The sequence below is a fragment of the Polypterus senegalus genome, chromosome 1 (assembly GCF_016835505.1).
Source record: "Polypterus senegalus isolate Bchr_013 chromosome 1, ASM1683550v1, whole genome shotgun sequence".
Lineage (NCBI taxonomy): Eukaryota > Metazoa > Chordata > Cladistia > Polypteriformes > Polypteridae > Polypterus > Polypterus senegalus.
Genome location: NC_053154.1, coordinates 180,135,015 through 180,207,103, shown reverse-complemented (window position 1 = coordinate 180,207,103; position 72,089 = coordinate 180,135,015). Strand labels below are relative to the sequence as shown.

Here is a 72,089-nt window from a genome sequence, read left to right as displayed (position 1 = left end):
GCGGAGCCCCCCTGGAAGCTCTGCGAAATGCGTGAAAATTAGACCAAGGAGACGTTTTCTTGTAACGTTACGAGGTAATCACCCTGCGTCCCTTTTTCACCCGGAGCAGTTAGCTGCTACAATTTAGCCAGTCTGAACTGTTTCCATTGGGCACCACATGGCGGTATGTAGCTAAGCCCAGCTTAGTTTTTTTGTATTTTTTCTTTTTTTAGTTTTTTTGTCCTTTTTTATTTTTTGGGATATTTGAAACTTTTGGAATGTTTGAGAAATTATAATTTTCTGGGTTAATACTTAATTCTTATTTTATTTTACTGAAGTAATTATGAGTCTCGGGATATACTTCAAACTTCCTGTTTCTGGAACACTTTATGACGAACGAAGCAACAATAAGATTACAACTAGTCAGCAGGCGTAGCAGCAGTGATTGGAAAAAAAATCGAAAAACCACGTACTGTAAACAAAGTGTTCTTGCGGGCTGATTCACTGATGTGAACGTTCGACCCATAGAGATCTTGACTCAAACCGCTCCGCTTTTATAGACAGCCGCCCACGCAGACACGCCCCTGCTGTCCCACGTGATTTAAACATGCGAGGGGAGGGGCGGGCCAGGGGCCTGGCCGCCGTCGATCTGGGGCCCCCCGGACGCCGGGGCCCTAAGCGGTCGCCTACTTCGCCTATGCCTAAGGCCAGGCCAGATCCATTTATTTACCATGTTTAATTCATTGGAGGCTCGCAAAATCACAGTTGGCCGCAGGGGAAACCAGAATAAGAGGAAAAATATGTACACATAGGTAAAATTTATACCTAACACCTCCTAAGAGTTCTGAAATGACCACATCTTAAAAAAGGTACATCTATAAAGGCAACCCATTTTTTAAAATGTTATTAAAAAACCATTAATGTTGCAAAATCTGGATGAATTGGACGGCCTTTTTGATTTGCATAAAGCAAAACAAAACAGAAAGTTCTCCTTTAATCTGGCATGAGTTCTGCTGTTTAATGGCACAGGCAAGTATTAAACTAGGATAAAATATGTAATTTGCAAATTCTTTAATTTGGACAAACGAGGCATAAAAACGCAAAAATATTCCTATGTAAATAAAATGAGATTATATGATATGGGCAGGACAACCAAAAAAGAGGAAATAAATGATTACAGTCAATAATAATAAAATAATAATAATACATCTATATAAATAAAAAAACATATCTCATACCATGACAAAAATAAAACCTGCACTAATGTCTGTTATATTTTCCTAAACTGCATTTACTTTTTCAAAAATGAAATTTGTAAATAACAGTAAAAGCAAATCAATGCAATATATAGACATATGGATAGATAATAAATCGATATCTCTCAATATTTAAATCATAGCATAATGTTTTCTAACCTGCTTAATCCAGTTCTGGGTTGCAGGGAGGCAGAGCCAGTCCCAACATCACTGGGTGCAGGGTAATAAACAACCATGGAAAGAATTCTGGTTAATCACTGGGCACATCCATGTTTGCACAGCCCATACTGACCAGTTAGAATTGAAAGATTAACTAAACTGTGCATCTTTGGAGTTGTGGAACGTAATCTGGACTACCTGGAAAAAAACTTGCACGGACAAGCATGGAAGTCAAACCCAGGACATGTTAACCTCTGTGTCTCTGTGCTGTCACATAGTTAGATCATAAAATGAATGTCACAGTCATTTAATATAATAATATTAATAAAAAAAAAGCCACTGACTAAAACATTTGAGTATAGTTTTTCTCAACACCACATATCAAGCAACCATTTATTTTACTATAGGTGGCCTTATTCAAAATAGAAAATGTATATCTAATAAATGTATTCTTTCAGTTTCTTAATCCATTCTTTCCAGCACTGATCTCAGTGCTGGACAGATTTAGAATCATTGATCAACTTCTCATGCACATCCTCGGAAGAGATTGAATACCAAAAGAAAACTCAAGCAGTAATAAGAAGAAAGGATAAACCTCACTTGGACTGTACCTAGGCCAATATTTCAAATCTACAATAGTATTTCTGTAATATTTTGTTAATGTGTTATCAGATTAAAAAATATTGTACGGTATGTTTTAAGGACCTGTAATTTATGTGTTAATGAAATCCTTAAAATGAATACATAAAATAAATAATTATTATTATAATTAACATACATAGTAATATTGGTAATATCACTATTCACTGAAATGGTGGAATGGAGACTTATTGCTTATGCCTCACAGCTCCCAGAGACTGGAATCACATTTAAGCTCAGTCACTCTCAGTGTAGAGTTTGCATGTCTGTGTACCCCAGGTTTCATCTAAAAGCAGTATAAGTTGAGCAACTCCAAAATAGTTTCATATAGTGCAATGTACAATAACACAAATTAAACAAATGTGCATTAATCACTATAATGGTGATTGTTTAAACAGAAAGAAAAAAATGAAGACATAGGCATAATACAAAAATATACTTATCACTTTTAATAAGAATATATTTGTATTCAAGACAGTATATAATCATTTTTATTGCAAAATCTGAGTTGATTAGATCTATTTTTCTTCTTCATGCAGCCACATGTTCAAGCCAACTGCGTCCCCTTTCCTAAACTAATTGTGACTCCTTGTTTTCCACTGTAGTAGGTCTTGATTTTATCATGAAAAGATCAGCAAGTAACATTGTCCTAAGAGCACCTTATATATACAAATAAAATGCTTCTTTTATTGGATTCACTTTTCTTCTAGCATGAGCTTACTCCAAGATGGCATCTTCTAGTGATATCTGGTGATTAATTTTATTTGAAACAGGCAAAGAACAAATTTACACTTAACCCAGAAAAAATAGATCAGTACTATCCACATTAATTATGGTCCCAGATTCATTTTAGTTTCCAAGAAGTGGCTGTCAGGCAAAAATCTTTTGAAGATTTTTGAAACAATGATAAATAGAAATCAACTTTTAAAAAGAAAAACTTTTCAGGTGGAATTAGCCTGATTATTTTTGTATAAAAGCTAATACTAATATGCATTCTTCAGAACCTTGTCCCATCAGGTATGATAGAGGTAGCATTATGATTTGGGAATGTGTTGCTACATCAGGAGGTGGATAATTTACAGTTTCATCACTAAGGGCAAGATGTGATTAAGACCCCACCGGCACTCTGGGTGACTTAGCTCCTTAACAGAGAGTTAATCATACTTTTAACAATGCAGTGGGTTGTTTTTAATTTTGTTGCAAAACTCAATCACTTAATCAAGCATTGACCCCTTTGGTGAATTTTGACTTGTGGATACTCAATCATTTGATTGGTTGAGGAGTAGGTATTGGTGATAAGATCAAGGCCAGTCTTTCATAAATTTAGGCCTTGCTATCTGGAAGGTAAGAGTAATTCATTTAAGCCAAAATTTAACCCATTTGATACACTCTGAACAAACAGGTCCAAACACGCTTTCTCCTCAGTTTGACTAGACATTAATGCACCTCACGATGTTCAGGAGTAAGAACAAGCATTTTAAATAACTATAGTGTCTTCTGCTAAAGCCTTCTGTAACTGTATGTGAGGAAGTTAAGTGAAATGTACAAAACAAACTATTTTGAGAATCCTAAAAAATCTGAAAAAAACACAACCTGCAATACTGTTGAGAGGCAAGCATATACTATATTGTTAATAATAATTATTATTATAATAATTATTTACACATATAATGCTTTTCTCACTCCTCAAAGTGTTCTCCAATATAGGGAGGACCAGGCAGCAAACCCACAATCTCCAAACTGCAAAGCAGCAGTGCTACCACTTTGCCACCTGCGTCAAATCTGCCAAATCTCACATAATATTAGATTATTCATACCCTAATGTCTTTCATTTTGATGGACATACAATTTAAAAATAGCAGAAGAACTTAAAGGAAAAGAAAAGACATTATGTAGGCAATAGTGACCAGTGGTGGATAGCCCTTGTATATAAATATACATACAGCAGACTAAATATTGTATATAACTATATGGCTTATGCATTATATTTCATCCAGGGTTTCTCCTTTTTATGTATATTTCTTAATATTTGATTATTTTACTTAAACTAATATTGTATACAGGACCTGGAAGTTGAAAAAAGTATCAAAAAAAGAAAGAGAGTCTAAACTAACAGGTCAATAGATCCAGTTATAACAGACAGCAAAACATATTTCTGTCATAACAATTATCCACATGCAAAGTATACTAAATCTATTTTGGTTCTGAGCATAATCGCAACGATATTTGAATAATGTAATTGCATGATGCTATTTGAAAATCATTCAACATGCACTTATTTGTGATCCTCACCATCAATATAATCTTGTAATCTCTTTCTCTTATCTGTTCATCTCTGTGTATTCTCTTTGCTAATATGACCATCTGTTCATTTATTCTTCTCTGTATACAGTTTTATAGAGCACCGCTTATTGAGATCACTAATATAATTGAAAAGCCTTTTGTATGTCATTTCTAAAACAAACATCAGTACTAAGATGGTAATGTCTACTACAGCATTATGTTTAAGCATACAAAGCATACAAAATACACCACTGTTTAGTGTACGCAAAATGGGTATGTCACTATATTTAGGACAGAATGATTATTTACTCATGAATTATGCAGGCTTCTTTTAACTCTATCCTTTCAGCAAATGGAAAATTTGCACTCTATAATATTCTGTAATTTCAGTGAAATATCCTACATGAACTTAAAACCAAAAGAAATATACTTGGTATAAATGGAGACCTACAATTTTATTATATTGAGCAGTGTGTAGACTGCTTAGCATGTCTCAATCGAGTTTCGAGGTAGTGGGAAACCAGAGTGCACCAGGGCAACGTTAAGTGGGAGCAAAGGACAAACCCTTAAACGACATAAGTTTAGTTTCTTCTGCACTGTTTTTGTCATTGTGACATTTAGTGTGTAGAGTACTACATCACACACAACAGAAAATATATGACAAGTTTAAGTCCTCTTTGCTCTATTCATGTTGTAAAAAACACAGATTCCATTTCCACAAAATAATTCACGCAAGATAACAAAAACCCGATTACATTTACACTTCATACTGCCATCTAGCGGAAAACATTGGTACTAACCCCCCCCTACTACTTTATTACAAAATGTTGTAGCAATGTCTCCGTATCTATGAATAAAAAAATTAAAAATCTTGAATACATTTTTTGAGATACTCTGTGTGTAAAATTTTGAAACAAACTCTAGTACAAACTCTTGTTTATTTCAAATACCAAAATACTAAAAACAGTATCTGGTACAAAAACTGAAAAAAATAAATGACCACCAAAGTTAAATAAAGCAAATCAAACCTTCAGGTACAGAAAAAATATTTTTCTAGTTAATATACTTGAAGTTTTTTTTATTAGTTTTGTAAACTGTTTTAATACAGCCTCTAATGATCCAATCTGATATACAGATAAGTTAAGTTTTGCTCAGGACAAACCTAACAGATTTTGAACATTAACATTAGAATACAGTTGACAGCACATTATAAAGTGATACATCCATCCATTATCAATACCCATTCTTTTAGACATCTGTCAGTCTAGAAGATAACAAGGGTAAACCACACCATTGTCAGATCAGTACTATCCACATTAATTATGGTCCCAGATTCATTTTAGTTTCCAAGAAGTGGCTGTCAGACAAAAATCTTTTGAAGATTTTTGAAACAATGATAAATAGAAATCAACTTTTAAAAAGAAAAACTTTTCAGGTGGAATTAGCCTGATTATTTTTGTATAAAAGCTAATACTAATATGCATTCTTCAGAACCTTGTCCCATCAGGTATGATAGAGGTAGCATTATGATTTGGGAATGTGTTGCTACATCAGGAGGTGGATAATTTACAGTTTCATCACTAAGGGCAAGATGTGATTAAGACCCCACCGGCACTCTGGGTGACTTAGCTCCTTAACAGAGAGTTAATCATACTTTTAACAATGCAGTGGGTTGTTTTTAATTTTGTTGCAAAACTCAATCACTTAATCAAGCATTGACCCCTTTGGTGAATTTTGACTTGTGGATACTCAATCATTTGATTGGTTGAGGAGTAGGTATTGGTGATAAGGTCCTTGGCTACACACCCAGAATGCCCTGCTGGTATATCCAGCCCTGACTAAAGAAAATACAAATTATATTTTGCACCAGAAGATTCTTCAGAAGAATGTCAAACACTCCATCTGTAAACTGAAGATAAAGTGTTATAACATAACATAACATAATAAGGGTTATACAAGTAGACAAATATCCTAAATACACAAACGTGTACATCAGAACGAATAAAAAAAAAAATAAAAAAGATGTTGAACTGCCTAGTCCAGGTCCAAGACCTAATGAAACACTGGTGTAGAAATTAACATTTTATGTCCAAAACCCTAAAAATAATGAGCTGAAGTAACTCTGCACAAAGAATATATTGTACTTCCTTCATTGTGCAGTGAGAGACCAATTAAGGGAATACATACTGTATCTGGTTGTCATTCTTTCAGCTACAAGCACATTTTGAGTTCAAAAATGCTACAGTATACTTTTTTCTTATGTGAGAATGGATGTTTCATTTTGTTATTCATTCACTTTGGGCCTCTATAACTTGATGTAATTCACCTGATAAATACATACGTAAAGCACAAAATTGGCAAATGTTTTTTCATTGCATGATACACATTTTTCTTTCAGTCCAGCCACAGGGTATGCACAATATGTGTTTCTTCGTGCCAGTCCCAAGCCCAGATAAATGGGGAGGGTTCCGTCAGGAAGGGCATCTGGTGTAAAATTTTGCCAGATCAATATGTGGACAATATCAGTTTTTCATAATGGATCGGTCGAAGCCCAGGTTAACAACGACTGACACCAGTACTGTTAGCCAATAGGGTGCTGGCGGAAATTGAGCTACTGTTGGGCGAAAAAGGAGGAAGGTAAAGAGAGTGAAACTGAGGGTGGGAACTTTGAATGTTGGCAGTATGACTGGTAAGGGGAGAGAGTTAGCCGATATGATGGAGAGAAGGAAGGTTGATATATTGTGCGCGTAAGAGACTAAATGGAATGGAAGTAAGGCCAGGTGGATCGGAGGTGAATTCAAATTGTTCTATCATGGTGTGGATAGGAGGAGAAATGGAGTAGGGCTTATTCTGAAGGAACTGTATAGTGCATCCGGAAAGTATTCACAGCGCATCACTTTTTCCACATTTTGTTATGTTACAGCCTTATTCCAAAATGGATTAAATTCATTTTTTTCCTCAGAATTCTACACACAACACCCCATAAAGACAATGTGAAAAAAGTTTACTTGAGGTTTTTGCAAATTTATTAAAAATAAAAAAACAGAGAAATCACATGTACATAAGTATTCACAGCCTTTGCTCAATACTTTGTCGATGCACCTTTAGCAGCAATTACAGCCTCGTCTTTTTGAATATGATGCCACAAGCTTGGTACACCTGTCCTTGGCCAGTTTTGCCCATTCCTCTTTGCAGCACCTCTCAAGCTCCATCAGGCTGGATGGGAAGCATCAGTGCGCAGTCATTTTAAGATCTCTCCAGAGATATTCAATCGGATTCAAGTCTGGGCTCTGGTTGGGCCACTCAAGGACATTCACAGAGTTGTCCTGAAGCCACTCCTTTGATATCTTGGCTGTGTGCTTAGCGTCGTTGTCCTGCTGAAAGATGAACCGTCGCCCCAGTCTGAGGTCAAGAGCGCTCTGGAGCAGGTTTTCATCCAGGATGTATCTATACATTGCTGCAGTCATCTTTACCTTTATCCTGACTAGTCTCCCAGTTCCTGCCGCTGAAAAACATCCCCACAGCATGATGCTGCCACCACCATGCTTCACTGTAGGGATGGTATTGGCCTGGTAATGAGCGGTGCCTGGTTTCGTCCAAACGTGACGCCTGGCATTCACACCAAAGAGTTCAATCTTTGTCTCATCAGACCAGAGAATTTTGTTTTTCATGGTCTGAGAGTCCTTCAGGTGCCTTTTGGCAAACTCCAGGTGGGCTGCCATGTGCCTTTTACGAAAGAGTGGCTTCCGTCTGGCCACTCTACCATACAGGTCTGATTGGTGGATTGCTGCAGAGATGGCTGTCCTTCTGGAAGGTTCTCCTCTCTCCACAGAGGACCTCTGGAGCTCTGACAGAGTGACCATCGGGTTCTTGGTCACCTCCCTGACTAAGTCCCTTCTCCCCCGATCGCTCAGTTTAGATGGTCAGCCAGCTCTAGGAAGAGTCCTGGTGGTTTTGAACTTCTTCCACTTACGGATAATGGAGGCCACTGTGCTCATTGGGACCTTCAAAGCAACAGAATTTTTTTCTGTAACCTTCCCCAGATTTGTGCCTCGAGACAATCCTGTCTCGGAGATCTACAGACAATTCCTTTGACTTCATGCTTCGTTTGTGCTCTGACATGAACTGTCAACTATGGACCTTATATAGACAGGTGTGTGCCTTTCCATATCATGTCCAATCAATTGAATTTACCACAGGTGGACTCCAATTAAGCTGCAGAAACATCTCAAGGATGATTAGGGGAAACAGGATGCACCTGAGCTCAATTTTGAGTTTCACGGCAAAGGCTGTGAATACTTATGTACATGTGCTTTCTCAATTTTTTTTATTTTTAATAAATTTGCAAAAATCTCAAGTAAACTTTTTTCACGTTGTCATTATGGGGTGTTGTGTGTAGAATTGTGAGGAAAAAATTTAATTTAATCCATTTTGGAATAAGGCTGTAACATAACAAAATGTGGAAAAGGTTATGTGCTGTGAATAGTTTCCGGATGCACTGTATGTCAAGAATGCTTTGGAGGTGAAAAGAGTGACAGACAGAGTAATGATTATGAAGCTGGAAATTGGAGGTGTGATGATGAATGTTATTAGAGCATATGCCCCCCAAGCTGGGTGTGTGATGGATGAGAAAGAAGATTTCTAGAGTGAGTTGGATGAAGTGATGGACAGTGTACCCAAGAGACAGAAAGTGGAGATTGGAGCGGATTTCAATGGACATGTTGGTGAAGAGAACAGAGGAGATGAGGAGTTGGTATCAAGGAGAGGAATGAAGAAGGTAAGATGATATTGGATTTTGCAAAAAAAACGGGCATGGCTGTGGTGAATACATATGTTAAGAAGAGGGAGGAACATGGGGTGACGTAGAAGAGTGGAGGAAGATGCACACAGGTATATTATATCTTATGCAGAAGAGTCAATATGAATGAGATTAAAGAGTGCAAAGTGGTGGCAAGGGAAAGTGTAGTTAGGCAGCATAGGATGGTGGTCTATAGGATGACGTTGGAGATCAAGAGGAGGAGGAGAGTGAAGGCAGAGCCAAGGATGAAATGGTGGAAGTTGAAAAAGGAAGACTGCAAGGTTCAGTTTAGGGAGGAGGTAAGACAGGCCCTGGGTGGTAGAGAAGAGTTACCAGGCAGCTGGGCAACTACAGCAGAAGTAGTGAGGGTGACAGCAAGAAGAGTACTTGACGTGACATCTGGACAGAGGAAGGAGGAAAAGGAAATCTGGTGGTGGAATGGCGAAGTACAGAAGAGTATATAGTGGAAGAGTTTGGTGAAGAAGAAGTAGGACAATCAGAGAGATGAAGAAAGTAGACAACAGTACAAAGAGATAAGGTGAAAGGTTAAGAGAGAGGTGGCAAAGGCTAAAGAAAAGGGTTGTATGAGAGGTTGGACACTAAGGAGAGAGAAAATGACTTGTACAGATTGGCTAGACAGAGGGACAGAGCTGGGAAAGATGTGCCACAGGTCAGGGTGATAAAGGATAAAGATGGAAACGTACTCACAAGTGAGGAGGATATGTTGAGCAGATGGAAATGTACTCACAAGCGAGGAGGATAGGTTGAGCAGATGGAAAGAGAACTTTGAGAGGCTGATGAATAATTCCAATAGTCAGGAATAATTTGTGACAGGCTGTTATCAGCAAGAATGAAAGGGAAGGGCAACAGGATGGTGGTGAGACCAGCTTTGTTATATGGGTTGGAGATGGTGACATTTGCCCTTTCAATAAGGACAAGAACAGGTTCTATAAATCCTATTTTCATAATGCAGTTAATGTTTTTTTGCAGACAAGGCTTAATTTGCAATTTAGTTAAATTTTTCCAGAGTGTTGGACGCATTTAAAATATAGACAACTGTATTGTTAAAATAATGCTCAGCATAATATTGAACAAAACAAAAAACAACTTTAGAATATTCCCACAGAAATTTTTTATATACCAAGAAAGACACACATTGCTAACAGTAAAAAATGTGAATGTATTAAAATAAGACCTGCTGGCAAAAATAAACAAATAAATAAATTTATCTTTACAGATTCCACCTGACCTTGACCAAATGGCCATTAAGGCCTTCACTGCGCACACACAATTTTTTCATGCAGCTGCTGGGATACTGTAGTTTCCATACAGATTGTCACAGTTTGCAAACTTTCTTTTAAGATCACAGATCACAGCTCACTGAGAACCATAAGGATAAGAATGAGGAGCTCCAGATACCACAAAGCATGTTCCACTCTCTTTCAGGAGAGGACTGGAAGTTTGTGGAGGGAGACTCCAACTAAAAAGATCACAAAAAGTAGATTAGGAGAAACCACATCCCAAAAGTTCATCTTGATATCTGAAAGCACATCCAATAACAAGGTCCAAGGACCAGATACAAGGGATACCAGGACAGAGTATAATCAGTTCACTTCTGATTAAAGATAAATGGATGAAGTCCACTGTTAATGTGACAGTCCTAACCAAGACCAGATGGTCTATATCTTTGTTAACTAGGACTGGTAACAGAAAGAGCTAAAAAGGAGAATTGATGTGTATGCTTGATTATATGGATGGGAGAAGACAATTAGACTGAGCCATACTGTATCATCAATTGTTTTATTTCATAGCCTAATAGTAGCTTAAAAACATACTTACACAAATACCAAAATGCAGAGATGAACAACATACATAAACCTCAGTACTAGTTAGCTTGACTTTTACTGGTAATTTAACTTCTTGTGCAGACTGAATATCAATGCCATCAAAAAAGATTCTTTGATACAAAAGGAAAATGAGCAAATGCCTAGTTTGTCTGTGTGTCCAGCAGGTGACACCCAAAGAATAGATGACTTCATGATTTCCAAAAAGACTGCACTCAAGATGTTAAGTTATTGTGCTAAACAGTCTGTGAGCAGCAGTAGTAAACTTGCTTATGATTTCATTCAAAAATTTTTTACAAAAAATGATTCCTATTAACAATACAATACAATTCCACATGCATTTTTTTTCTCTATTTTGTCTGTGTAATCAGAAAATTTTTTATAATGTTCTAAGTTATATATAAAGTTGTGTGCCTGGCCTTTACTGCTGATGTTGCTTATTATTTTTGCTATATGTTCACATTTCAAAAGGGCCTTGTTTCATCACAGTTCATACAGTGCAGTACAAACTAAATTCTTGTATGTGTGTAGCTAAATGCAAGCATAAGGTATGTTCTAATATGTAAATATACCAGAAAATTGCGAATATCGCTGCACAACAATTTAAAGTATAAACCACAGTTACATATTAATTATTGAGCATGGTTTCTATACAATACAGCTCCCATGAAATACACAAAGATGATGTGTTCCGTCAGTTTAGAATTGTGATTTTAACATATTGCATTGAGAGTAAGAGAGATCATCACCGAATCAATATAAACATAAATAATCCAAAATGAACAACAATAAAAATAACAATGATGAGAACAATCTCTGAATTAAACCTCTGTCTATTCTGTATGACACCCATACAAGGACCATCGATGAGCCCATCAAGGAGCAAAGGAGTATTCAAGAAACCTACTCTCTAAGGGCAAAGACAAAAAGCCCCAATAATTACATTCTGATCACATGCTTGCACACCTTGAACCAGATTTTCATGATTGCATTGAAAAAGTGCATTTACAACCACTTACTCAAGACTGGAGTCTTCTCAAACAAGCAAAAATGTTGAAGAGTGTCTAGAGGATGCAAAGAGCAGCAGCCGGTAAGAAAGATGGTTGCAGCAATTGCAAAAAAACAAAAAAAAAACAAACACAATCTTGGATTGATTAGAAGAAGGCATTTAGATAGATAGATATTTAACAACCTGCCCCATAATTGAATAGTCACACTCATGGAATTCTACCTCACTTCTCTAAGCTTTAAACCATGTTTAGTTAACTCTTTAATTACCTTCAGTCCTTTTCCTTATGCTTTATATATTTAGTGTTACAGCTTCATTTAAGTATATACTTGCAATAAATTGTTCAAGATTATATATTAGCTAAATATTCTGTAACATCTGGGATGAGAAATGGGACAATGAACCACCATAACAGCCAGCAGAAGGGGAAGTGACTGTTGTCTGTCAGGCAACTGGTCATCTGGTATTAACCTCAGCTATATATGAAGACAGCAGGCCAATGTACCGGGTCCAAGAATGGGATCTGTATGCACAAGAAGAGTACCTGGCTGGAAGGATACTGGATTGTTTCTTTGACGGAGCTCCACAAGCAACAAAAAGACATGTACCATTGAAGGGTCAAAATCACTACAAAGAGTTTCATCTAGTCCTGTTGTATTTCCACTTTTCTTTCTTTTCAGAGCCCTTGGATTTTCTTCACTCACCAACTTTTTTAAAGTACCTCTTCCATCTATTCTTGATCCCATCATGTTCACTCAAGACCACACCTTGATTATTTTTTATCTGATTCACCTGACCAAAACCTTTCCCAGCTTATACCTAGCCTTTGCTATTCTAAAAACCATTCTCTCCCCCTCCTCACCTCCTCCAAAGCTTGCGCCTTGTCTCTTGCCACTGCCCTCTTTGCCTCATTTGTCTTGCTATACATTTCTCTATCTTCCTCCCTCCATGATTGGTACCATGTTTTCTTTTGCCATTTTCAGCCTTAATCACATCCTGAACCTTTCTGTTCCACCACAATGTCTCTTTCTTCCCAAGTGGGCTCCTCTCTGTCGTTCTACCCAACACCTCTTCACCTAATCTAAATATAACTTTGATTTCCTTCTTCCACCAGTCCTCCACACTCATAAATGGTTACACTTTGTTCAAAACCTCCTTAAACCTGTTCTTAAGCCCTTCCCCTTTTAATCTTTTTATCCTTGATGCCGCTTGCTCTGGTTTTATTCTACTGTTGATTTTGATCTCCCAGTCAGTCACCACCATTTTCTCTATTTATGACCTTACAATTCTTTATCTCTGTCAAATTAGATCTTTTGCAAATTAGAAAGTCTATTTCACTTTCCGTTAATAATTATAATATTTAATAATAGTCTAAGATTTGATGAACCTTACTCTAAATTATTTGAAAGCTAATTTTTGCATTTATATATTGATTGAGATTATGATTTTATTATGGCACACCTGATGAAGGCTATACAATTAACATGTTGTGTCTTTAGCCTTCTTGACTTTTCAGAGTGAAGAAAAATATTTTAGAAAAATTTATTAATGCCTTTATTAAAAAAAGATTTTTTTTTTGTCCAGGGAGTGATGCTATTGACAGGAGGAGAGGTGAGCCCCAAACATATAGTTACTTCTTAGTGCCCTAGAAATACTAAAAACAGTTGTTCCCTCTCAGATAAATAGGTCAGCATCAGAAAAGTATAGTATTTTGCAAATGTGCACAGATTCAGATATTGTGCCTTTTGCTATAAAATTAAAATAGCACACTCTCAAAGGTTTAAATCTTTTAGCAAAAACGAATTTGCTAAATAATAGCTTCATTCAGATTTGAATGAACCGCTTTAACCTGTAATCTAGTACCATTACAAAGTTTTGAAGGGGTTCAGATCAAAAGCAATATACAAACTGAAACAGCCTAGTGTATGGAAAAAATTGTTTACCTCAGAGAAAGTGAGAAACTAAAAATTGGAACTAGTATAAACTTGAATAAACCCCAAACTTACAATATGGAAAATGACGGAAAGTGAAATAAAAAGTTGAGCAAAACTGTTAATCCTAACTTTGCAGTGCGCACTGCGTACTATCACACAAAGATAGCAAGAAAACAAAACTTAAGTCAGTTTCATATGTGGGTTTTTATTTTATTCACTTAAGAACTTGTTTTCAAGTTTACTGCAATTATTTTATTTTCATTATAATGGCAGTGACAGGTCAAGGCCCTATTCTTTAAAGTCTGTCTATATATATATATATATATATATATATATATATATATATATATATATATATATATATATACTGTATATATGAGCGTTCAACAATCCCATCCTGCTTGAACAATTTTGTACTGTATATTATACCACATTGTGAGGTTTAAGAGCAAGCCAACAGAATAAAGAGTACTGTGTCCACCCAAGAAGGCTAACCACATCTTTTTAAAGTTTTCCCTAGCTAACCTTTGTTCATTTGACACCTCATTTTCCATGCAACTTGCCACTTCATCGCTTTATCCAGTGCAGGGCAGTTGCCCTGCTTCACTCACTGGCAGCCTCATTTCTCAGTGCAATTACAGCTACAGCTGGTACAGTGTTACTCTCCTGCTTGTGGCATTCATTTGCATGAGCCACATGCCCTGTTCCTCCATGGAATCAATACAGAGGCAAAAAAGGATGCTTGCTACAGCATTATTATCAACAAATAAAAAAGACAGGTCAGATATATTTTTAACAACATCATCATTTCAATTAAACCAGTCAAAGTATTTTTGAGAAATTGTGGTATTTGGCTTTATATCATGTGGAGGAGGGTTCAACCCCTACATACTGATATATCAAAATATATTTTCTTAGCAGATACTTACTGACTTAGAAGTACCATCAAATTTCTGTCAAATTTCAGCTTTTTAATCAATGGTAAAATAAAGTTTTTGTTGATGAGTGAATGAGTCAGTCATCTTTGCATTTATATATATTTACCCTCAGATGAATAGTAGTAACTAAACTAAATTTTAACTAAAGTTTATACTCAAACAAATCCTTGGACAATAATGTAATTATACTCTTTCCGGTCATTGCAGAAGGCAGTGTTTGGAATCAATATTAATGTAAAATGATTGATATTAAAACTGTTTATTCAAAATGTAAAGCAAATTGTTTTGCACCCTACATAATAGTATGCAAAGGAGATAACATTTCTTTCCTGTTCATTTTTAAGCCATTTCTGGATTAATAACACAATCCTTCGCATAAACATGTTTGAATAAACCATTTATTGTCCTTTTTGTCAAACTAGCACCAGCAACCAAGTGCTCAACAGAAAGAAAAAACCCACTCAACAAAGTGAAAATCTGCATAATCAAACTAAATAAACACACTTTAAAAACAAAAACTCTCAGTGCATCATTATGACTGTGACACAGTTTTCAAACTGGAACAAGCGAACACATCAGGAAGTTATCTAGATGGTCAAATTGTGTGTAATTTCTACAGTATAGATGAGGAACAATTGCTGACTGAGCTCAGGGTTTTCTACTTGTCATTTGTCAAACCCTGCTGAAAGCCTTAAAAGCAGGAGATGGTTAAAAATATCTTTCCTTGTTCGAGTGAACTCCTCAAAATAAAACAAAATATTACCTTTTGTACTATAAACACTTGGATAATTGACATAACTGATGCCACAAAATCGGCTCCCATTAATTTTTCAGTGAGAACCATTTACCTGTATCTAATTGGTTAAATTCTGAATTGTCAGATTGCACATATTGCGTGCACAATACAATAAAATTCTTTCCAGTCCAATTTGGTGGAAACCATCCCAGTCCAGCACCACTCACATATCATTGGTTTAGCTGTGTGTGCACTGCCTGGCCACTATTCTTTCTTTTACAAAGATGCTAGAATTAGAAAAGTTGTGACAATGCAATGCTCAATAGTAAAATATGAATTCATAAGAATACATATACTCTCATAAGGGAATGTGCTTACAATCAATAAAATGGGCAGGGACAATTGCCTCTTCTGCCTCCATGCATTGCACACCATTGTTGCAATGTAGGATTAAAGATTTCCATCCAGAGAAATCCCAGGCGAAGTCATCAAAAGTCTTAGCAGAAAATAACTGGGCCAGGTTTTGAATTAACTACTAAAGAGCTGAGAGGATGAAAAATAATTTTCACATTCAGTTTTAACATCTATGTTTTGGTTATTGAAGCAGTTTGTTGTTTTCTGAAATACAGATGTGTGACGACTTACAATCATCTTTATTACTTGTTTTTATTCATTTTAGAACATTATAACACAAGAACAATTTTGATGAGAGCAGTGCTAAAATTAAGCCTAACAAAGCTTACCAATCCTATTTGCCAAACTTATCCAAAAATAACATTGAGTCAACTTTTAAAAACCCCAATATTATGCCTTTACCACAATACTTGGCAATTTATTCCATGTGTCTGTGGTTCTCTCTGTGAAGAAAACCTTTGTAACATTTGTGTGATATGTACTCTTAACAAGTTACCATCTGTGCCCGTGTTTTATTGAAGAACTTTATTTAAGGCAGAATATAGGATTCACCGTACTAAATCCTTTCATAATTAAAAAAATATACATAAAAAAAATACTTTTGAAAAACTATGCTTATATTAAGTTAAAAAGTGTACTAAAAAGTAAAAAATAAGTCACATATACATCACTTGGAAAATAAAAGGTGGCCGCTTTTGCTAAGATTTTAAGAATTGTTTTTTGAATGTTAATTGATGAAAAGCACCCACGCTTATTTTACGAGTGATGTATGAGAGACTTATTTTTTAACTTTTTTAGTAAACTTTTTAACATGGTTTTTAAAAAGTATTTATATATATACAGTATATAAATATATGTATATATATATTATTCGCAACTTTTTAGTCTTGGGTTTGTTTAAGAATAATTTTGTAATCAATATTTTAACACTTCCTTTAATATTTCTATCCATTACTAGCGCCATTTACTTGGTGAAATCTTGAACTATTTTCATATGAAAATTTCATTTCTTAATTAAAATGGATTTATTGGTCAATTAGTGAAACTGGTTATTGATTCATGTATTGTCATCGGAGCCGAGTAAGTGTGCAAAATTTCAAGTCATTTGGACAATAGCAAGTGGATTAAATATAGATTACAAGATTTGTACCAGACAACAAACAGGTGAAGTTAAAATAAGCATGGTAAAAAAAAAACTCAGTCATGCCACTTCTTAATCTCTGGTTGGTTTAACTCAATGTTCTTCATTGCCAAAACACTGTAGTCCTTGAATTAACCTAATCACTGTTCTCTAGACTTTCTCAAATGCTATTTTTTTTCTTTTTTTTTTAATTTCGGAATATGGAGAAAATAACTGCACACAGTTCTCTAGAAGAGGCCTCAGTAATGTTTTGTAATAGATATATATAAGTCAGTGTGTCTATGTATGTTCCAGCATCACATCCGAACGGCTGGAGCGATTTTCATGAAACTTGGTACACATGTTCCTCAATGGTCGACTAAAAATACTGTAGGATGAAATCAGCCGTAACTCACCCCTTCTAGGTAGGATAAGGGGTGATCTTGCGGTCTTGTATGCATGTTATCATCAAGTTGACACTCGGAACAACCACCAGAGGGGGAACTGGAGGCGACTGCCAGCATTCTTTGTTTGAGCGCCACCGCGCCCGTTACTTTTGCAATTAGAGTTCTATGCATGGAAGGGTGTGTGTCTGTCCGGCCCAGAAGTGAGACGTGGAGCTGGAGTGAGGGCTCCAGCTCCAAGGGTACGCTATCGAGGCCAGTACATCAGCAAAAGGAAACCTCCTAAGAAAGACAGTCGCTTAGCTGCTAATACACAAATGATGCAAGCACTTCGGCAACATGAATCCTTCTAGCAGAGAGATGCCCAGAGTAGTTCTGATAATTTAAATACTTTCTAGGCTTACACAGTTAGTATATACCAGGCAACTGTCAGCATTCTTTATTTTTGAGTAGCACCACACCCCTGTTGCTTTTCAAATTAAATAGAGTTGGCCGGTTCCGAGCGTCAACTTGATTATAACATAAATACAAGACCTCAAGACAAGGACATTAGTGAGTCTTTCTTTCTTAATTTATTTTTAACATTGTGTTTGTTTTACTTATGTTTTTCTCAAACAATTAAAAACATGAGGTTGAACTGGAGGTGACTGCCAGCATTCTTTATGTTTGAGCACCACCGTGCCCCTGTTGCTTTTCAAATTAAATACAGTTTGCCGGTTCCCGAGCACATACAGTGCATCCAGAAAGTATTCACAGCGCATCACTTTTTCCACATTTTGTTATGTTACAGTCTTATTCCAAAATGGATTAAATTCATTTTTTCCTCAGAATTCTACACACAAAACCCCATAATGACAACATGAAAAATAGTTTACTTGAGATTTTTGCAGATTTATTAAAAATAAAAAAACTGACAAAGCACATGTACATAAGTATTCACAGCCTTTGCCATGAAGCTCAAAATTGAGCTCAGGTGCATCCTGTTTCCCCTGATCATCCTTGAGATGTTTCTGCAGCTTAATTGGAGTCCACCTGTGGTAAATTCAGTTGATTGTACATGATTTGGAAAGGCACATACCTGTCTATATGAGGTCCCACAGTTGACAGTTCATGTCAGAGCACAAACCAAGCATGAAGTCAAAGGAATTGTCTGTAGACCGCTGAGACAGGATTGTCTTGAGGCACAAATCTGGGGAAGGTTACAGAAAAATTTCTGCTGCTTTGAAGGTCCCAATGAAGCACAGTGGTCTCTATCATCTGTAAGTGGAAGAAGTTCGAAACCACCAGAACTCTTCCTAGAGCTGGCCGGCCATCTAAACTGAACAATAAGGGGAGAAGGGCCTTAGTCAGGGAAGTGACCAAGAACCCGATGGTCACTCTGTCAGAGCTCCAGAGGTCCTCTGTGGAGAGAGGAGAACCTTCCAGAAGGACAACCATCTCTGCAGCAATCCACCAATCAGGCCTGTATGGTAGAGTGGCCAGTCGGAAGCCACTCCTTAGTAAAAGGCACATGGCAGCCCGCCTGGAGTTTTCCAAAAGGCACCTGAAGGACTCTCAGACCATGAGAAACAAAATTCTCTGGTCTGATGAGACAAAGATTGAACTCCATGGTGTGAATGCCATGCATCACTTTTGGAGGAAACCAGGCACTGCTCATCACCAGGCCAATACCATCCCTACAGTGAAGCATGGTGGTGGCAGCATCATGCTGTGGGGATGTTTTTCACCGGCAGGAACTGGGAGAGTAGTCAGGATAAAGGGAAAGATGACTGCAGCAATGTACAGAGACATCCTGGATGAAAACCTGCTCCAGAGCGCTCTTGACCTCAGACTGGGGTGACGGTTCATCTTTCAGCAGGACAACGACCCTAAGCACACAGCCAAGATATCAAAGGAGTGGCTTCAGGACAACTCGGTGAATGTCCTTGAGTGGCCCAGCCAGAGCCCAGGCTTGAATCCCGATTGAACATCTCTGGAGAGATCTTAAAATGGCTGTGCACCGACGCTTCCCATCCAACCTGAGGGAGCTTGAGAGGTGCTGCAAAGAGGAATGGGCGAAACTGGTCAAGGATAGGTGTGCCAAGCTTGTGGCATCATATTCAAAAAGACTTGAGGCTGTAATTACTGGCAAAGGTGTATCGACAAAGTATTGAGCAAAGGCTGTGAATACTTATGTACATGTGCTTTCTCAGTTTTTTTATTTTTAATGAATTTGCAAAAACCTCAAGTAAACTTTTTTCACGTCATTATGGGGTGTTGTGGGTAGAATTCTGAGGAAAAAAATGAATGTAATCCATTTTGGAATAAGGCTGTAACATAATAAAATGTAGAAAAAGTGATGCGCTGTGAATACTTTCCGGATGCACTGTACAACACCGCAAGACAAGCACATTAGTGAGTCTTTATCCATACATCCATTATCCAACCCGCTATATCCTAACTACAGGGTCACAGGAATCTGCTTGAGCCAATCCTAGCCAACACAGGGTGCAATGCAGGAAACAAATCCCAGGCAGGGCGCCAGCCCACCGGAGAAAACCCATACAGACACGGGGAGAATATGCAAACTCAATGCAGGGACGACCAGGGAAGCGAACCCAGGTTTATTGTTTGTTCATTTATTTTTAAAGTTGCATTTTTTTAATTATGTTTTTCTCAAGCAATTAAAAAAAATACTTTTTTTTTTTCTCCCGGGCAACGCTGGGTATTTCAGCTAGTGCTATATAACTTAACATCCTACTCACCTTCTCAATGACTTCTGCACACTGTAGATAGTGATGGGTCGACTACATCTACTAAATCCTTCCCATTAGTTGTACTTTCAAGATGCAAATCTCCTATGTGTATTCAAATGTAACATTTGTTTTTCCTATATATAATACCATACCCACATTAAATTTCATCTGCCACAAATCTGTCCACTCCTATTTTCTGTTCAGATCCCTCATTTGAATGATTCTAGATTACCTTCCATTCCACCTAGTTTGGTATCACCTTATTTATTTATTTATTATATATATATATATATATATATATATATATATTTTTTTTTTAAACGAACACCACATTCATTTGAAATGTTGGGGTTGACCTCTGTATTTCATTTTAATAATGGAATGAAATAAAAAACAAACTTGAGTTCTACAATTTGTTCTCTTCCACCCCTTAAATACACAAGGTTTGGGCTTTACATAAAGGTGTATTAGTGAGTTGTAGGCACTGTGATACCATAACAATGATACTTCTTGGTTTTTATAATAATTATTTTGATGCCTGCTGCAGAAGTGATTAATCCTGACAGATATTACACCAGATGGACAGACACTAAGGTTTGGGCTTTACATAAAGGTGTATTAGTGAGTTGTAGGCACTGTGATACCATAACAATGATACTTCTTGGTTTTTATAATAATTATTTTGATGCCTGCTGCAGAAGTGATTAATCCTGACAGATATTACACCAGATGGACAGACATCACTTACTGTATATTGTAAAAGGTTAAGACACTGTAGTATTGCTACTCTTTTCTCATAGGTTTACACATATGACTGGACCTTCACTCTTCCTCCATTGTTCATCTTTCTAGTGTGATTGTTGAAGGAATCTGATGGTGAACCATGAAGAGAGGGCAATGGAACAAAATAACACAGATAAACATTGTAAATGCAAACTTTTAAAAAAGAGTCCTCTTTACACTGTTTGTGGGATGGTTAAGTAATACAGATAAAATACTAATTTATTGAACTGAAACATTAATCTCTAGTATTATCTCAACATTTTTATAAATTTCTCCCATCAACTGGACAATTACCAACTGTGTTGTTTTTTTAAGTAATAACATAGTACTGAATAGATATTGCACACATAAAATATAAATAAATCAGATGCAAGTTGACTGACAATGTAAAAAATGACCAAAGAAATGTATTGTGTTTAAAAGCATTTGGCTTTTTAATAGCAGGCATTCCATGATATACTGTAACACTGTAAATACCTGCATAGTAATTGTTGCAAACACAGTATGCTCAAAGTAGTAATTATGTCTTACTTACATAACTAAAAAATTAAAACTAGTATAAAATCATGCAGTAAAAACAAAATGTCCATGTAAGTTTTCATTATGTCAGTGTTTTATTAAAGAAATGTAAACAGAAATATGAACAATAATAAAATTAAAAAAAAATTTAATCTAAATTCAAATTTACTTTGCTTGTGAACATTTGTTGCAGCTGTTTACACTGAGTACACTACCATGAAATAAATGCTGGAATATATGAGAAAATTCTGCAGACACATGTTAATGTTCAAAATAAACATAATACATTTTTGTGCTACTTAATACATACATAAAATGCCTTAAAATATACAGTACAGTACATTATGTAACCACTGTTTTTTTATGATAAACATCAGGTTGTAATTTAATTTGTATGGGGAACAAAATAAAACACTGATTACATTTTAGAGTGTAAAATTCAATGACATGATTTTATTAGAAAAAATGTGCATACATCTTTACATTAAATGATACTTCCTTTTTTTTTTTTTTTTTAGAGAAACAGAGAATTAAACGTATTATATGAATGACAGATCTGACCAACCAAATACTGTTGCAATGCAGACAACCTGAGTTTTCGTATTTATGAGATATGTCCTCTGTACTAATTATACACTGTATTCTGACATACTGTATGTCTATGAAAATATTTACAGTATTATAAGTAAAAAATATCAATTTAACTTAGATGGATCTGTATCATACTGGAACTGGCCAAAACACTAGTATGAAATTTTTGACCCATACTGCCTTTGTTCAAAATTCCCCTATGCATAAGCACTGAAAAAAAAGAAGTAAAAAAAGAAATGATTACTTATTTGATAGATACTTAATTATATTACATTCAGTATTTACTAGCAACACAGCAAAGCATGTTTTCACTCATTTAACCTGATTCATGATAATGGGGAATAAGGCCTATTTAGGCATTATCAGACACAAAGCATGCATCAGCCCTAAATGAGACAACAGCTCATTGCGGGGCAACTTGTGCAAACACCAACATTCATTACAATCAAATTATAACAATCAATCAAATTATTTCAGTATCTTGAGATTTTTGCATCTGAATTCAACTATGTTCTCTCTCTGCTCATAAACAACACTTGTATAATGATATATACTGCAGTGAAAAGCTTAAGATTTAAAATAATCCCTTCTTAACACTCACCTGGCAAAAGCAGCAATTGCTATTATGTCAAGCACACTTTCCAGACAATAGATGATTAACAGGATAGCATTAATGATTATATCAGCCCTCAGAACATAAGTTTGCCACACCAAGAAGTAAACAGAAAGCATAACACTTCCACATGTGAGAGCAAGACTAATTCCCATGGGAACTTTCTCCTCTCTTAAATTGCCCTTTGAACCTAAATACAAAAAACATACTGCATTTAAGAAAACCAGAAACAGTTATTTAATCCTAGGCTTTGACACTAAGACATTCTTTTAAAAAATCTAACAATAATAACCAACTTAATAGTATTTGGCCAATTTTCTTATAAACATTAAAAACAAAGCAGAATATTTATGAATTCAACTGATGAAGTTACTTTGTATTGTAACTGGTTTAAACTATTCAGTCAATGTTTGAGCTGTTCTTGGCAGCAGAAGAATAAATATGAATAAAAAAGTCATAAAATATTACTATTATTGAACTTTTGTAATTTATAAAAACTATAGGTGTAACACTTTATGTTAAGTGAGTAATAAATATGGAAAAGGCAATAATTTACAGGTGAGTTGCCATATTTATTCACTTACCCAGGTACAGTCTGATTGCCTCCACAAATATCATGATAAAAAGCAAGACCAAGTCCACTGCCAAATTGCCATCAGGGTAGCTTAAAACCTGGCCTATAATATATAGCAGTATCACATTAATTAATATTTTCTAACTAGTCATTTTTAAACCTAATAATAACACTTGAAACCCACCATTTCCCCCTTTGTCTGATACCCCTTTTCCTGTAGATTCCATGAGCTACTGATGTCGATCAACATAGAAAAAGAGGATTTAAGATGAATATTATCCACTGATGAATATCTATCTGCATCTGCAGCAATGCTGTGAAGCTATAATGTATGTTTATCATGTATAGAATTAATGCTCCTTAATGAATTTTCTGTTAGTGACAAGGAGGTTTGGTTAATTCTTCTATAAGGCATCTATATTTACACCAATTAAATACTATGTAACACACAATACCTAACTGCAAGTTAAAAAAAAGGTAAAACTTACTTTTATAAATGATCATCAAAAGTGTTGCCAAGAAGTAAAAGACAAAATAGACAACATTTAAAAAGAAAAGTATTTGTAGTGGTACAGAAGAAAGCTAGGAAAACTCTGTAAAGGAAAACTGTCATTTTATACATATTCAAAATGTCATCATTGAGACAGTAAAAATAAATACAAATTATAATCCATATCTGGTCCAGTGCATAATGTTCTATGTAAGCTCCTTTTGTATATATTTGTTGCATGTGATTCAATTTAAAAAACAAATTCTCTCTTTTTTTTAATCACACATACACGTATATAAAAATTTTGCTTAGGCTATCCATTACATAGCCAACCTATTTTTATAAAGGTCACTACAAAATTAAACAGAACAGATTACCTCTGCAGCATAATCGTCTTCCATTTTTTGTTAGAAGTTAATTACTTTGGATATATGAAATGTTACTTCTAAGGGCTGTAGGGGATAAATACTTGAAGAGAAAGTTTCACCTTACGGGAACTGTATTAGGTTATTGGTTTGTCACCTTAACTTGAGGTCCAACTCAAATAGACAACAACATAATGATAGTTATATAGCAATAGGCTTTTAAAAAGTAGACAACTAATAAAAGCACAGCAACACATTTCTTCCAATATGTAAAACTTAATACACTTTAGCAGTAACCCTTGTACTCTGTAATAATGTTGGGATCTTAAATTACAGGTTCTGCCAATTTCATGCTTTGTTTTAATTTCTAAGATATCGCTTGGTTTACCATTAGATGTGGCTAAAATGGTGATATCGATAGCAAGAGAAGAAAATATATAAATAATTAAAATATAACCTATTGTTAAATAGATATTCAATATGTTACACGTGGCCAGCTGTCAACAGTGACAGTGGAACCTTCAAACAGTTCACTTCAATTCAAACTCTTCTAAATCCCTCTCAAAATCACATCCAAAATCCTTGTAGTAAATAAGGCATCCATTCCATAACCAGTGACAATCCACGCTGCAGTTTAACGTTTGAGTTTCAGAGACAGAGTTAGCACCACACGGAATGTTTCACAAAAAACAGTTAACTTTATCATTACACAAACAGTTAAATGCATCTTCAACATTAAAGGAAAGATTCTAAAAATCTAATTTAAAACAGGGCACAAAGAAATTGCTACATGCTGAAAGGAAAAACAAAAAAAATATTCAACAGCAAAGAGCATCATGTTAATAAAGATTTAAATGGCACTATTACTGTCATCGAGTTATAACAGCTAACATATTGTGGTTTAACTACCTTTAAGCTGAAACTGTATTCACCAAATGTTTGGAGTAAGTTGCCAGGGGCCACCTCATATGAGTTAAACCAACAATTCCACTAGTACTGCACATAGCCAATGAATACACAAAAACATATTAACTTTTTCAAAGTTTAGATATTCATCAGCAAGCCAAATAACGAAATACAGTGGGGCAGACAAAAAAGTGTTATACACTTTGCAACACTTGCCAGACTGCTGCACTGATCTGTATTAAGACCAGCAGTAGAAAGAATGAAAGAACAAACATTTTATGGATAAGATACCGTGTGTTTAAAATGTAGCAAAACTGATCTGCAACATCTTATGCATTTCAGATTTTGAAATGCAAGTAATCAGAAATTCTTTTACATTCACAAAAAAAGTTACTCCATCTAATGCATTTTTAATGCATTTTTTCAAACGATTTTTCATTTAAATCCATTGCAAGTGGAACTTGCACAAAGACAGGTAGCCCACTTGCATAATTACCATCTTCACTTCTAGAATGCCTTTCTTGTATGTCACACTTTCAATGTGGTTTCCTACAAGAAAAATAATTAATCTTTTTTCATAACCTGTTCTATTCAGCATTGGGTCATGGGGATCTCAAGCTTATCCTGGCAACACTGAGTGCAAGCATTTGTCTATTAATAATTTTGTCATTATTTACGTGTTTTCAGGTGAAAAGAAAAAAAAAAAACTGCGCGGTAAATCTGTAATTAGCAAAGCAATACTGATATCGTCTTATTCAAAGGTACTGAACTTTACTTTGGCTGAATCTACATAAAACCTTAAATGTTACCCTTTTTTATGTATTTAACTTCAATATGTGACATTATTACATTATTGTAGCACATTTTAGATGGTGGGTGCAGTGCCTGATTCTGTAGTGTAATAACAGAGACACCTGAAGGCATGTGATAAGGAGGAATGGTCTTCATGATCGGAATCTGACTGTTAAGTGTTAATAGATTTCTGTAATATTCATTTGTTTAAACACATGAATGTAAATTTATCCCAGGCAAAAGGACAATCATTCACTTTGTAATTAAGTTATATAATCTTAAGCTGTATGGACAAAAATAGGAATGTGAACTCTTTACTATTTGATGAGCTGGTTCAGGGGATCAGTGCATTACTTGGACAGATCTAGGAAAATGGACCTATGAGGCCGTCTTGAGAGTGAGTAATAGAACCCTCTGATTAGGGTGAATTTGATTCTGACATCACGAAGAAGCTCTCCAACAATACTGTATTGGAACGTACAGTTTTCAAGATTTAGGTAAAAGAGGTTGCTGCACGAAGCTAAGACAGGAGGAAGGTTAGCCTAAACCAGCACCCCATGGATCGGTTTAGGGCATACCGTAAATGGTAAGAAAAGGTACTGAGTTAAGGGAGTTTTCATACAATATTAACTGGAGAGTCCCCGGATCAAAACAAGATGTACTAGTGGGGCAAGAAGGTAACAGCTGAAACAGTGCCTGAAATGAAGGGATAGTTGTGGAAGGAGTGGGATAAAATCAACCTCAGAAAAATTCTGATAAAAGTGTCAGAAAAGGGTTAACAGGATTCATCTCAAATGCAATTAGTGAGAATGTGGAGATGCTGAAACCATTGAAATATAGAGAAACAAACTTTGGTGAACTCTTTAAATTGTAGACACATCAAGCTCAAAGGAGTTCATGGTATGGTTGGGCCCATTTCTGAGGTTGACATAAATGATAAAAGTACAAGATATCATCATAGAAGAATCACAAAGGTTGCCTACAAACTTAAACAATAATGGTTCTGTGCAACCACGATAGATATTTTAGAAGCTTTATAAGAACATCATAAGATGCATGTGAAAAATCACATGACCACCGCACCATGCTATTGTAGAACTGGGCCACAGCCAATTCAAAAATCCAGAAAACTGTGGCGAAATACAGTAGTCAACAAAATGGCAGTGCAAATGTCATATAATTTAAAAACACTATTTTTAAATCAAAATATAATGTGTAAAAAAAAACAAACTTGTTGAACAGCTTTTGTCAATTCTTTATAATATTGAAGCATTACAAGGTGAATATCAGCTTTCACAAATCTGGAACAGGAGTTTACACTTATTACGAACCATGCACCATCACAGGAATGAATGGCCAAGAACAAGGAGTCGAACTCCTGTGTTTCTAGATGGTTCCTGGACATTCAGCTATACAAATTTCAATATGATATTCAAATATCAAGCATGCCAACATTGATGCCCTTTGCTTTTTGCAATGACCTATTGCTTAAGGACACCCCACCCAATGTTGAGTAAGGGACATCTTTAGGGCTTATACATTAATTGCAATTCCTCCCCAAGTTGTGGGTTGGTGTCATTTACACATTTCATGCTTTTGCCCACAGAAATGAAGAGGCTCGAAAGACCCTGAGTACACTTCTGAAATCTTTTGTAACTCAACTGGACACTCCTGCATCTACATTCATTAGCCCAATGCTCAGACTTGCTACAAAAACTACAATTATCATGTCTATTTCCTTTCATTATCTGTTTCCCACTTTGTTAAATTGTACATGGAACCAACTTGTCTACCAGACTTTTAGCCACTCTTTAATTTCTACCCATACATTTATAAATCCAAAACACATTCACTAACCTTATTATCATATACTGTAAGCTTCATACCCACCTACTTATGTGCAATTGTACTGTGTGTTACTTTTTTTTACACTTCTTAACTGTGTTTATTTGATTTATTTATACATTTTATTTGTCTACTGCTACTCTTATTTATTTACTGTATGTATTTACAGATCACCGTAATTGTGACACATGAATTTCACTATGGTCTCGCAGTTATATGTAGTAGTTCTTCTCCAGTCAATAACTGTACCAAAACATTCTAAAATTATTAAAAATGTCTTTACCAACAGTCATTCAGATCTTTCACTGCTGTTTTTGTACAATCTTTACCAACCAGCTTTATTTTTATTTAATTTTCATTTTATGAAAGGCTGAAAAACTACAATGTACTTTAAACCCATGAGTATACCCAACTTTCTCCAAATATTTAATACATTGCATAACTGTTTTGCTTAAGGTATTAATTCAACCAGCGTTTTATTTCTTTTCAGCTAGGAGGCATATAGTGATGGATTTCCATTTCTCCATTTGTTCCCATCTCTGTTCATTAAATTTGTCATTTTAGTACATATTTTTTTCTTTTCTTAACCAATTCCTTTTTAAGTACATGCACGGCTAACTTGTGTTAATTAGTTTATTTAAAGATTTTTGTATTTTTTGCACGGTTTCTTTCCTTAACTTGACAGAGATAACAGAGCAAAACATCATAGCTGCCACTTTGCAGTGCCATTATCTGGCATTTGCTAATGCCCTCCCACAAACTAAACAGTGAGAAAAATAGAAAATGTACAAGACAGGGAAATCAATCAAATTCCGGGACAGAAAAAGGGTCATAATTAATTGTCAATATAACCATAGCACCAAAACCAAATAATAAACCAAAGATCGTAGTCACAGTGGTAATGACTCTGTTGTTGCTGAAATGCAAATGAAAATAAAAGTTAAATGCAGTACTTCATTCTTGCAGTGGCCACACACAATTCTTTAAATGTTTAATCTGTTCACATGCCTTCTGTAACTGATGTTGCTCATTTACCATTTAATGCATGCAATTCTGAGCTCTCTCTCTCTAATATTCTATAGGGTACTTTTTACCATTTTATTTTTTGCATAGGTTCTGCCATGGCTATTGATCTAGACTAGTTAAAGGGGCCCTGTCATAAACCTGAATCTACTGACCATTCCTTAAACCCTAAAAAGAATAGTAAAAGGTCCACCTTCATAAGTATATTTGCTTTTCCCAGACCCTAACCAACTTGCTTGCTTTTTCTTAAGCATTATAAAATTTTCCTAAGCTAGAAGAAAAAACAAAAACCACTGCAAGTATGCTTGTTGATTTTTGATCCTATGAATTCCCCACTTTAATGCAAATTAGGGTCCAACTCTTCCAGTCTTCCCACAACTCACCTGATATACCACTTTACAACAATATGTTGAAAGAAAAATATTTTAAAAAGAATCCCTTACCTCATTCAATGCAGTCTGGCCATTGTCCTTCGACAGAGTGTTGGGATCCTTTGAGTCAGCTGTTGAGGATTCTATCTGACTATGCCAATTGTTAAATTGCAGTAAAATATGAATCCTTAAGATTCTTTTAAGAAAGTGGTAGTGATACTCACTTGGACCATGATTATATTTTAATCATGATATTTTTGGAAGTAGCAGCACAGTGCCATCATGCATTGTCCTGCCTGATTTAAAAAGTCTTATCTAAAATAGAGCATTTCAACACAAAAGAGCAACTTGATTACATAAACAGATTTTTATGTACATTTGTACATCAAAGGCTTAAAATTATATTGCTGTCCAACTTCTAAAGCTGTGAGACTCCTTGAATAAACAAGCTGTTAAACTAAGCCATATCCTAACAGACTGTTTCCTTACATTAACGGGTTGAAGTAGGTTACTAGCCTTTATTTTCATACAGGTCCTGAAGCTGTTTCATTCCTTTATAATCACAATAGGAAGATCATACAGAATCAGCCAAATTATTACAAATAGACTTGGAAAGAACTCAGATTTGGGCACATTTTTGACAATGAAATTTAAGGCAAATGGATGTACACATAAGAAGTAAACATGTTAGATTTGAATACACAATGTAGAATATGAAATTTGAAAATACACCTTATGCAAAGAATTGATGAGTCATAGGGCCTCCATCACTATCTACATTCAGAAATGTATAAAACTCATTAAGGGTAATAATAGGATGTTGGCCTATAAATGTAAACTAAGTCAAGTGAGGCTGTAGTTAAGCTATATGACCACTAGTCTGGCTTTATCTGAAAATCTGTGTTTACTGTGCTAGTCTCTATAGCAAAAAAAGAGATAGCAGTGCCTTGTCCTTGATTTACTCAAAATATGGAACAATTGTAGGAAGCACTTCCAAGTTAGAGAAGCTTTTATCTGTGGCACCTCTACATAATAACCACCTTTTTCCACCCTCTCAAACTTACAGTTTTTAATGTTTGGAAAATTTATGGGATTCATTTTTTTAGATATATGTATAAATATAAATAACATCTTTGCATCCTATGAACAATTACACTCCAAGTTTACCTTCACATCAACACAATTTTCCACTATCTCCAAATTAGAAACTTTGCTAAATGAAACCTGCCCGATTTTCCTCACCTCCCACCTATTTCTATTCCAGAAGAAATATTGATCAGGCAGCATTTCTATAACATATAAAACCATTTTAAAGTCCATGCCATTGCAATCAAGCTCCAGCCTCACTAGGCCACATGTTTTGAGCACGTACCAAATCAACATCATTCTGGACAAAAATTTTAAATGCCTCTCAGACAACCTTGGTGTCACAATCACTCCTAATCAATTAATAGCTGTGTTTGGTTTACACCCAGATGATCTTAAAGTGGAGTAGGACAAACAAACTGTAATTGTCTTTACTTCACTACTACCACGTCTACTTATCTTGCTCAACTACAAGAATCCTAGTCCTTCTCTTTGAAGTCAGTGAGTAACTGGTGTTATATACTATTTGAAATTGGAAAAAATCTAATTCTCACTTACAGTATTTGTTACATTTTTTTTAAACTTGGCTGGATCTAATCAATAACATTTTAGAATAAGTATTTATAATGGGGTCGAGAGAGACTCCTTTCCCTCTATACTACTCTCAAAGGTTTTAATCTGGCTATTGGCCTTCCTCTCTTTCTCATGGGTGAGGGTTGAACTGAATTTAGTTTTGTTAAGTTTGACTTGATTAAATGAAATGTTACATTTTTTTAATAAATTCAATTAATGATAGAAAAAAATAATAAAAAAATAAAACTAAGGCTGGCCTGATTCCAGGACTGCAAGCTATGAGAAAAGACTGAAAAAAACTGAACCTTTTCAGTTTAAACAAATGGCAATTAAGAACCAACTCAATTGAAGTATTTACCATTAGGAACGGAAATAGTATAGAGTGGTCCAGATCTAATTATGCAATTTTCATTACACTATAACTTATTAAGTTTATTACATAGAAAATCACTCAAAAAATCCCGGACCACTGAGAAGTGTGCGAACTGACGACATGAAGAATTGTCTTCGTGCCGAACTGGAATTGTCCCTGCATAAATCAAAGTCATCCAGACGATTTGGATCTGCATAATTAGATCTGGACCACCCTGTATACAGAGTTGATGCATTAATTTAAAATGTGTTCTTCAACAGGAACGTAAGGACACAGATGCAGAAGGGTAAATTTCACACAAATGTTTGAAAGGTTTTTGTTACAGTGGGATCCAAAGATGCATGAGAAGAGTATCCAAGGACTCTGGTAAATAGTTGTACTATGGTGCCAAAATTACCTAGATGATCAGCCATAATTGAAAAGCCTATGAAATCTTCTGTTACGTAAGAGAACAACGCACATACAGTAATACATAATTTAGTTAAATGAACACTACAACAGTGCATCCATTGCATTCCAAAAAATATATTATGAATACTAAAAAGAAAAACAAAACTAAAAAGAAACACAAAATCTTTCCCCTCCCCACATCTGAGAGCTATATGGCAGAAAAGGTTTGATTCAATTCCTAATATATATTAAAACAACAACAAAGATAAAGCAAACACTTTAAGAAAACACATGCAATCACTTTCCCACTGAATTGTGAGAGGTGGAGTAGGTTCTTCCAATTAAGCAAAATGAGTCTTTATGCAGTTTATTAAAGGATATGACAATCAGCTTTACCTCCCATTAAATGTTACTCCAAAGAATACTGTAAAGGGGCTGGGATTGATTTTAGATTAAAGTCTAAAACATGTGCAAAAAATTGAACATAAAATGGTCTGAGTTTAGATTGCTCCGAAAACATACACCTTCTGAGAGTGTTCACAAAACAGATTTTGTTGTGGATACATTTCAGACTTACATTTTAAACTAGATAAAGGTACCCAATGTTGTTGCGATTCAGAGCCTACTACTTGAAAATGGCTTCAATCCTTCAAAGACGCCTAAGGGTGAAATTTTAAAAAGACATGAGGCCTACATGTTATTTAATGGACAGATATTGTTGGTTTTAATTTATGTTAAATGGTTTCAAACTACTTTTATCCTGTTTGTTTTAATCTGTGTCTTTATTTGTAGTAATTCTGTATTTAGTAATTTGTCAAATTCATACTTGCATTTTACTTTAGAACTTGTCACAGCACTCTGCGCCTGCATTCAGTGAAAAGCACTGTACAAACATGAAGTGAAATTAATATATTTACAGGAGACAGGGGAACTATAAATCCCATGACCCAAAGAAACAGAAATATTAATTATTTAATGTTTTTTCTCTCTATTATAAAAAAAAATCTTGCGACGAGACGTGATCTTCTGAAGAGACACTTTCACTTCCCGCAACACGGTCACGTCACGTCATACTGACATCCATTGGAAGCATGTTCCCATGAGACGGTGATCTAGGCAAGGAAAGTAATAATAAGCCCGGAACAAGTGGAATTGAAAACCTTGCTGGTCCAAACGAGGTCAAAAAACCTTGGCGCAATAGACATGCAGAGCAAGTTCAAAAATATGACAGTACTAAAATTTGAAAGTGTCAAACAAAAGAGACTACAGATTGCATTCGCGCAAACAAACGGAAATTATTACTAGGTGAAATAACGGAACAGCAAAAAGGGATTGAATATATGGTAATATATAATATAGGTAATATATCGGAAGTATGTAGTTATTGAAAGGCTTTAAACTTTAAGTCGGAGACTTGTAAATCATCAAATTTGTGTTGCCATCAGGGAAAAGTACTGCTGCCTCCCAATGAAGAGGCATTTCTGCAAGAATTAAAAGATTTGTTGTTTGGTGAAAGTGCAATCCACAAACACTACAGGGAAAATATACGCTACAATAATCTTTTTGTGTTAGCATCATTCAATGCACACAATGTAGATTTACACAATAATGGACCATAGACTATGAGAATCTGTGTTCCCGCAACAACTACAGCTACAACAAGTTTAATTTAGAAAAAAACACAATTTGGTCAGGTGTATCTTTATGATCACAAAGAAGCGATGCAACATAGAATCGAAAGAGTTAAACAATATGATGTAACAGTAATTATACAGCCAATAATGGATACAAATCCATACATCCAAAACTATCGCACTTTACACGAAATTTATCAGCAAAACACGGACAAAGAAATTTTCTTGGATTTCTATATGAATCCAAAAGATTACAGTCACATTTATAATAAACCCACATGTGACGAATTGTCAGCAATAATAATTTCGAAAGACAGAGATATCAAAGACAGAGTAGATATGCGTGTATATCCAAAGGCAAAGCATGATTTGTTATTTATGTCAAATACATCGCCACATGCCGACCCTTTACTCTTCGCAGATGGCGAAACAGGATGGTTGTACAATGTGAAACAAACATATTTAGAAAAATGAATAACACCCACATAATATTTAGGGTCAAAATTAGCGATACGTTCCCATATACGTAACCCACTTCTATCATCTCAACACCTATCGCAACATTACATTATTAATGAGTATGTAAAAGTCGCAGCTAATCATCTCTATTTAATTAAATTGAATCAAGCAAAACTTAGAATGGAACATATGCATACTGTAGTATACATTTGCATAAATTGAGAAAGAATATTTTTATGAATTGTCGATTTCCATTCTATTGAAAAAAGGTGTAGTTTGGTTACAGGAGAGTTTTAGATGGAAGATCAGGAGGTAACAGAACAACAAAAAGCCTAAAAAAAAAAAAAAAAAACAGTCAGAGGAACAGCTGTTGGCCATACCAAAAGACCAATTAATCAGCAACAAAACCTAAATATGAGACAGGAAATGCAATCATGAAACAAGACTAAACGATTCTAACCATACCTGAAGACAATTTTCACTAACTACAAATAATCACAATTCTTCACTACCAGTATTATTACTTTAATACAAACTTTGGAGACTAAAAGCAGGGAGTAGCCATCTTGCACAGGCAGGGAGTAATGACATAACATGTTATCAGAGACTGAATTATGATAATAATAATAATAATTCTTTGCATTTATATAGCGCTTTTCTCACTACTCAAAGCACTCAGCAATAGGTTAAGGGCCTTGCTCAAGGGCCCAACAGAGCAGAGTCCCTTTTGGCATTTATGGGATTCTAACCAGCAACCTTCCAATTGCCAGGGTAGATCCCTAGCCTCAGAGCCACCACTCCACCTATGATGTGGAAAAGGGATATTATTTTTCACAAAATTTCTAGCTTGTATATAAAAAAGATAAGGGATTGTTACGTTACTACAGTCATTTTTTGAGGTAACAGTTCAAAATAAATATAACAGTTGTCTATATAAACATCTCTAAAAGACTGGATACTTAGTGATTTACATATTTTGAATAGTGAATAGCTTACAAAAGGATGGTGTATATGGTTATTATATATAATGTACAGTAAGCACAGCTGGTAAAGGCATCTTTGCTTTAAAATATGCTCTACAATTGGACCAAATCTTTAGTGACTGGTGGACCTCATGATAGCTGGCAGATTGACAGTAGGTAAAATTTAACTAGAGCACAAAGCAAGGAATACGGAGTGGAATTTGAGCATGATTTCATTTTCATTTCCACAGCTAGCCCAGCTGGTAAGCAATTCCATTAAGAGATTCCAATAGCATCAAATTCCTGGTTGTTTTGACTAAATGTCTGTCCATTGGTTGATATTATTCAGTATAGTGTCATAAATTTACAGTAATAGTGGACGGGGGCAAACACACACAATGCAGTATATCATAAAACTTTATTGAAATGAACCCCATGCCAGAAAAAAGTGGATTTTTTTTATGTGGTTGTGCATAAAATAACTTTCAAGGTGTCACTGAGTCAACAAATCAGTTTGTATCGATTTCTTAACATGAAAGGTTAAAACCATACTTTTTTATGTACAGTATTTGAACTAAAATGGAATTCTTATTTGTAATTCTTCCACCTCAAAAGGTTCATATCATTATTCATTTAAATTAAACAACTAAGCATATTACATAGTTTTAAACATCAATCAAAACTGTAGATCTTATAGATGTAAGGCCTCCAGTTTGTACTTAACATACTGTAGATAGCTGCTGAAATCAAAAACTATAGTTAGATAGCACCTTAAAATTTATCATAAAAAAGTATAAAACAAAAGGATACGACAGTTGTTGATCTCCCTAAAAAATAAAGATTTTTAATTAACAATAAAGTATTTGGTTTAGAAGTTGAATTTTAAATATTTTCTGTTGCAAGTTATAAATTATAGGCCAAACAAAGAATAAACTGAGTTCAAGAAAAAGACAAAGAAAGTTCACTTTGTAAAAGTACTAATGTTGGTGTTTTGACTTACAATTACATCAAAGTCAACTATATAGTTTTTTTTTCATTGTGTAAAAACTGGTATTCACATTGTAAAGTCTTGAAGCAAAAACATTAAACTAAACGCAGGGTAATTTTTACTGAACACAATAAAAAGTTTAGAATTTCACAGTACCACATTTCATAGGCCAGGTTTTTTCACAGACCAGGGACCTCATGTATAATGCTGTGTGTAGAATTCACAATGAAACATGGTGTATTGACAAAACTAGAAATGTGCGAAAGCACAATTCAGATGCATAAACCTGTGCATGAACAAACTTCCCCATTATAAATCCCAATCAATGTGAATTTTAATGCACATGCACACATGTAAAGTCCCATCCCAACTCATCCATGAATTTCACATATTTGAATATGCAAATCAATATAAATAGCCCCTTTAATCTCAAACTTTCTTTTAATCTCGTAGTTTATTTTGTCATTAAAGTTGAATGCTGTAAACTTCATCGTAAAATCGATGTTTAATTTACTAGAATTTCTTGTTTCTTGTCCTAGTGTTTATATAAACACAAGGAACTACAGTTTCTGTATTACATCTTCCCTAAAGAAGGGGCCGGAGTTGCCTCGAAAGCTTGCATATTGTAATCTTTTTAGTTAGCCAATAAAAGGTGTCATTTTGCTTGACTTTTCACTACATTTATAATGGCTAACACGGTACAACACCCTAGTACTTCAAACCCCATCATAACTTAAGTAGCACATTAAATGCTTTGTATTCTAAATGTTCCCTGAACCAGTCGCTACCCTAACTTCACATTTTAGAAATATTGTGGAAAAGTGTCCTAGGAAACTTAATGAATGTTCTTCTGGATAAGATTTATTTATTATTTATTTTAGCAGTACTGCCTCTGTCAAATGCACCATCCTCCAATTCCTGTCCTTCTGTTTTCCTTCTCCACATAACCAATTGACACTCAATAAATGTCGTCATATTTGCTACCACTGTGCCACTATGCTCCAATGTGTTTAATGCATGCTTAAATGCATTTCATAATAAACGTGACAGCAAGTATATATCTTAGTATTCCAAAATGAGCTGTAATATCATTAATGCAATGTATTCTGTGTGGCAATCAGTGCCTGTGTGCTCCTGTTGGTGTGCTGCAGTAGGAATTCATCGTACCCCCAAATGTTTAATTATTAACAGTATACATTATTTAAAATAAGTTAACAATTTATATATAAAATGTAATATACATACTTTAATGTATTTCATCATGAAAATGATATTGGGTAAACATCCTCGTATTATAACAGTACACAACTCCAAGAGGATAGCTCTTGGAAATCTAAATCGAAGCCAGAGATCATTATCTGTAAATATCTTATACTGAATTGAATTCCTTTATTGTCATTGTATGGTACAATGAGATTGAGTATGCAAGTAATTTTTCAATAAAATTAAGATAATACTACTACTACTACTACTAATAATAACTGAAAGCAATGAAAAATACATAATATGAAAGCATAAGTACAATATACATGTACATATAGTGCAGATGGTTCATAAGGTGGCTCAGGTTGTGCAATATTACAGTTGTAGTGCAAGTTTACAGTGAGGCAATTGTAATTATAAGTACAAACAGTTCTACTGGGAGCACGTCATAGACTAATTGAGTGTAGTTATAGCTCTTGGAATGAATCTGTTTCTGACCCACGAGGTCCATGCAGGAAAGGCTCTGAAGAGTTTGCCAGATTGGTGAAGTTCAAATAGATTGTGGCATGGGTGAGTGGAATCCATGCAGAAGATAGTGGCTTTTCTGAGGCAGCGTGTCCTATAAATGTCCTCCAGTGCTGGAAGCTGTATTCCGATCTGCGCTCTTGACACAATCCACTGTATTGTTTTCTGATCAGCTGCTGTGCAGCTGTGATAACCATACACATATACAATGGGTTAAAATTCTCTCTAAAGCTACTGGTAAAGCAGCTATGGTATTTGGAATAGTTTGGTCATTCCATGCTCCATTACATTGTTACAGACTTTTTACAATCAAGTGTCTTAAATTTGTAAACAATATGCAATTAATTTTGGTATATATGACGCAGCCTACGTCATGGATGATAATCTAGAAAAGAAAGGGAAATCACAGAAACAGTAGCACTGCTTTGATGCTGGGTGCCGCATGTTTGTAAACCCAAGCATAAAAGAGTTTATGCATGGTGTGAGGCTGCCAAATTTAGTTTTTATACACCTCAAAGTGAGCGTGGAAACAAGCGTACGCAACATTTTTGGCCATACACAACGTTTATACAAGAGGCCCTTGGTGTATCTGCTTTTGTCATCAATAGTAAGTAGTTTACTGGAAATCTTAGCAAAACAAAGTTTATATACAGTATCTTGAATATACATATAAATTTAATCCAATGTATTTACATTTACTGCATATAGTGTATTCCCACCACACAGATTTAGAGTGCTATACCTACTGAAAAGGTTAGAATGCATTCAAAATAAATCACAAAACCATCAATTTCATACACACCATACACATATATGTAAAAATGAATGCATTTTGGTGTTTTTAGGATCTTAATATTCTCTGTTATAATTAAGCTACACTAATTTACACTAATGTATTTATGCAGAAGACGACAAAAACATTTACGATATAATAGGCCCTAATTGAATCCCATACTGTACAATGGCAAACGATGTGATAAACATCCATGGACAAGAGAAAACATTGTAATGTTGCTCATGTTGCATAATGCACATGTCGTACAGTAGTACACTCAAAACAAGAAAATGCATTCCCATAATTATGTGCTTTTGATTGAAGACAAAGCTCTTGACCAACAAATGAGGGGGAGAGGCAGATCTTCAATTGAAAGGTACAAAATTATTTGAGTTTCCTCACTCTGCATGAAAACATAAGATTAAAGTAACATATAAAAAAATCATTTTTGGGTGGTGTATTCCTTAAAGACTACTTTGAAATGGAGGAGAAAAAAACAAAATGTAGCTCTCTGAAAAATGAAATGTACCTATGCCCTAATTTTCTCAACATGTTGTTTCAGTGGGTGGAAATGTGACAGGTCTGAGCTTCAAGAACAAGAACATTTGGTGTTATCTTTGATACTTATCTATGCCTTGCAAAATTACAATTTCTTAACATTTAGAATTTTAAAAATCTACCTTATACATTTTTAACATGAATTAATATAACATTCTTAAACCTGCTTCAACCAATTTAGGGTCATGGGGAGCTCAAACTAATCCTGGCAATACTGGCAGCAAGGCAGTAAACTGCCTTAAACAATTTACCAGTCCATAATAGATCCCACTCATAAACACAGACTCACACAAGACCAATTTATTTGTATGATGGACAGGTGATCACAGTAATACTTTCTTTTCCTTTCTTTTCTAGACCTTCAAGTAATTTCATTACTACTACTATTTAATAAACTGAAAAAACAGGTTACATGAGTCATAACTAGAATTAACAACTATGACTGTGTAATTCTCTTTCTTAAATGTGTACATTAGGTTCTAGTTAAGTTATAAGTCAGCTTCATTTATTTCAGTTTGATTTTGTATTATCTTCAAAAGCCTTTAACATACGAAATACCTCACACTGATAATGAATAGTTATATCAAAATACAAACATTCTAAAAAAAAATAAGGAATATTTCTGCTGGATGAATTTTCTTTAGATACACAGTCTCAAAACTCTGATGTTTAGTCTTTTTCACTGTAAGTGATGTCTTATCGCTCTCAACTTTAAAACCATGACTGAAAACATGTGACAAAAATGCCCTACTCTTGGCAAGACTGATAATTTTGCTTTTAAATACTTTTCAGTAACCTCCAGCGGTGTTTTGCTTTGTTGCCACTTTGACTATGTTATTATTTCAAAATAGAACATCAAAGAGAATGGTAGACATTGTAATCAACAGTGACAGATCCATCATTGGTCCTTCACCATATCTAACACACTCATCACCTGCACTGTAGTATATTTTAGGGGCTTAGCATCCAGATTTTGATGTCTTTTGCCAAAGATGTTGACCTATATACAATTCTGTTTGTGGCATCTTTGAGGACCAAACTTTTGTTTTCCTCTCCTCCATTGCCAGCTGCCCCTAGCTTTAAGGACAGAATTCATTCAAATTTACAAACTGTATCTTATTATAGTCATATGAATCTTGAATTGGAGAAAGGCAGAGAGAGTTTTCTTCTTTAGTAAAGTGTTAAATGTTACTGCCGTCTTACTGTAACTTTATAATATTTATAAATGTGTTATAGCACTTTTCACCTGTAAATAGGAGTTGTACTATATAAACACATTGAATTATTTAAGAATTTTAAATTGATTTTTTTTTTTGGCAGCAGTAATTATATGCTAATTAACAATGTGGCTGGAAGGAATACCTGTGACCACTGCAGCCCTGCAAGATCTAAGTTTGACAGAAAACTTTTTAAATGTTTTATACTCAGAAGTGAGACAGCATATTTAAATAAGATTGTTGAGAATCCAAATACTGCAAAGAATAATGGGAACCCCATAGAAGACTGGCCTGCCTGATGTCACATTACACTGCATCCAGAAGAATGTTCAGTCTGCACAGTCATGTTACTTAAATAGACACATTAACATGTGACTTTCTAATTTATCAACCGCTTATGAATCTTAATTTTGATTGCCTTTGCACTTGTAGTACATATAGGAGATTTTGGATTTTACCATGTACTGTAAACAAAAATATCTGTTGAGAGTTGCCCAGCTGTCAAGGGATTGCCAATCATAAGCTTGTACAGAAAACAGAAATGTTACAGATCTTCATCATGACAGAGAACCACACTGGTAGCAAAAGTCAACAAAGCGGGCTGTGAAAGTAAGATCATTGTGGCCACCAAAGCAAGATGGCAAGGGAAAGTGGCACTATTTGAGGAAATCTGCAATGCTCCCATGGGTGTTGAAGTGGAACAATCCAGCTATTGATGGTGCCACCCAAAGACAATAGAATCACAGAGAACTTCCAGAAGACAAATTCAAATTTACTAGATTGCTTCATCATCTAAGAGATCATTGTCTATAACCTGGTGGCCATGCAATCACAGGTAACTATCTATTAATGCAAAACCCTTTTCTGGCTCAGGAACATTTACTCTTCAATCATGAATACAGCTGGAGTCAGAGCTCACCAGTAGGAAGGTGTGACGGTCAGAGAAAGGGGGAGAGAATAGGTGTGATGAAGAATGCTTCTGTGGTACTTGGAAGTAGAAAAATGGAGAAACAACATTTGAGAGAGAAGGAACACTGGGAAACAGCAGTTTCTTGGATTCCTTTTAATATTTGTGTTCTGCTTATGTGCAGTCCTTATTTGGATAAAAACACTGTACTTTTTTTAAGTATCTTTTTATTCTTCTGGTGTTATTTTGGACTGTGAAGTAATCACTAAGGAGTGTTCTTCCGTTAATTTTTTGCATATTTATAAAACTTCTATTTTCTTCACAGTGTTCTTATTACAGTGCAATAATGCAGTTAATCTACCTTTTTTATAACAAACATAATTCTCATCAGTAACGTACAAATTTTAAAAATATTTTATTGTATACTGTCTAATGTTAGTCTAACAGTTCCAAAATCATCTTGAGTTTTCCAAAATTTGGTATGTGCATACTAAATTTTGTTCTCATTGTGATCTGTAATTTTTATAACTAAGATTAAATGCCATATACAACTAGCTAAAAGGGTTACATTATATCATTTGTGTAGCTTTCATACATGGCATTGTATGATTGAAAAAATCATATGCATTTTCTTTACAAAAAATAATTAACACAATATAGCAATAATATAGCAATATAGCCTCTGTGTTACCATCTGCACATACATTAACTTGGATTTAGTCTGCTTAACCAATGCCAATAGATTTTTTTAAATCCCCAGTGATTTATGATTTTGTTAACTATTAAAATAAAGGAAAAATTAGTTTTTAGAAGAAACTCCCATCTCACGTATACAAAAAAGAAAATGAGCTTATTTAAATTTTAAACTCAAAATTAACTTTCAGTTGGACCAAAGAAGCAGTATGAACCACACAATCTGTCTCATAAATTGATTTTCAATATTAATTTTAGCAACATTAAGCTGCTTACACACCTTATATTGAGTCCATTTTTAACTTATATCCGGTTGACTTTGCCTTAAAATCATAATATTACCAATAAAAAGACGAACAAATGTGGAATTATAAAGAACTAACAAGTAAAGCTGCTTTACTCATTGGGTAAAATGTGGTCTCCCAATTCCTTCACACCCTAACTCTCCAGCTTTTTGTCATCATATCTCAAGTGAAAAACGCTTTTTTTTTCCCATTCCACCCTCAGACTCACTCAATCCAATTCATGGTCACGGGGACATTGAGCCTATACCAAAAGCACTGATGGCAAAGTAAAGAGATACGTATCTCTGGACAGTGCCCAAATCTATCACAGCATCCATCCATACAAACACAAGACAAGTCTGGAATCATCAATCAGTCTAACACACAGGTTTTTGGGGCATAAAACTAATGGTTAGGACATACAAACCACTTCAATAGTCTATTACTTTATTAATTTCCAAATAAAAGGCTAATATTCTATTGTTCTCATTGTCAATGTTAAAATGAGTTGTAATAGTTTAAAAGTTTGCGGTCAAGTTTGTCTTCAATAAACTTTTCAATAAATCGAATTTCCCCACTAAACAGTAATAGAGTTCGAACCAAATTAAGCACTAGAAGTAACCTAGCGGAGCGCATTAAGCTCGCCCCTTGGGAAAACTGGCGAACTGTGAGTGTGCCCTATCCAGGACTTCTTCGTGTATCGTGCACGATAGTCCCGGGATGGGTTCCATCGTTCGTGACCTTTAATTGGAGAAAACGAGCGAAATGAAGGGATGAAAACATAGACAGACATGTGGAATTTTTCAAAGCAAAACAGCTTCTCAATACTTTTGTCTTGAGAAAAACAGCCTTAAAGCTTTGCGTTAATTATTTCACGTTAGGGTTTCAAATGCTGTTTTTAGCAATACAGTGGGAAAAACGTTGGAAACAACTAACAGAGTAAATAGGAACTTCTTCAATTGATAGCTGAAAAATTCTGAAATAGTTACGGATAACAAGTTATTTTAAGGTTCTTTAATCTTTTATAACACACTTCTCACCGATTCTAGTAGCCATCTTCTAAAGATCAGAAAACTGAGGCAATCTGTAGTCATAGCGACAGAAAAAACAACTTCCGGTCACTTAGACTACTGCTACTTCGTCTTCCTCACTTTTATGGCAGTTTGGGTAGTCTTGGTTTATTACCGCCACCTACTGTACGGAGGGAAAACTCCTAATTCCATTTAATGTGTAAAATTATTTTCTCTGTCCCGTGTTTGCAATTCTTTTTCCCAGTCACGTGTGTCTTTTTATTCGTTCCTTGTATTTATCGGCGCTGTTGTCCTTTCTGCCCAGAAGACCTTTAATGACATATTATTCACTTTAGTTTTGCTTAGACGTTTAGTAAGTGTTAGTAAGTAGACTAACACACCATTATAAATGCTGACTTGTATCCTTTGAGACATATTTTTCAGTTTCCATTTCCGTGTCAACGTATTAAATGCAGTCCTTAATTTAAGGCAAAGTGACCTAGCTTTAGCCCACTTATTACTTCTTCTCTTCTGTTTTTACTTGCATATTTAAAACAAGTAACATTACCATGACCGCAAAGGTCTAAAGCAGGGGTGCCCAATTCGTCGATCGCGATCAACCGGTAGATCGCAAAGGTAGTGTAGGTAGATCGCGTTGCATTCAAAAGCGTTCATTAAACTTTAGTCTATGATATATCCTCCCTATGGCATTTGCCACTTGATTGACATACAGGGCGGCCAGTCTGAGATCTCTTCTCTTCTAACACATTGGTCATCCCGCACGCTCGCTCAAACGCGCGAGCTACTGCAAAACTCCAGCTGTGATCTAGTTAGCTTACGGAAGCGTACTTCCGTATTAGCTTTCCAGTTTATATCGACTAAAGTTGGGATTTTAAAAAAATGTTTGGGGAGGGTATGGGCTGGATGTGGAATTGGAAGAGGATTTTTTCTCACAATGTCACAATCGAAGTGCGTTTGTCTCATCTGTCAATCTATCATTGCTGTTCCAACGAAGGAAAATGTGGAAAGGCATTTTCAGACTGTTCATAAAAACTACGAAACTGACGTCCTTCCAAAAAGCGATCTGAGAAAGAGATCGCAGTTAATCGGACAGCCGTCATTTTTCACTCCGCTGAATTCAAAAGCTCCTTGACTGCATTATTCGGCTCTTCTTATTTGACGATTATTGAATCCAAATACTGTAGTGACCATAAATATACTGAATTGTTATTGTGCCATAAAGGTTATTCAGTTATGCAAGGTACGACAACATATCCTTTATATATATATATATATATATATATATATATATATATATATATATATATATATATATATATATATATATAATATACAGTATATACATATTATTTTTAATGTAGGTAGGTCATTTCGACCTGGTCATTTTAAAAGTAGCTCGTAAGCCGAAAAAGTGTGGGCACTCCTGGTCTAAAGCGAAGAAACATGCAACAATAACAATGCTAATACTGATATTTTACAGTTTTATGCACATTGTTTTTCTACAATCATCTCCTTTCAAATGGAACACTGCCTGTACAAAGATATCAAAAAGGAAAAAAAAGATCATTTGGGCTAGCAAAATGAAAAGGTCCAAATAAAGCAGTGTTTAGTGTAAACACAATTGAAGCTTAATGTAAGATGGCCTCCATCTCTGTCAGAGGCACGTTTCAGTAACTGAGTCACCTCCCACTGCAGTTCCTCTTCATTGGCTTCCTTTGTGGTGCCATTTCTCCTGATTACCCTGTCATCACAGATATTTTTGTTAACTTCTATTAGTTACCTCATTAATGAGTATTCATGAGTGACATTGAAATAATAAAGACAGACTTATAATACATTGATTTGGCATCCAGAAGGTTAATGCTTGTTAGTAGCTGTTAAAACCTATGGAAAAAATGGACATAAGGTTGAGGTCCTTGAAAGAGATTTTCTCTTCCACACCTGTCAAATTATACAATTGGGCAACAGCATTTGTCATTAAGCAGGGAATCATTCACCTCACTGATTCTTTGATGGTCTTGCTCCTTTAATAGATATTGAAGATATTGCCCCTGTTGGAAAACAACAGATATTAACATGCATGTCTTAGAACAGCTGTTCAAATATCCAAAACTGTATTGTACACTCTTTGACAAATGTATTGTGAAATTATCAATTTCTCTTAAAGCTTCTGGTCCTGAAAGAGCATGGAATCTATATCCTTCAGAGACTCCCCTTTGTTGAGAGGGAGATAAAAATGAAGCTCCACATCAACATATACATTATTTGTAATTTGCAGGGTCTTTTCTATATTGTCCAGTGTTTGTATGACGTTAGAAAACTTGCTGGTGAGCTCCTCCTGCATCTCCTGCATCACCATAATTTTTTAGTTTATAGTAATCTATAATGTGAAAAGGAATATATCAAAAATTGTATAAGTTCGGTTACTACGCTCTCTACTATGTGTTATGTGAACACAATACTCACTGCCCAGCTCATTTTGAGCAGGTAAGTTCTCCTGGAACATGTCAAGGTCCAGACCTACTGCAACATGTCATAGTGACATTATACAATTAATAGTAAGTTGAAAGTAGGGTTAAATGCATACATCAGTGTATTTCCATAGTGATGACACAATTAATTTAACTTTGCCTGGTGTTTGTTGTAGCACTAATGATTCTAGCTGTGAGTGAAAAATTATGAAAATGTCAATTTGGCAGTGTTTTTTTGATACGGTCTTATATATAAATTGTCACACGTATGCGAATAGGGGAGAGTTTAAGTGCTCAGATAATTGTGCTTTTCCTGTGAAATGCCAGAAGGCAAGGTCGACTAATGCCTTTTCTCTTCCTCTCTATAACAACTATGACACCTCTGATATTACTTCCAGTTTCCACCCACCTGGACCCTCCTCTTCCTGCCCAGGACCTTAATCTCTGAAAGCAACACCATCTTGAACCAGTATGATGGATATTCACTTTTTTTAAGGTTTTTTTATAGCGTTATACCACGTTTTCTTTCAATATACAGGGTTGGCCCTTGTGGTGTCCTAAAGATTTTTAATCTCTCTTTGTGTCATTATTTCAGTGGTGAGCCAGGTAGGAGAAGAACAGATATGGAAAGCTGAGGCAGAGATACAAATGAGAACCTGTGCCCCTCCTCCACAGGAACAATTGTCAGATCCATCCCAGTTATTGTTACCATTACACCCTGATGACAATATTGAGACTTTCTTTCTAGTTTTTGAACATGCTGCTAGCCGTTATTACTAGGAGCATGCAGAATGGACTCAGATATTGGTGCTATTTCTGAAGGGACTGGCCCAGTGGGCTTATTATGACCTTGATAAGTTAGCTTTAGGTGAGTATGACCAACCCAAAGCCAAGGTGTTGCAATGATATGGTGTCAGCCTGGACCAGCAGGCAAGGTCATAAAACGACTGAAGTTTTGATCCTGAGCAGCCAGTGTGTTCACAAATGTTTGATTTATGGAGAAGAGTTTGGTGTTGGTTGAAACCAGAGAGTAACTCTCTCAAAGCAATCATAGAAAGAGTCGCATGAGATTGCTTAATGAACACACTCCCCAGCTTGAGATAATGTCCATGGAAATCCTATTAGCAACCCTCAAGTGTACTGTGTGGCATCGTGACTTGAGAAATCAGAATGGCCAGCTGACCCTGACAAAGTGTGTTGTCCTACTTAAGCCTGTCCACAGCATCATGGATCAGGCAGTTGGACCACTGGAGAGGCAGAACATCCCTCCCCACTGCTATAAATGCAGGGAGTAGGGTCACAATATCATCTATTTTCCCCATTTCAGTGAGCCGATGAATTGCAGTTGGGGGTGAGGAGAGGGGTCTGATGGCTAACCTCCTCTCTCTTCCTTTTACTGAGGTGGTTATAGTAAATTGACACAAGGTTACAGCACTTATAAATTCCAGCAGTAACATTTTCATTGTTGCTTGCTGTTATGCGCTTCTGCGACAATGGATCCCAGGAGTGACTAGTCTGACCTGTATTCATGGAGAAACTCGATGGTACAGGTCCATCATCTGTGACATAACCAACCTAGGGATAACCCGGAAACTAAGGGTGCTGGTTATGTGCAAACCACCCAATCCTATTATACTTGGTGAGACTGGTCAAACATAAAAAGTAGAATGACACAAGCCACTGGCAGTAAAAATCTGGGCCTGATTATTAATATTACTAAACAAAGGTTGTATATATGCATGGACGCCAGAGGTCAGCAGCACTGAAAGTGCATGCAGCTGCTTCCCAGAGTCAGTAGGTGGCGCCCAAACAACACAACCTGTAAACTAAACTTCAGGGGCCTTGTGTATAAACGGTGTGTATGCACAGAAATGTTGCATAAGAACGTTTCCACATTCAAATCATGATGTATAAAACCTAAACTTGGCCTAAAGCCACGCACATTTCCACGGTTTCATACCCTGTTGTACGCAAGTTCTCCGCTCGGTTTTGCAGACTGGCAGCACCCAGCACCAAAGCAGAGCTATTGTTCCTGAGTGGTTTATCTTTCTTTTTCAGGTCCACATCCCTGATGCGGCTTTATAAATACAGTACACTGAAATTAACCACATATTGTTTATTAGTTTAATGCATCTGATTGTAATTAACCTGTAACAATATAATGGTCAACAGAATGGTCAAACTATTCCAAATACCATAACTGCTTTAACGTTGTTACTCTCACTGCACCTTCTTCTTCTTCTTTCAGCTGCTCCCGTTGGGGGTTACCACAGCAGATCATCTTTTTCCATATTACTCTCACTGCACCACTCGGAGCAGCTGATCGGAAAGAGAATTATTGGTATACAGCATCAAGCACACGCTGCCTCAGCCATGCTTGCTATTTGAACTTCTTCTCACATGGTAAATGCTTCAAACCTTTCCTGTACAGACCTCGTGGTTCAGAGAGAGTTTCTCAAGAGCTCTAAACTCACTCAATCAGTCCATCAACTGCTCCTTGTAGAACTGTTTGTACTTATAAGTACAATCACCTCACTGTAAACTTGCACTACAGTTATAATATTGCACAACCTGAGCCACTTAATAAAGCACATATTTACATATGATGACGATATCATTTTTAAGATGAAATGCAGCAAAATATGTTTATTATATTATACAGATAAAACTTTAACTTCATTTAAATAATCTATATTGTTAATAATTAAAGGACACGGTGTTGCTGTGCTAGGAAGGATCTGATGCTCCGCTCACGATTGTTCCTGCCTCGCACTGTATGCTTCACTGAGACTGGCGTGAAGGATAGAATAATTAAACATGTACAGTACTATAAAGATATTTCAATGTTCCTTAAAAGTTTTGAAGAATCAACATTATAAGCTTACAGATAGCTTAACGTCTATTACAGAGCTGATTGTGTGGTGATCGGTTACTTGGAGAAAGAAAAGGAAGGACAGGAATTGGAGGTTAGTACATTTGAAAGAGACAGTACCACAGGGGCGGCCTTAGGCATGTGCAAACTGTGCATCTGCACAGAGCTGCCACGCCAATATATATTGAATATAAAACAGAAAGAGAAAATAACGACACAGCTAAAAACGCAGCGGCAAATTTCGGCAAAAGTTAAACACTTGTGTCATGAGCACGAGGCGGCTATGCAGTGTCCGCAACGGACGTGGCCATCTGCCGTGCATAAGATACCATATTGACATTGGCGAGTGAAGGAGCCACCGATTCTTTCTCTGCCCAGGGCCTCCACGAGCTTAGAGCCGCCCCTGAGTACTGCTGCAATAAATTATTTAATTGAAGGTCATGCACAATCACTGCGCCACCGTGAAACCCATGTTTAATAACATGCTTTAACTCCTATCTTCATGAAAATGATATCACATATACATCTCAGTATTTTAGTTATTAAGAGAGCTGTAATATCACGAATGTAATGGATTCTGTGTCCTGTCGGAGAAAGAGAAAGAACGGAAGCACATACTGATTCACACACATAGAGCACATTGAAGATCAAATACAAAACAAAGCATTTAACATGCTACTTTAGTTACGATGGGATTTGAGAAACTAGGTAAATTAAATGATTTTAAGATGAAGTTTATGATGTTCTACTTTAATGACAAAATAAACTACGTGATTAAAGTGGAAATTTCGAGATTAAAGTTGACATTTCATGCTTTTTTTCCACTGTGTGCCTATTTTTTATTGTCTGTACCCTAATAAGCTCAGATGGTGGGCTAGAACTCACCTTTTCATGGCAACTTTGACATGTGACTTCTTTTTTATTTTGGCACTGTGCAACTTTGTAAACTTGAGCTTTTGAGTTTCTCTGACACGCTATGTCTTCAAGAAACGTAATAAACTGACAATGCTGAAGTCCCCTTGCTCAAATAAAGTTAACGAGTTTTACAACTGGCTTGACTACGTAGTCAAGCTGCAATACGGATTTACACAGTGCTTTCTGGCGGATTAGGCAGTGTAAGAGAATTACCTCCTGCTCAGGGTTGTTCTCCTTCACCCTCTCCTGGATTCTTTTCAGCAACCCAACGTTTTTCCCAGTCAGATTTGGCAATCCATCTGTGGTAACGCTGGCGAGCGTATTCCAAGGTAGCTTGTGCCTATTGATGACCCCCGACACGCTGTCATAGAAGTCCTTTCCCCGCGTTCCATGGCCAAAAACTCCTTTGTTATCTCAAAATTGTCATTAATCCCTCAGATAAAAATTAAAAGCTGAGCGGTGTCCTTTATGCCATTACTTACATCCAGTGCCAAGCGAAAATAATGCAAATGATTTTTTTGTTTAACTTTCTAGCTAAGTCTTCATCAATTAGCTCAACACGGCGAGTCACTGTCCTGCATGATAAGCTAATATTTTCAAATTTGTTCTTGCTCTCAGGACACAAGATACTTGCTGTCTCTACCATGAACTCTTTGAGAAACTCCCCTTCGGAGAAAGGCTTGCTGGTCTTTGCTAATTTGAATGCCAGCACATAACTTGCCTTCGTGCTTGATTCTTGGATGGCAGTTTGTCATATAAAGGTGTTTTGCTGAGCCTGCAAACTAGCTGCCAACCTCTGAGCGGTAGCTGTCCTTCTTGCGCTGACTGGTTGTTAGCGTAATTAGCATGCTTGGAGGAAAAGTGATGGCTGATGTTGTATTACTTTAAAACCGCAACAATTTCTTGGCAAGTAAGACATACAGCCTTTGACCGGACTTCAGTGAAAAAGCATTTAGTTGTCCATTCCTTATTAAACACTTGGCACTCACTGTTGACTTTTCTTTTCTTTGGCCCACTCATTGTTGTAGATGGGTTCAGAGCAGTAGCAGAGTAATAGCAGAGAGTAACCTGGGCTCCGCAAAATCAAGTCAATGTATCACTGCACCTAATGCGCCGCCTAGTGGAACGCCAGGTATTACAGGACAAGGTCAAATGAATGCAGTCATAATTATGATATGATTTGATTTGGGCAATTTTGTACCAATCTTTGGCGGGCCGGATTAAAAAGACCAACGGGCCGGATGTGGCCCGTGGGCCGTAGTTTTCCCCACCCTTGTATTAGTGGATTAGGAGTGATTGTGACACCAAGGCTGTCTGAGAGGCATTTAAAATTTTTTGTCCAAAATGATGTTAATTTGGTGCATGCCCAAAACATATGGCCCAGTGAGGCTGGAACTTCACTGCAATGTTCGCATGTTGGATCTTGCCTGTGAAACATTTTAGACAATTTTAAATGAGAGAGAGACCTGCTTGATATATAATTTTAAATTGAATACTGTAATTGTATGCTTTGTGCATATGGAGCGCAAGTGAATTCTGTGTATGGCTGCCTTCCATTCCTTATCTGAGATGTTCAGTGAGAGATGCTTTTCCACTAAACTCTGGGATCTTTGAAAGGGAGGGATAATACAGAAATGCTGTTTGAGTCCTCAAGACTGATCACAATTTCTTCTGGTATAGAGGTAGGTGGGAGGTGAGGGAAATTGTACAGGTTTTCTTTAACAAAGTTTCTAATTTGAAGGTAGTGAAAGAAATGTGTTGCTGGAAAGTTAAATTTGGAGTGTAATTGTTTGTAGGATATGAAGACATTCTCTATGTACAGATCTCTAAGTGATTTAATCCTGGATGTTTTCCAGACATTAAAAACTGCGTACGTTTGCGAGGGTGGAAAAAGATGGTTCTCATGCAGAGGTGCCACAGATTAAAGTTCCTTTATTTTAAAATACTTCCTACATTGGTTCCATATTGTGAGTGAGTGAAGCACTATTGGGTTGTTAGTATATTGGCAATGACTTGTACTTATTGGGGTACAAAGCAAGGAATATAAAGAAGTAATGCAGGATTTAATTTCTATTGCGGACCAAGCCTGTGCCTGCTCACCTATCTGTGTATATGTTTTTATAGCTTGTATATTCGTTGCCCAGTAATAAAAGTGAAAGTTAGGTAGAGCCATGCTACCTTCTGCCTTAGGTCTTTGTAGGGTCACCTTTTAGATACGTGGATGTTTTGAATTCCAAATAAATGTGGTTATGGTTGAATCTAATTTCTTAAAAAATGATTTATTGATGTATATTGGAATGTTTTGAAATAGAAAGAGACGCATGGGAATGATATTCATCTTGACAATATTAATTCTTCCAGATAAAGTGAGATGAAGGGAAGACCATCTATGCAAGTCCTGCTTAATTTTTTCTATTCAGAGAGAGACATTTTGTTGATAAAGAGCTTTATGTTTACTCATGATGTTTACCCCTAGGTATTTTAACTGATCTGCGATGATAAAAGGGAAGGTGTCTAATCTAATATTGTGTGCTTGAGAATTCACTGGAAAGAGCACACTTTTGTTCAAATTAATTCTGAGACCAGAAATCTTTTGAAATTCTGAAAGACTGCAGGCATAGTATTTTGTGGATCAGATATATACAATACTATATCATCTGCACATAGATAAATTTTCTGTTCAAGTCCTTCTCTGATAATCCCCATCATCTTATAAGCATTTCGACAGTGAGCAGCCAGTGACTCAATTGCTATTGCAAACAGCAGTGGTGAAAAGGGGCATCCTGGTCCAGTATCCGGTTCTAGTTTGAATTATACTGAATTAATGTTGTTAATGCAAAGTGAAACCTCTGGACTGGTGTACAGTCAGTTTGATCCATGCACAAATGTTCGGGCCAAACTCAAATTTCCCCAATGTAGTGAAAAGATAGTTCCATTCAACCATATCAAATGCTTTTTCTGCATACAACAATAATAATATCTCCGGGGTGTTATACTCTGTGGGTGAATATATCACATTAAACAGGCGTTGAAGATTGGAAGCTAAGTGTCTGCCTTTAATAAATCCAGCTTTATCTTGTGATATTACCGAAGGAAGCACTTTCTCAATCCTTTTAGCTAGGATTTTGGAAAGTATCTTTACATCGTTATTCAAAAGTGAGATTGGTCTGTATGATGCACATTGTAATTTGTCCTTATTTTGTTTAGGAAAGCCAGTAATTAGAGCTTGATGAAAAGTTTGAGGTAGAATTTTATTGTCTTTAGCTTGTGTAAATGTGGGAGTTAGCTTAAATGAGAATTTTTTAAATAAAATTTGGCAGGGTATACATCAGAACTTGCTGCTTTCCCACTCTGAAGTGAGGTTATAGCTTCTAGTAATTCTGATAGTGCCAGAGGTTTATCCAATTCCTCTGCACTGAGAGTATCTACATGTGGATTCTGTAATCCATCCAGAAATGCATTAGGCTATGTCTTGTCTTCTTTAAAATCAGTAGAATATAAGGACTTATAGTAGTCTCTAAATGTGTGCATTATTTTTTTATGATCAATGATTTTGTCTCTGTTTGTGTTGGTAATTGCTGGGATTGTGTGGTGAGCTTCCTACTTATGGATTTGTTGAGCTAAAATCGTATTGGCTTTCTATCCGTGTTCAAAGTAATGGTGTCTTGATTTAAAAATTAATTGTTCTGTTTCTTTAGTTGTCAAGAGGTTGAGTTCTGTATGCAGAGCCTGTCTTTTCCTATGAAATGCTTCATTTGGATAACTGGCATGTTCTTGGTCTATTCTGGAAATTTCACTGATTAACTCTGATACCTTCTTGGTTTCCAATTTTTTTTTTTTTTGTGGGTAAGATATAAGATAATCTGTCCTCTTAAGAAAGCCTTCAGCATTTCCCAGAGTATTCCTGCAGAAACCTCTGATGATGTATTTGTCTAAAAAAAAAATCGATCTGCTTGGTTATAAATTCTGTACAGTCCTCGTCTGCTAATAAAAGTGGGTTAAGATGCCATCGGCTAAATAAATATTTTAGGCATAATGATTTTAGCTCCATGATCAGAGGAGTGTGGTAGGAAATAACAATAGTGTCGTACTTACAAGATTTAGTCGTGGCATACGCTCCTGAGTTTGGGTTTAAAAATCTATAGGGATCTGATAAATTGAGATATGTTACAAACTGTGTAATTGTTTTTTGGGGTGGCAGGAGACCTATCTAGATCTGGATTTAAAACACAATTAAAGTCCCCAGCCTTTTTTAATTTTATGTATGTTCACATTGGGAATGGATGCAAATACTTTTTGGATGAAGCCCCTATCATCTACATTGGGTGCGTAGATATTTATCAAAATTACTTTACAGTTAAATAATTTACCTATGACAATCATATATCTCCTTTCAGGATCAGATACTAGATCTGTTACTGCAAAAGTTATTGTTCTATGTACAAGAATGTCCACACTTCTAGTTTTCTTTGTAAAGCTGGAATGGAATATTTGGCTAATCCAGTCTCTGTGCAGCCGAAACGGATCCTTGCTTAATAAGTGGGTCTCCTGTAAAAATACTATTTTGGCGTTTAGACCTGTTAGGTGAGAAAATACTTTCTTTCTTTTTAATTCATAATTCAGCCCTTTAACATTCCAGCTCACAAAGTTAACTGTTTGGTCATGAAGATCTTGCTTCTAAGCTTTTGCTGTCATTTTGTAGTCTTAATTTAAAATAAGACAGCGTTGACCTTAATTTCCAGTTTTCCCAGGAGTTATTGCCATTAAGCCTAATGTTGCGTTGGCACTTATAATAATAAGGATTAAAAGAATAGATTAGAAATAGCTTGCTCTCTTTCTCTCACCCCCTATTCCCCTTGCCCTAATGTTGTTTTTATCTCATCTATATTTATTTCCAAATTAATACCATGCATAATCCCTCATTTTTAAAATTTATATACTGGATTATAACTTTCAATCTGCATATTTATTATATTTGAGTTTTACCATGTTATTTTTTTCATCTTTACAATAAATTAAGATTTCTCCATTACTTAGATTTTTTGCTGCATTTACATCACCTATTTTTGCTGCTATCATATATGCTAGTTTAATTTGATTTATCCTATTAAGTCCTTCATTTTAGAGACTGACGTTTAACTTTGTATCCATTTGAAGTATTAATGCATTAATCTGATGTATTTTTTGAACCATTCTTTTATTTCATCTAATTTTTTTCTCATTTAGGACTTTTTTCATTCTCATCTTCACGATTCATTATAACCATATTTGTTTATAAAGTTTTGGAGGATATTTACCCTCCTACCATTTTCCTGGCTTCTTGAGGGAATGCAGCTCATGTGAAAAAATAAGCTTTTGTGACCCTTGTTCCAGTCACTCCAGACTACTCAGCATATCAAAATAAAAGTATTTTTAGCATCTGCAGCCAGACTTTTCCTAATTTAAAGTTTCATACTTGAAGATTAGCAGTTTAGAAATCCTATGAGGTGCTATTGACTGGCGTCTCTTTCAGGGTGTCCTTAAATTTCTTTAAAGTATAGAAGCATTTTGCCTTTTTGAGAGATGCAATCTGTTTGAGAAACAAGAACAACTTAGTGTTGTTACTGGCGTCATCAACTAATTAAAGCTGTAGAATAATAAATGTAAGAACAAAGACTTTTGTTAATACATGTAAATCCAATATGCACAGTCCAAAGACATGCAGGTTAGGTGCATTGGTGATTCTAAATTGTCTATAGTGTTTTCTTGGTGTGTGTGCAAACCCTGTGATGGGCTGGCGCCCTGCCCGGGGTTTGTTTCCTGCCTTGCTCCCTGTGTTGGCTGGGATTAGCTCCTGCAGACCCCTGTGACCCTGTAGTTAGGATATAGCAGATTGGATAATGGATGGATGGATGGATGGATGGATGGATGCACGGTCTCTGTGATACATTTTATTATGATTCATTCATTCATTCATTTTTTTCTCCACTCCCATGTATTTAAAGACAGTGCCAGTCCAGGGAGCACTGAGACACATGAACAGGCTAAAAAAAGAATTTGGCAGCTAGAACCAGACTGATGATTGGATTCCATATGTTTTTCCATTACAAATATGGACTGTAAAAGATTATCAATGATCATACTTAAATATCTACTGAAAAATAAAGCATGTATGTTTATTAAATTATTCTTAAGAATATAAATTTGCAATAAAAAATACAGATTTGACTAAGAGGTTTACTTTCATTAGTAACCATGCAGCAATGACATATTATTTTTGACAAATGTTCTTCTGTCAAAGCCTGCATTTTAGGAATAATTACAGAAGAAATTAATTTTGCAGACTTCCTATGCTCCAGTTGCACAATATACCTGTGATTTTTTTCTTTATAATAAATTGTACTATACATAGGATATAGGATGCTTTTGAAGGCATTTTTGGATGGTGTTTCTGATTATTCACTGCAACTTTATTTGTCAAACCCGGGTTTGCATGAGGTTAACTGTGCTGTCTCACAACTCCAGTCATTCAAGCTGCAGATCAGGCACTGTCCTTGTGGAATTTGCATGTTCTCTTTATACTCTGTTCTTTCTCATGACAAAGATGTGTGTGTGTTAGGTTAATATTTAGCAGCTGAAAATTGGTTCCCCATGAGTAAGTGTATATGTGCATAATTGTAACTTTTGATGGACTGCCGCAAAATCCAGGGCTAGTTCCTTCCTTTTGTATAAAGCAGCTAGGATAGGCACTGACACTCTTCAATTCTGAAATGGAAAGGTGAGTTATAAAATGGATGAATTGCTGGATGAATTTTAAATAAAAAGAAAAGGACTGGTACCTGCTGCTGAGCAGCTCTGTGTAACCTACCGTGGGGTTACATTTGAACCAGAGGGGCACCAGTGTAAGAGGAGGCATATCAGTAGGTTATTTAAGGACTATTTAAACTAGGGAATGAGGATAATAAACTTGGGTAGTTAGAACATACCAAGTTTAGAATATCACATAAAGGGATGGACAGCTGTATAAATAGAAATTTACAAGATAACTTTAAAATGTGTAGCCTACAGTTAAAAAGCCATAGTAAAATGAGTAATAAATAAAAAATTCCTTGTCTCAATGCTATCAAGAATAAAACAAGTATGTTGGAGTGAAATGTAGCTGCACATAATTATGATGTTTTAGCAATAATAAAAAATCTGGCTATGTACAATAACAGAGATGATGATGAGTATAAAAATAGATGGAATCATATCATTTAGGAAAACTAAGCAAAAACTGAAAAGGCTGGGTAGCTTCCATTTATGTGAAAAAGAATCTGAATATGTGTCCTCTTCAATTATGAACTGCATTTTAGAGAAGATATTTGAATTCAATTACAAATTTAGGAAAAGAGACCTGATATTGATATCGGGTGTGTGTTAAAGACCCTTAAAGCTAACAACAATTTCAATGTGCATATTTTAATAATAATGAAAAAGAAAGTCTGGCAGGAGATAATATTGTAAAGGGGAATTTAATTACTCATAAATTAACATATAATCATTTAATGTTTTTAACAGAGTATGTCAATGCACAAACAGATAAAAGATGAAACAAAGAGATTCATTTTTTAATTTAGTAGGAAAAGAACAATCAAGGAGAATATGAGATGCAAATGTGAAGAAGTTGATAACCTCTCAGCAGTTACACAGACTAAAAAGAAGTTATTGATTTGGAAATTGTGGAGGGAGAAGTGATGCGTAGAATAAATAGGCTGAAGCCAGGGAAATGTGACCAGCTAATGTTTTTCATAAAATGCATAATAAGGCTAGCAAGTACATACTGTATAAACATCTAATGCACATTTAAAAACTGTACATTGGGAACGTTCTTAAGGATTGGAAGCTAGAAACCATTTTCTCCTTCTATAAAAAAGGTGATTGATGTGATCAAAATAACTATAGGTCACTAAGGTTAACATGCATCATAGGTAAGTAAAAGGAGGCAATTATTAAGGAAAACATCAAGCATCACATGTCAAAAAGTCTAATAAGTGAATATAATATTATTAATCAGGATATTCATAAAGCTTTTGATAAGGCTGCACATGAGAAGCAAGTGATGGAACTAAAAGAAGTAGGAATTTAAGGTGCAGTGTGTAGTTTGGTCCAAAAATGTCTTAACTGGGAATAAAGGATTATGGTAATAGGAACATTTTCAGAATAGGGTGATCTTAAATGTGGTGTTTCACAGGAAGTAGTGCTATGACTTCTGTTATTTTGGATTTTATAAATATTTATGATCTGGATAAAAACTTAAATAAAAATCTGGTTATGTTTGTAGATGGGGCAGTGGTAGTGCCGCTGCCTCACAGTTAAGAGACCCGGGTTCGCTTCCCGGGTCCTCCCTGCGTGGAGTTTGCATGTTCTCTCTGTCTGTGTCTGCGTGGGTTTCCTCCGGGCGCTCCAGTTTCCTCCCACAGTCCAAAGACATGCAGGTTAGGTGGATTGGCGATTCTAAATTGGCCCTAGTGTGTGTTTGTGTGTGTTCTACGGTGGGTTGGCACCCTGCCCAGGATTGGTTCCTGTGTTGGTTCGGATTGGCTCCAGCAGACCCTCATGACCCTGTATTTGGATTCAGCGGGTTAGAAAATGGATGGATGTATGTTTGTAGATGATACTAAATTATGTGGAAAGACACATGAAAAAGAATAAACCAGATTATTACAGCTGAACCTGGACAGAATTCAGATTTGTATTGTAAGCAAATTATTATAAATAAGAAGTAAACATTTTACATTTGAAAATGCAATGAGATGTTTGAAACTTAAAAGTACATGTACAGAGAAGGACCTAGCACTCATAGTAGACTCGTTGCTACAGTGGTGTGAAAAACTATTTGCCCCCTTCCTGATTTCTTATTCTTTTGCATGTTTGTCACACAAAATGTTTCTGATCATCAAACACATTTAACGATTAGTCAAATATAACACAAATAAACACAAAATGCAGTTTTTAAATGATGGTTTTTATTATTTAGGGAGAAAAAAAAAATCCAAACCTACATGGCCCTGTGTGAAAAAGTAATTGCCCCCTGAACCTAATAACTGGTTGGGCCACCCTTAGCAGCAAGAACTGCAATCAAGCATTTGTGATAACTTGCAATGAGTCTTTTACAGCGCTCTGGAGGAATTTTGGCCCACTCATCTTTGCAGAATTGTTGTAATTCAGCTTTATTTGAGGGTTTTCTAGCATGAACCACCTTTTTAAGGTCATGCCAGAGCATCTCAATTGGATTCAGGTCAGGACTTTGACTAGGCCACTCCAAAGTCTTCATTTTGTTTTTCTTCAGTCATTCAGAGGTGGATTTTCTGGTGTGTTTTGGGTCATTGTCCTGTTGCAGCACCCAAGATCGCTTCAGCTTGAGTTGACGAACAGATGGCCGGACATTCTCCTTCACGATTTTTTGGTAGACAGTAGAATTCATGGTTCCATCTATCACAGCACGCCTTCCAGGTCCTGAAGCAGCAAAACAACCCCAGACCATCACACTACCACCACCATATTTTATTGTTGGTATGATGTTCTTTTTCTGAAATGCTGTGTTCCTTTTATGCCAGATATAACGGGACATTTGCCTTCCAAAAAGTTCAACTTTTGTCTCATCAGTCCACAAGGTATTTTCCCAAAAGTCTTGGCAATCATTGAGATGTTTCTTAGCAAAATTGAGATGAGCCCTAATGTTCTTTTTGCTTAACAGTGGTCTGCGTCTTGGAAATCTGCCATGCAGGCCGTTTTTGCCCAGTCTCTTTCTTATGGTGGAGTCGTGAACACTGACCTTAATTGAGGCAAGTGAGACCTGCAGTTCTTTAGACGTTGTCCTGGGGTCTTTTGTGACCTCTCGGATGAGTCGTCTCTGCGTTCTTGTTGTAATTTTGGTCGGCCGGCCACTCCTGGGAAGGTTCACCACTGTTCCATGTTTTTGCCATTTGTGGATAATGGCTCTCACTGTGGTTCGCTGGAGTCCCAAAGTTTTAGAAATGGCTTTATAACCTTTACCAGACTGATAGATCTCAATTACTTCTGTTCTCATTTGTTCTTGAATTTCTTTGGATCTTGGCATGATGTCTAGCTTTTGAAGTGCTTTTGGTCTACTTCTCTGTGTCAGGCAGCTCCTATTTAAGTGATTTCTTGATTGAAAACAGGTGTGGCAGTAATCAGGCCTGTGGGTGGCTACGGAAATTGAACTCAGGTGTGATACACCACAGTTAGGTTATTTTTAACAAGGGGCAATTACTTTTTCACACAGGGCCATGTAGGTTTGTATTTTTTTTCTCATTAAATAATAAAAACCATCATTTAAAAACTGCATTTTGTGTTTACTTGTGTTATATTTGACTAATGGTTAAATGTGTTTGATGATCAGAAACGTTTTGTGTGACAAACATGCAAAAGAATAAGAAATCAGGAAGGGGGCAAATAGTTTTTCACACCACTGTATCTGCATCCAGAGAATGTACAAAAGCCTTTAAGAAGATTAATAGCATGTTGGGTAATATAGCATGATGTGTAGAGTATATATGAAAGTAAATTATAATTAAGGTATACTTTATAATAGACTAATGAGGCCTCATCTAGAGTACTGTGTGCAGTTTTGGTCGTTTTATTATAAAACATATCAGTGCTGGAGAAAGTGTAGAGAAGAGCAACTATCCTGATTCCAGGACTAAGAGGTGTGAGGTATGTGGAAAGATTAAAGAAGCTGAACATATACTGTATAGGGAAAAACAAAGATTTTTTTTTTTGTAAAAGTAAGTTTCACTTGTACATTACAAAATACAATTGACAATAATCCCATTATACCATACAACAAAATCAGTTTTGTTAAGGAACAATCATGTTTAGGAACAGTCATTAAGAGGTGACATGATCAAAGTGTTTAAAATTAGGAAGGAAATTAGTACAATTGATCCCAGCTGTTAGTTTAAAATAAGTTCTCAACAAGAATACGGGTATGTAGATGGAAACCTCTTTATGTTCAACTTATTTTCACACAAAGAACCATATAAATATTGACTAAACTGCAAAGTATTGTGGTAAAGAGTGGTATTTTAAGGTATTGGGACAGTAGGATTGGAAAGCTTTTTTTGGGATGAATGACCTTTTCTAGTTAAAATGATTATAATGTTATGCTGAATAAGCTAACCAGTGGAACTCATTGTACCTAATTAAATGTATTTTAATATCACGATTGAGTATATGGGTACATTATAAGAGGTAGCACAATTTATTAAATATGAAAGTTCATGTTATTATAAAAGTTATGTTATAAAATCATGGTGTAACTTAATTTCCTTATTTTTTTCAGTAAATCTACTTTTTCATACATTTTTATAGCTTATCTACATTACTGAATCTAGGAAGGAAACTGAAAATAAAATAAGGATGAAGAATATAAGGATAGTTTCGTATAGGAATGTATCATCATGAAAATAGTTTTATGTTATAACCAAATACAGAAAGCATGCAGTGGAACTGGGAGACAGATATACCCATCCATTATCCAACCCGCTATATCATAGCTACAGGGTCACGGGTGTCTGCTGGAGCCAATCAGGGCACACATATACCAAGCACAATTTTGAATCGCCAATACACCTAACCTGCACGTCTTTGGACTATGGGAGGAAACCGGTGTACACGGAGGAAAACCACACAGCGAACATGCAAACTCCACACAGGAAGGACCCGGGTCTCCTAACTGCGAGGCAGCAGCGCTACCACTGCGCCACCTTGCAGTAAGTATTAAAGGTGACTTATTAAACTTTTAAAACAAAAATCGTGCCTCGAAGGTTACAAAACTGAAGGAAGAGTGACGTCAAAAGACAGTTGCCAAAAGTAAACAGGGTTCATCACTTTTCTAAGCAGTTATTCATCCTAATCGGTAGGTGGCAGTAATGCAGATTCCCAGCCGTTTTACTTCGGCAGGCCAAATATACGGCAGAAGGAGAAGAACCTTCGGCTGCACGGCTGGCTGTTTGTAGCAGTATAGTTTATTTCGAGAAGAAACAAGTAAAACGATCCATGAGCACTGAGCGAAAATTACGTATGTGTAGTTTTATAATGTATTTTCTCCATTTAAAAGGCGATATAGACAAGACCTGTTTAAGGTCTGTGTATATATATATTTTATTATAGTATCAATAAATATCCCCTCTTATAGAATTTTGATTGTTTTGATTGCACCTGTTAAATTATATTGACTTTAAAGTGAGGCATGATCACCTTTACTCTGATTGTGGGTATATCTTCTGTGTATTCGCAATCATAATTGCTGTTGAAACGTTTTGTCTTTAATATTAAAAAAAATTGTTTAAAAATAATTATGAAGTTACATATTTTTCTTTAACACTGAAAGTCCAATTTTGCGGTTTAATTAGTTGTGAAAATATAAAATGATGTCATACTTATAATCAGCATAGTCTGATGTGCACTAATTGCAGTATTTTTAACTGTTTTATGCGTATGGGCCTTCTCCACACGCACCATTTAAAAATAAATAGTATTACTAAAACCCATCTGTTCGTCTGTTTTCAGACCCAGTTTATTCACGACTGAAGAGCTTGCTGTTGTGGTCGAATAATTTAGGCTTGACAGTCTTTTAGAAATATTATTCTACTCACGTCCGTAATTACTATTGTTTGAAATTCTCTTTTTGTAGTGTTTAGTGTAGAAATGTGTTTATCAGTCAGGCGCCCTTTCTGGATCCTCTAAAGTGTAGGTTGCAACGTGGTGCTTGAGAAACACTAGTCTACATGTATTTTTATTTGCCTTTTCTCTATAACGAGGAGAGTTGTACAATTGTAGGTACACACACTGACTTGACTTTACAGTAGCGGGCTCGGGCAGTAGTAGAACCTCGGTCACCTCAAGAATCCCTTGTCCTGGAATTGAATTCTGCACCAACTTGTAGTCTGTGTGGGACTTTCCTCAAAAACTCTCTCACACATCCTTAAATACATGCCGTTTAGGTTGATTAGCACTAACAAAATGAGTTGGCCTTGTGAAGAACGTGTGGATTGTCCTGGTCTTTTGTCTTGGCATATGTCTAAAACTCTCAAAATTGGAACATTCAGATTTGAGAATGCTATGCCATGATAAAATACTGTTACTACCTTTAGAGATTATTATTACTTGTATTTTCACTGTCACTATTGTTTACAGATAACTTGTTGAATTCTGTGCAACTAATTCCACATATGCAGTAGTACAGTATACCCTTCTGTGGACTGGTGCGCCATATAGGGTTGGCTTTCAAGTTGTTCTGCAATTCTGTAATAAGAAAAATCTATTCTCGCTTTATTATAAAATGTTGTATGTTATGTTTTTGTTATATTTCTTTAAAAAGTTATTTTGGTGATTACTTGTAAAGGAAGAATTTTTGAAAATAGCATTAGCCAACAAGCTTGTAAATTCTAAAACTGTCAATAGTAACAGTAATGTTTCACATTATTTAATCTGCTTACTGAATATTGCAAGATGAAAATATTTGCCTTCCCCTTGTTTTTTTTTTCTTTTCTTTAAAGCAGTTGTTTATTGTTACTTTTTTTTCTCCTAACAGCATCTTTGATGAATGTAACATGATTCTGCAGCATCTGTATTATCACTTCAAACCACATGTGGTAAATGATGGGTCAGCAGCTTTCTAGCCAGGCTCACACCAGCATCAATAAGTTACCAGAGAAGGTGGCACGGCATGCTGCCTTGGCACGAGAGAGTGGTTTTCTGACACACGAGGAGTTTTTGGCCAGACTGGCGGAGCTTAATGAAATGTAAGATTTGTTTTTCATGCCTTCAGTAATCTTGTGAGAATAAGCAAATATTGATTGAAGCACAACAGATCTGTAAATTTGTTTTGTACAAACTTCCAAATGTTTTGTAAGTTACATAACTAAGTAAAGTTAATATTGTTGCATGCACCTGTTTTAACAAATTTAAATAATCTTTATCATATTTAAGAATTTGGTTTTAGTTAACTTTTTTACAATTTTATTGATTATTAATTAGCATACAGAACAATTTACAGTTGTATTTTTTTAATTTTTTTTTTGCCTTTTGGTGAAAAGGAAATATAGGCAATGCCATTTTTACCTGAACCAAATTGAGCACACCCAACAAAGCCTGATAGCTACAGTCATGGCAGGAATTATCAGCACCCCTGGAATTTTCCCAGAAAACGCACCATTTCTCCCAGAAAATTGTTGCAATTACAAATGTTTTGGTATACACGTGTTTATTTCCTTAATGTGCATTGAAACAACACAAAAAAACAGAGAAAAAAAAGCCAAATCTGACATAATTTCACACAAAACTTAAAAACCAGGCTGGACAAAATTATCGGCACCCTCAATTTAATATTTGGTTGCACACCCTTTGGAAAAAATAACTGAAATCAAGCGCTTCCTATAATCATCAACAAGCTTGTTACACCTCTCAACTGGAATTTCTGACCACTTTTCTTTTTCAAACTGCTCAAGGTCTCTCAGATTTGAAGGGTGCCTTCTCTCAACAGCAATTCTGAGATCTCTCCATAAGTGTTCAATCGGATTTAGATCCGGACTCCAACGCTTTGTCTTCAACCATTTCTGGGTGCTTTTAGAGGTATGTTTGGGGTAATTGTCCTGCTGGAACAACCATGACCGACGATTTTGACCCAGCTTTCTGACACTGGCCCTACATTGCACCCCAATATCGTTTGGTAGTCTTCAGATTTCATGATGCCTTGCACACAGTCAAGGCATCCAGTGCCAGAGGCAGCAAAACATCCCCAAAACATTTTAGAAACTCCACCATGTTTGACTGTAGGTACTGTGTTTTTTTCTTCGTAGGCCTCATTCCGTTTTCTGTAAACAGTAGAATGATGAGCTTTACCAAAAAGCCTTTGTCTCATCTGTCCACAAGATGTTCGTCCAGAAGAATTTTGGCATCCTCAAGTACATTTCCGCAAACTCCAGTCTGGCTTTTTTATGTTTCTGTATCAGCAGTGGGGTCCTCCTGTCTCTCCTGCCATAGCGTTTCATTTTGCTCAGATGTCGACGGATAGTTCGAGCTGACACTGTTGCGGCCTGAGTCTGCAGAACAGCTTGAATATGTTTTGTAGTTGATTGGGGCTGTTTATCCATCATTCAGACTATCCTTCGTTGCAGTCTTTTATCAATTTTTCTCTTTGGTCCCTGTCCAGGGAGATTAGCTACAGTGCCATGTGCGCACAGTGGACCAAGGAACATGAAGATCTCTGGAGATGGACTTGTAGCTTTGAGATTGTTGATATTTTTCCACAATTTTTGTTCTGAAGACCTCAGACAATTCTTTGCTCTTCTTTCTGTTCTCCATGCTTAGTATGGCACACTCAGACACACAACAGAAAGGTTGAGTCCACTTTTCTCCATTTTAACTGGCTTCAGTTGTGATTGCTATATTGCCAGCACCTGTTTCTTGCCACAGGTGAGTTCAAACAAGCATCATATGCTTGAAGTAAAATGATTTAGCCACAATGTTGAGAAGGTGCCAATAATTTTGTCCGGCCCATTTTTGGAGTTCTGTGTGACATGATGTCAGATTTGGCTTTTTTTCTCTGTTTTTTGTGTTGTTCCACTGCACATGAAGGAAATAAACATGTATATTCCAAAACGTTTGTAATTGCAACAATTTTCTGGGAAAATTCCAGGGGTGCCAATAATTTTGGCCATGATTGCTTTAATGCTATTACAAACTACCACATTATCCTGTGATGTACACCAGATTGGGAAAGCAATGCCAGTGTAGTGATCAAAATATGCTGTGTCCCGTTGCAAAAATAGTCAGATTATCATCACCATTGCCTGGAAGTGCGATATTTGATGGAATGAAGGGGTGCCTCTGCACCCAATGATCAAGTGGGTGTAATACTCTATGGTCATGCTTCTCCTTGGAGGCTGAGACTGATTTACATTTTATAAGCATGTAAATATGGCTCCTTTTTCATGGGCAGGCGCGCCATAGCTCAGAAGTTGCTGTTTCTGAGAAAAGGGAGAAGATGTAATTTTTGTCTAATTCACTTTATTTTTAATATCACATGTTTTTAACAGTTTGAAAGTGCTTACTCTAAGGTTTCTGTTTTTACCTAGTTTATATGATAAACTAACATTGAGTTATTAATGGAAATAGAAGGGAACGTGCCAGCAAACTTTCTTAATGCTTCAGTCTCCAGAGGGTTAACTGATAAAAAAGATGGAATATTTCGCATTTTAGTTACTTGATTAAAGTGCTAGTTATCACTTTTTTTGTTTATGAAATATTTGAAACAGTGAGCTATATTCAAAAATAACAGCGATGATAGAATGCAATTGCATATGTTATTAGACTACTTAAAATACATTCTTTTTTAACAGTACTTTACAATGTCATGCAGTTAAAAACATAGCTTAAATAGATTTGTTGTAGCCTAAAAGTTTCCAGTTCCAGTGATGTCAAAGTGGCGTTCATTGATACTTTTTAGTTGTGGAGAGTGCAAGACTGTTGTTCATTTTCTTAAATGTGACATTTTTGAAAATATACCCAACAGAGTAATACCCAATATATACCAAAAGAAAGATAACTATTTGTGCAATATGACCAATAATGGTATTAAATAACTATTAATATTTCCCTATGAAAGGAGAGAAGCAACTGAAATAAGTTCCCCATCTACCTATTAATATTATTTAAAATACACTATTTCGTTAAAAGTATGTAAATAATTAAATACTTGGAAAGGAACATCTTTATTGTATAACGTTAATATCAAAAGCAATATTTCTGTTAAAGATTTAATTCTAGTCTGAAGATACACAAAGGCGAGTGCGGCTCTTCTGTTACAAATAAACTATAACTCCAGCACTGTCTTTTGTACATCATACCACAAAGTAACTTTAAGCACAGAGCAAACTATAATCCTGCCATGCCCTTGCTGTTTGTGACACAGTCAGCCTTTTGTGACACCATTTTTAACTGTATATCACCATGCAGTTCCAGTGGCTATGATCTTATGCTCGCATATCAGCTGCCATTCCTTTTTTAAACCCATGCTATATTTATATCACTTAGGGGAGTTGAACATTTCTTATGTAATTAATTAGTTCAAACACTTTTTAGCTGCAGGTTGATGATGTTGGTTCTTTAAAATAATATTCAAATAGCACTGGTTCAGTCAATTCAATGATTACATATGCTTACATAATTCCTTTCCTCATTTTCAGAGTCACAACTTTTTTGTACTTTCATGGTTAATTTACCTAAAACAGGAGAAGGCTGCTGCTGTATAAGCTGCTTGTGGCATATACCCTCTCTGGCATTTGTCTCATGTGCATTTGGGATCCAGTTGACTGGAGGATGAGAAAAAAAGGGGAAAATATACACCATATACAGTAAACTGAAATGATAAACTGATTCATAGTTGAAGTTGCACAGAGTTGCTTTTAAAAGGGAGCTTTTGAAATTTCAAAACCATGTACTGCTAGAATAGTTAGAGATAGCTCAAAGAAAATTTAAGCTGTTGATAAATTGCTTTGAAGAATAACTGCCAAATTTCAACAAAATTGATCTACAAGGGGACAGATTTCTATGACGAATAATTGTGCCGAATTTCAACAAAATCGTTCAATGTGGGGCCAAGTTTCTTCATGTGCATTGACAAACAGACAGACATAGCTATTGCAGTAGGTGCTTTTTGCCTTATATGTGAAAATACCTAAGGTGAGGGATTGAGGTTTTTGCTTAAAAGACCCACATATTTGTCTTGTCTGGATTTTTGTTGAGAATGTTGATGTACTATTTGTAAGTTTAAATATCAGTTGTTTTGAGGAAAGCTATTTAGGTAAAGTGTTGAGTGCAGATTTATGTTCAGGCACAGCAGTAATAGCAAGGGTAAGGATTGCGTGAACGAAATTCTGGGAGCTGTACACTACTCAGTTCTAACGGAGACTCTTCCATTGAAGGGTGAAATCTGAGTAAGCTATGTGAGTGATAACTTGCTGTAACAGAACATCAGAAAGATTTAGACAAGAACAGGCCATTTAACCAAACAGAACTTGCCAGACATTTCCAGTTCATTTTTCCAAAAAAATATCAAGTTGAGTTTTGAAGGTCCATAAAGTCCTACGACTTAGGTCTACCACACTTCTTGGCAGCTAATTGCATGTGTCTGTGGGTCTGTGTTGTTAATTCCTTTCATAAATTTGAACACATCTGTCATGCCACATCTTAATCTCCTTTTTCCTTAAACTGAAAAGGTTTAATCTTTTAATCTTTCCTTATGTCACCCGCTGCAGTTATATCTAATAATCCTATCCAAATCATTTATATATACTGTATATTAAAAATGGGAGCACTAATAGCACTGCCACCTATGGGACACCACCTTACACCATCACCCTGCTTCCTGTGTTTGGTACAGTTTTGCATCCATCTACTCACTAAACCCTGATCTACCCCTTTTAGTTTGATGCTCAGCCTCTCATGTGGGACCATATCAAATGCTTTGTGATAGTCAAGATAATAATTATCTTGTGCACCACTTTGTGTCCTTTGTAACTTCTTCATTGAATTCCAACATGTTAGTAAAACATGCCCTACCTTGTCTGAACCTGTGCTGACTGTTCAGTAATAACATCTGAACAATCAACATCTCCTATTTCGCGTCTGTGTATTTCAAATCCCCTTACTATTCCTGGTACATTTTATCTCCTCCTTGACTGTTGATTTTCAACCAAACCACTGAAAGAATCTCTTTGGGGCATCTTTCACCTTACAGTGGTGTGAAAAACTATTTGCCCTCTTCCTGATTTCTTATTCTTTTGCATGTTTGTCACACAAAATGTTTCTGATCATCAAACACATTTAACCATTAGTCAAATATAACACAAGTAAAGACAAAATGCAGTTTTTAAATGATGGTTTTTATTATTTAGGGAGAAAAAAAATCCAAACCTACATGGCCCTGTGTGAAAAAGTAATTGCCCCCTGAACCTAATAACTGGTTGGGCCACCCTTAGCAGCAATAACTGCAATCAAGCTGCCATGATAACTTGCAGTGAGTCTTTTACAGCGCTCTGGAGGAATTTTGGCCCACTCATCTTTGCAGAATTGTTGTAATTCGGCTTTATTTGAGGGTTTTCTAGCATGAACCGCCTTTTTAAGGTCATGCCATAGCATCTCAATTGGATTCAGGTCAGGACTTTGACTAGGCCACTCCAAAGTCTTCATTTTGTTTTTCTTCAGCCATTCAGAGGTGGATTTGCTGGTGTGTTTTGGGTCATTGTCCTGTTGCAGCACCCAAGATCGCTTCAGCTTGAGTTGATGAACAGATGGCCGGACATTCTCCTTCAGGATTTTTTGGTAGACAGTAGAATTCATGGTTCCATCTATCACAGCAAGCCTTCCAGGTCCTGAAGCAGCAAAACAACCCCAGACCATCACACTACCACCACCATATTTTACTGTTGGTATGATGTTCTTTTTATGAAATGCTGTGTTCCTTTTACGCCAGATGTAACGGGACATTTGCCTTCCAAAAAGTTCAACTTTTGTCTCATCAGTCCACAAGTTATTTTCCCAAAAGTCTTGGCAGTCATTGAGATGTTTCTTAGCAAAATTGAGACAAGCCCTAATGTTCTTTTGCTTAACAGTGGTTTGCGCCTTGGAAATCTGCCATGCAGGCCGCTTTTGCCCAGTCTCTTTCTTATGGTGGAGTCGTGAACACTGACCTTAATTGAGGCAAGTGAGGCCTGCACTTCTTTAGACGTTGTCCTGGGGTCTTTTGTGACCTCTCGGATGAGTCGTCTCTGCGCTCTTGGGGTAATTTTGGTCGGCCGGCCACTCCTGGGAAGGTTCACCACTGTTCCATGTTTTTGCCATTTGTGGATAATGGCTCTCACTGTGGTTCGCTGGAGTCCCAAAGCTTTAGAAATGCCTTTATAACCTTTTTTAGACTGATAGATCTCAATTACTTCTTTTCTCATTTGTTCCTGAATTTCTTTGGATCTTGGCATGATGTCTAGCTTTTGAGGTGCTTTTGGTCTACTTCTCTGTGTCAGGCAGCTCCTATTTAAGTGATTTCTTGATTGAAACAGGTGTGGCAGTAATCAGGCCTGGGGTGGCTACGAAATTGAACTCGGGTGTGATACACCACAGTTAGGTTATTTTTTAACAAGGGGGCAATTACTTTTTCACACAGGGCCATGTAGGTTTGGATTTTTTTCTCCCTAAATAATAAAAACCATCATTTAAAAACTGCATTTTGTGTTTACTTGTGTTATATTTGACTAATGGTTAAATGTGTTTGATGATCAGAAACATTTTCTGTGACAAACATGCAAAAGAATAAGAAATCAGGAAGGGGGCAAATAGTTTTCCACACCACTGTATCTGCAATATTCCTGTCTAACTGCATTTTATCTTCCTTTCCTTTTTTTGTCATACACCATACGATTAGGATTAAAGCTATTAGCCTTATAAGTCTTATATAACTTTTTTTATCCTTTGCAGCTTCTTTTTTATCTACTTACTTGCTCACTGCAGTTTTTTAAATTTCCTATTTTTAATTTTTGGGGTGTACCTATCCTGTGTTACATTTTTAAACCTGTTCCACTGCTCTTAAATTGCCTCCACACCTAAAAGCTTATCCCATTTTATCCCTTTTGGACCTTGCTGCATCTGTTCAAAATTTGCCCTCCCAAAATAAAGAGAGACATGGTCCATTAAAGCAGAACATGAAACAAAGCTATATTAATGGAAATGAGAATGATAACATGGATGTTTGGCGCATCACAGATTGAGAGGTCAATGAATTTTGAGTTAAGAGAAAGTCTTCATGTGGAGGTAGTAGGTGCTTTGTAGAAAATGACAAATTTAGGAATGTGAAACATAACAGTTACAGTTATGAATGATTAATGATGGATTTCAAACAGATCTTTCCTCAGTACCAGTGTTCCCATCCATACAGGATATGTGTTCCAAGGAAGCAGTGGGTGCATAAATAGTTGTATCTAGTCTTCTCTTGTAAATATGTCACAAGATCTTTTCTTGTATGCATAACAATATTGAAGTTTATGTCTAGGGTATGCTTCTTTTCAGTAGATCACTAATAGTCTTTGATTGGTTTAAAATAATATCAATCTTCAGCATCACTCATTTTATTATTTTTAACAAGAGTCACCAAGATGTCAACATCTTTATCCAAATCGGCTGTGTGCCAAAAACACTGCAGCCATAACTAAGGTCAGAAACTGTGTTAATTATTGCTGAGTACACTGTTTAACCTCCTTAGCATTGCATTTTATTCCAAAAAATATGTAAAAAGCATTGCTTTTTTTTTGGAATGTATAATTACATTTTTTTAAATCTCAAAAGTATAATAAGACAAATAATAGTAGTAATTAATAAAAATAATATGAAATGAACAATTATAACAAAACAAATAGCAGTAATAAAAATACTACTGATGAAGTCAAAACAGTATATTATCTCAACATGAGTCCTTTGTGTGGTAAATCTTAAAGCATGGTGAAAGCACAATCAAGTGTCACAGGACAATAATAACGTGTTTCGTTTTGGATTTTCTATCCAGATTTATCAGTTTTTGAACAGCACATTGCATGGGTATGAGTTGGATTCTGTTTTCTTTTCTGTTTTGTACCCTTTTGCCAAGCTGTTAGTGCACCTCGCTGTAATTTAGCTCTGCAAAAGACTTGGGACTGTTTCATATGCATCAGTCTTTTTGCATCAAGATGTCAAATAGCTCTGTCAAAGTATAAAAATTGTCCATTGTTACACAGTAACCTTGATCCAGTCGAGCATCTATCAAAGTTGTCACCAATGATGTAGCCATACTGATTGTATTTAGGATTAAACATTGTCCCTTTCCCTTTGTACAGAGCCAAATTCCAAATGTGTCCTGTTTTAGATGCACAGAGCTCATATTGCTTTATGCCAAATCATGCTCTATTTTGACGTGATGTACTGTATCCATGACAGTCTGCCCTTATAAGCCATGAGACTTTCATTGATGTTGACAACATAGTCTGGAATATAAACACTCCAAATTTTTACTACAATCGTCTGGTATACAGTATCTTCCAAATTTTCTTAATTTGGGATGCTGGATGGGTATTCTAATCAAAGTGTTCATTGTTGGTAAAGTGCAGGTATTTCATAATTAGTGAAAGCCTACACTCAGACATAATTTCTCTAAAGAATGGCAGCACTTTTACAGCACATTTTTACTACACTTAAGCAAGACACATCAGTACAGTTGCCCGAATGACACTCGGGGCTAACACTTTTAGCATGGTTGTCACAGCCCAAGTAACGTTTGAGTCTAATACTAAGGAGGCTACTAAAAAAAAAAAAAAGTTACATTTATGGTTAAAAAAAAAAAAAAGCAAACACTGGCAGCTATGGTTTTCAGAATTTTACTGTAAAAAATATGGTTACAATATGTTTTGGTGTATAGCACACTGTAAAAATTAAATTCAATTTAGTGCTAAAAAATGTCAGCTGTAATTGCCAGGATTTTAATGCAAAAAAATAAGGTGACAATATTTTCATTTCTGTGGTATACCTTTATATAAATAATTTTTTCTTTACAGTATATTAGAATATAAGCAAACCTTTAACCATAAGCTGAAATCCATGCCATGCAATAAATATGCCAATCATTAAACCATCAGAAATGCTTTCAGAAGCACAGAGCAGGATACAGTTTGCATCAATAAAATAACAAATCAATAACAAACACTTTGTGCCATTTGATTTCATACTTTGAAAAAAATTTAATGTTTAATGAAGGTATGGCATACTGTTGGGTGGAGAAGTACAGTTGGCTTTTGTGGTGTATTGCGTCCTAAAGGTTTTCCAGTTTATTGAAAACAACCCACCATAAATATTGAAAACAACCCACCATAAATCCGCTGCCACAACCTCAAAAAATCTTCAGCATTTCGGGAAAAAATAAGTCTGCTAACCCTGTTTTAAGTTTTTCCCCCCACTGTGCAAAGGTATGTGGTTCACCAGGAACAAT

The 72,089-nt window shown here is 35.9% G+C and overlaps 2 protein-coding genes across 6 annotated transcripts in view; one reads left to right on the top strand and one right to left on the bottom strand.

The window, feature by feature from the left end:
- Nucleotides 1-21,973: 21,973 nt before the first annotated feature.
- Nucleotides 21,974-42,898, bottom strand: LOC120535773 (transmembrane protein 80-like). 5 transcript variants are annotated; one of them, XM_039763838.1, is made up of 7 exons: nucleotides 42,788-42,898; nucleotides 35,408-35,424; nucleotides 29,193-29,240; nucleotides 23,513-23,558; nucleotides 23,339-23,431; nucleotides 22,743-22,944; nucleotides 21,974-22,351 (listed from the first exon to the last, which is right to left on the bottom strand). In XM_039763838.1, the coding sequence occupies exons 1-7, from the start codon at nucleotides 42,801-42,803 to the stop codon at nucleotides 22,339-22,341; spliced, it is 435 nt and encodes a 144-aa protein (XP_039619772.1). In that variant the 5' UTR covers nucleotides 42,804-42,898; the 3' UTR covers nucleotides 21,974-22,338. The 5 variants fall into 5 exon arrangements, with proteins under 5 accessions (XP_039619772.1, XP_039619764.1, XP_039619790.1 ...); XM_039763830.1 differs by lacking the exons at nucleotides 23,513-23,558; nucleotides 29,193-29,240 and adding an exon at nucleotides 23,817-23,910 and having other exon boundaries at nucleotides 42,788-42,893; XM_039763856.1 differs by lacking the exons at nucleotides 29,193-29,240; nucleotides 35,408-35,424; nucleotides 42,788-42,898 and adding an exon at nucleotides 23,817-23,896 and having other exon boundaries at nucleotides 23,513-23,561.
- Nucleotides 42,899-60,976: 18,078 nt separating this feature from the next.
- Nucleotides 60,977-72,089, top strand: part of rnf141 (ring finger protein 141) — a 73,608-nt gene continuing 62,495 nt past the window's right edge. Inside the window, exons 1-2 of the mRNA XM_039763817.1 lie at nucleotides 60,977-61,100; nucleotides 62,616-62,826. Of these exons, the coding sequence (XP_039619751.1) occupies nucleotides 62,681-62,826 (146 nt within the window). The 5' untranslated portion in view covers nucleotides 60,977-61,100; nucleotides 62,616-62,680. The remainder of the gene's footprint in view (nucleotides 61,101-62,615; nucleotides 62,827-72,089) is intronic.

What these genes read in the sequence shown, in the direction of transcription:
- LOC120535773 (XM_039763838.1), bottom strand. An exon ending in ATCAGACAAAGGGGGAAATG is followed by an intron (nt 23,432 to 23,512) that starts GTGGGTTTCAAG and finishes TATATATTATAG; the next exon opens with GCCAGGTTTTAAGCTACCCT. An exon ending in GGCAATCAGACTGTACCTGG is followed by an intron (nt 22,945 to 23,338) that starts GTAAGTGAATAA and finishes TTTTGTATTTAG; the next exon opens with GTTCAAAGGGCAATTTAAGA.